At 46.0% G+C, this 72,089-nt stretch overlaps 1 protein-coding gene across 1 annotated transcript; it reads left to right on the top strand.

Moving 5' to 3' along the window:
• Window positions 1-37,204: 37,204 nt before the first annotated feature.
• Window positions 37,205-43,170, top strand: LOC138291124 (interleukin-8-like). The gene is made up of 4 exons (XM_069230296.1): window positions 37,205-37,336; window positions 37,813-37,948; window positions 40,734-40,817; window positions 42,409-43,170. Exons 1-4 carry the CDS (start codon window positions 37,273-37,275, stop codon window positions 42,419-42,421), a joined length of 297 nt encoding a protein of 98 aa, XP_069086397.1. The 5' UTR covers window positions 37,205-37,272; the 3' UTR covers window positions 42,422-43,170.
• The last annotated feature ends 28,919 nt before the right edge of the window (window positions 43,171-72,089 follow it).

Genomic DNA, 72,089 nt, shown 5'->3' with positions numbered 1-72,089 from the left:
GACAGGAGAGGACCTACACTGCCAGTGCTGCTGTGACCTCGGTCTGGAAGCGACGATGGCTGCTGCGTCTGGGGAAAGGGCCGCCGCCTTCACTGCACAGGAGTTGGAGAAACTTGTGGATGGGGTCCTCCGCCAGTACATGCTACTCTACGGTCCTCCAGACCAACAGGTCAGTACACAGGGAGCACGTTGGATGGGCTAGGCCTGGGTGGACAGGGCTGGGTGGGAGAGGGAAGGGGGCAGAGTTCTAAGAACAGAAATGCATGGGGATGGATGGGCCACATGGCCAGAGTTGGGAGGGGGCCACTCACATCGACGATGCAGTAGGTAATGACTGTTCCTCTTTCCTTGTGCATGTCATGTAGGTCAGCGCCCACCAGAAGAGGGACATTTGGCGTGCCATCGGCAAGGAAGTCCGGACCCTGTGGGCCCACCAGAGACGGGGCTCCCACTGCCGGAAGAGATGGGAGGACATTCGCCGCTGCAGCAAGAAGACGGCGGAGGCTCAGCTGGGGTTGGCCTCCCAATGTGGGAGGGGTGCCCGTCGCACCAGGACCCCCCTGATGTTCGGGATCCTGGCGGTGGCCTACCTGGAGTTGGATGAGCGCTTAAAGACATCACAGCAGACACAAGGGGGTGAGTACAACCTCATTCTGTGGACTTTGCGTGCAGTAGAGGTGTCTGGGTGTGGGAGTTGCGCTGTGGGTGTCCCTAGGCCAGGGCGAGTTAGGTAGGCAAGGCCCCTCCGTAATGTAGGCCATGTGGGACTCTACCCCAGCTCAGAACAGTGGCAAGTTGAGGTATAGTTGCCCCTTTGCCATCCATGTGCGCAGATTTCTACCATTGCCATGTACGCCATATGCCAGAAATTGCATGTGCAGAGGGCAGGAGCACGGCGTAATGCATGGAGCTGCTGCGTCTTCCTTGTCCGCCAACGGTAGCGGTATGCCATGCACTAAAACTCTTTCTTCTGTCACCCCCCCCTTTTCCTGCTCTCCCTGTCCTTTTGTACATCAGCATCATCAAGCGGAGGTACAGTGGCACCGGAGCACGAGGGAGCTGCATCCCACATGGCCATGGAGGGCCACAACACAGACTCTGAATGCATCAGTGGGACGGAGGGTGAGGGGAGCTTCACGTCAGCCACCGGATCACCAACCAGTGACACAGACTCGTCCGCCGATGGGAGCTCCCCTGTGGTGGCGGCACCATCTGTGCGCCCCACTTCAACATGTACAGCCGCCACCTCCCCTACCAGCACCGCCCTCCCAGCAGCCCCTCAGCGTTCGCCCCGGGCCCGCTCACCCTGGAGGGTGGGCATCACCTTCGCCCCAGGCACCTCAGGCCCTGCCCCAGTCACCCCTGCTGCCCTCAGTGAGGAGGCCATTGACCTCCTCAGGTCACTCACTGTTGGGCAGTCTACCATTGTGAATGCCATCCAGGGTGTAGAACGAGAGTTGAAATACGGTAATGCATTCCTGGAAGGCATTCATTCTGGTCAGGCTGTCCTTCAGCGAACCCTGCAATCTCTGGCTTCAGCACTGATGGCAGCCATTGTCCCTGTGTCCAGCCTCCCCCCTCCAACTTCCTCCACCCAGACCCAACCCCCTGTACCCCAGCCCATCCCAAGCACACCTACAGACCATCATGCACACAAGTCAACACACAAAAGTAGATCAAGCAAACATAGGCACCACACACACCACAGGCACTCACACAAGCATCACACCCTTACAGACACAGCAACATCCACTGTCTCCACTGTGTCCCCCTCCTCCTCTTCTCCCTCCTCCCTCCCAGTCTCGTCTACACACACACCTGCATGCACCACATCTACAGGCACTAGGACACGCACCAGGACACCCAGCACCTCAAGCCGCTCACCTGCACTCACCACCTCCACTGCCTTTTACACGTCCCCTGTGTCCTCTCCCAGTGTGTCTGTGACGCCCCCTCCCAAAGTACACAAACGCCGGCAATCACTCACCCAACATCCATCCACCTCACGACAGCCTCAAGTACCTGCACCTGCACCCAAAACACCTAAAGTGACACCTCCTACAACCACCTCCTCTTCCTCCACTCCCAGACCCCCTCCAGCTACCCATCCCAGTGTCCGTCAGAAACTGTCCCTATGTCAAATTGACCTTTTTGCACCCACCCCCCCCTCCAATTCATCAGTCCCGTCGTAGCGCCTCAGCCAAAAAGCCTCCAGTACCAGTGGTGCGTGTTCCAGGTTTTTGGAGTGCACCGTCCACCAGGGCAGGCAGTAGGACCCGGAGCCAAGGCACTGTCAGCCCACCCCCTGTAAAGGCTCTGAAATTGGAGAGTGGACGACGGGACCGTGTCAAGACTCCTGGTGGGACAACAAATGAAATGGGATCCAAGGCGATTGGTGAGTCAGCTGTAACTCCAAAGAAGGTGGGGAAGGTCCCGAGGAAGTCTCCCCAACCTGTTGTGAGTGTCACGGCGGAGAAGTGTGCCATCATTTCCGGCGGTCCAGACACAACTGCCAGCACCGTCGTTACTGGTCCAGAGACCACCGCCTTAGTCACAGCCCAGGAGGGCCCAAGTATCGTTACTGGTCCAGAGACCACAGCCAGAGTCACAGCCCAGGAGGGCTCAAGTATCATTACTGGTCCAGAGACCACAGCCGGAGTCACAGCCCAGGAGGGCTCAAGTATCGTTACTGGTCCAGAGACCACCGCCGGAGTCACAGCCCAGGAGGGCACAAGTATCATTACTGGTCAGGAGACCACCGCCACCACCGGAGTCACAGCCCAGGAGGGCACAACTGGTCAGGAGACCACCGCCACCGCCGGAGTCACAGCCCAGGAGGGCACAAGTATCATTACTGGTCAGGAGACCACCGCCACCGCCGGAGTCACAGCCCAGGAGGGCACAAGTATCGTTACTGGTCAGGAGACCACCGCCACCGCCGGAGTCACAGTCCAGGAGGGCACAAGTATCGTTACTGGTCAGGAGACCACCGCCACCGCCGAAGTCACAGCCCAGGAGGGCACAAGTATCGTTACTGGTCAGGAGACCACCGCCACCGCCAGAGTCACAGCCCAGGAGGGCACAAGTATCGTCACTGGTCAGGAGACCACCACCAGAGTCACAGCCCAGGAGGGTCCAGGATCCCACAGCCCCGCTGGGCAATGATGGAACGTCAAGCCACACACCAATGTCCAGTGTGGAGTTCGTCATGCCACACACCAATGTCCAGTGTGGAGTTCGTCATGCCACACACCAATGTCCAGTGTGGAGATCGTCATGCCACACACCAATGTCAGTATCCGAACCGCCATGTCAGAGCACCGCTGAACAGGGCAAAGAGCGCCATGGCAAAGCACCGCTGAACAGGCCAAAGACCGCCATGGTGAAGACCGCTGAACAGGGCAAAGAGCGCCATGGCAAAGCACCGCTGAACAGGCCAAAGACCGCCATGGTGAAGACCGCTGAACAGGGCAAAGAGCGCCATGGCAAAGCACCGCTGAACAGGCCAAAGACCGCCATGGTGAAGACCGCTGAACAGGGCAAAGACTGCCATGGTGAAGACCGCTGAACAGGGCAAAGACAGCCATGGTGAAGACCGCTGAACAGGGCAAAGACTGCCACGGTGAAGACCGCTGAACAGGGCAGACATCGTGTGGGTATGAATAGGCCGCCACATCAGGCATCATTCTCTCATGTGCAGCTGGGACAGTGACAGGACATGAACTTTCACGGGGAGACTCATCCAGTCTGGGCACCAGTCCCACCCAGTACCAGTAGAGAACTGCATCTACTTGCGAAAATGTGGCTTTGCACTCCCCAGGATGGCACAGTGGGCAACCCACCCACTGTAAAGACTTGAGAGACTGTGGCTTTGCACTCCCCAGGATGGTACAGTGGGCAACCCACCCACTGTAAAGACTTGTGAGACTGTGGCTTTGCACTCCCCAGGATTAAACAATGGGCAACCCACCCACTGTAGAGACTTGAGAGACTGTGGCTTTGCACTCCCCAGGATTGTACAGTGGGCAACCCACCCACTGTAAAGACTTGTGAGACTGTGGGTTTGCACTCCCCAGGATTGAACAGTGGGCAACCCACCCACTGTAAAGACTTGAGAGACTGTGGCTTTGCACTCCCCAGGATACATCAATGGGCATGGAGCCCCGTCGTGGATCTGGCTTCGCATTCATCTGGCTGAGGTGCCCCCCCTTCCCTTCCCCCTGAGGTGCCTGTAGTGTTTCTATCTGATGCCCCGGCAGTGTTCTCTCGGATTTTGGTCAGGTATCTATTGTGGGCCTCGCCCATGCATTTTTGGACTGTTGGTGCACGGACATTGTTGTGTACATATCTGCACTACTTCTTGTATTGTATATTTAATTATGACAGATTTCGTGATATATATCAGTATATTTTTGTATGACATGTATATTGGCACAATACAATGTTTGACCGCAATTTGCTTTGTCTTTGCATTCTTCCGGGGGGATTGTGGGTTGTTACTGTGATTTTTGTTACTGCATTGGTGTGTATGTTGTCTAATGCGAGGGTGGTGGTGTTTGGTGGGTGTCCCCCTAACTTTTGCCTCCCCTCTCCCCCGTGTCGTAGATGCAGTACTCACCGGTATCTTCTGCGCCTACGTCGCTGTTGGTCGTAGAGGAGCAGAAAGACAATGGCAGGTAGGATTTGTAGTTCCAGCTCCATGGAGTCGTCGTTCCTCATGGAGTGTGTAGAGGTGAGCGGTTTCCCATAGCAAAAGCTGTTTCCGCCGTGTTTTTATCCACGGAGAATCCGCCCCAGAAATTGTGATACTGTGGGCGGTATATTGTCTCTCACCTGTCTGTTGGCGGTGACCGCCGTGCTGTTTGTCTGTACCGCTGTGGCGGGCGGTGTGTTAAAGTGGCTGTCTTTGTTGGCGGTTTCCGTCAGGGTCGTAATTCCATTTTTTTGTCCGCCGGCCTGTTTGCGGTATTTGTGCAGCTTTAACACCGTCCGCCAGGGTTGTAATGACCACCAATGTCACTAAAATTCAGCTGTTGCGTAAATAACATACGTATGCATCATCTAACGAGCAAAGTGTCTTTTGATATCACCTTGGAACTCTTTCCCTACGTTACTTCCATGCTCTGAAGTTGTACAGCCTGTCCTCCTCCCTCTACCAACCTTGACACACACAAACATCCTTTGTCTCCCATTCACATCTGCTATGATGTACACCTCCTCCTGACACTTATATCAGAGAGTTGCTCAGGCTCTCCTATGAGTGACCTTCTAACTTATCTGAGGTACGTGAGGAGCGGCTGTAACTGCTTTGCCCTGCACCTGGCCTTCCCCTCCTTTCTCCTTTTAGTCCCTGTACTCCATTTTAACATGGTACCCAGTTTTAGGCCTGTACTTGTCTCACACAATGTTTCTGCACGTTTCCCTCTTAAGCCATGTGTTGACCAGAGTGGGTCCTCTTTCTTTTTTTATTGAGGCCTATTACAGTGTAACATAATGTATGTATGCAGCACTCCACGGGATTTTAATACCACCAACCGCCACTGCTTTTGTCTGCTGTCTGTAGAGACCGGAATCATTTTTTTCCACCCTGAAACATATTTTTGTAACATTTAGGTAGATCTGTGAATAGTATAGTAATGATAAAAAATCAGAGAACAAAACGCTCACATCTATTTTATATGTGATATTGGTGTTTCACCTGCACATAAAACATTGCCCTGAATTTAATAAAAGTGGCGCTGCATCTAATGCAGCGCCATTTTTCTTGCACCCCTTAGCGCCCCCTACCACCATGTGTGAGCCGTATTTAATATTAGGGAACTAGCGTCAACATTTTTGCCGCTACTTTGGTGCTTTGCAGGATTAGCATCTCAAATTTTGACCCTAATTCTGCAAAGCACATTATAAGTAATTGTGTGCCTCCTTTTAATGCCTGCTCTGTGCAGATGTTAAAAATGGTGCAAACAGTGGCCATTTTTTGCCCCTGCTAACGGGGGAACACCCTCCCTTGCATGCATTCTGCCTGGCATCGGAGTAATGTGGCGCAAGGGGTTACAAAGTGGCGCAATTCATGCATTACGCCTTTGTAAATCTGGTGCAGTCATTTTGGCCTCGTTGGTCCACATTAGTGAAAAAAAAATGACACTAATGTGGCGCAAGGAGGCGCTAGCCCCTCTTAAATCTGGTCCATCATTTTTAGTATAGTGACTATTTATTTCAAAGGGTACTTTGCTAGTTATGAAAATGTAAATATAAAAAAAAATGTTTTACTTGGTGCTCATCCTATGAAAGGAGGTCACAGCTTCTTGGAATTGTTTAAAAGTATACAATAACGTGCATATTTGTCAGCTGGTCCCAGGCCCATGTCACGAGGGTGAGCTTCACCCATTCATAGACTTTCATTCATCCAGTCAGAGGGTGATGAGACTTAAGTTTCACTGTTTACTTTTTAGTCCGGGCCTAGAAATCTCCATCTGATGTGCTCTTCTTAGAATCTCGTCCTTTGTTAATTCATAAAAATCGGCCTTGTTTTTCTAGGCATGTCATTGGCAAGAATGGGAACGGAGCTGCGCTGCCAGTGCATTAAGACTGAGTCCAGGATCATCCACCCCAAGCACATTCAGACCGTGGAGCTCATTCAGAGCGGGGCTCACTGCCCGAATCTAGAAGTCATGTGAGTACCTCAGACACTGCTTCTGCTCTTGTGTAAACGAGATAGATATCAATCTGTAAAAGTCCCCACATTCTGCTAGGGTGTTTTTCTCTGACTAATGCGCTACTGCCTAATAAATTAAGGTCCAGATTTACAAAACAGTAGCACAGCGGACTACTGTGCCAAAATTGGCAGCTCCACCCTGCCTCACTTTAGAAATGCAGGGATGCACCAAATTTATTAGAATACAGCACACTCCCACGTTTCCCCCGGCCTGGGCTCTAAATTGAGCTGCCTATTGCCAACACAGGCATCCTTGCACCATCATGAGACGATTTCTGCGCTGAGTGGTTTGATTATTTTTGTGTGAGAATGTGACCCTTCCTGCACGTAAACAATCACTAATGGCGATTAGGCATTCTGTGTGTGCTGCAGAATGCAGGAAGGGTCACCTTCCCACACATAACCAATCATTTCTGGCATTTTGCTCTTTCTATGCGTGCTGCAGAATTCAGCACACATATAAAAAGCAAAAAACGAGGAGGAATAAAAGTATTCCTCCTTGTTGCGCCCTGCTAAGGCCCCACTAGGGGTTGTGTTAGATTTTGGTGCTGCCTCAGGTTTACGAAAACTTGTAAATCTAAGGCAGCGTCAAAATGCAATGGGTGTTGCTGTGGCACGCCCACACCAACACCCACTGCACACCCCTTCCAGGCAAAGGGCTGCATGTGAAGGGGCCGTATTTACAAGGTGGTGTTAAGCCACAAGAAGTGGCTTAACACCACCTTGTTAATACGGTGCTGGGCATTGCTCCACCAGAGCATCACAAAAAGTGACGTTCCGGTGGCGCTAGCGGCTCTTAAATATGCCCCTAATTGTTTGTCTTTTTCCAAACATCTGTGAATCAGACGTTCCAGCCTCTGTTTTCTAGGGGGAGGGAAGGGCATAAGGGCATAAAGTATATCCGTCGGTAATGTGAGCTCGTCTACTGCACTATCCATAAGGAGTGTGTACAGGTGGACTCTACAGAGTTTTAGCATTTCCCCTGAACTAGGAGGATTATTACTCAATTCTAAATCAGGTAATCTGCTGTCACCTCGAGCCCTTCCCTCCTTACCCACATACACTGCTTAAAATTAGTCATAGCTCGAGTGTTAGTAGTTGTGTACAATATTGCCACTACTAGACGTTGCCGTCAAGGCAGGCAATCATAAGTGATTATCCTGGTAATAGTACAGAGCAGTCTGCTCCCATATATTTGTAGTAATGAAAACTACATGAAAATTTCTGTTCGCACAGTCATTTGGACAGTGTTTACAGGTACTGGACAGCGCCTAATTTGTGCCCACAGGTGCAGGTACTGGGACTCATTTTTGGGGACCAGGACTTATTTTTCACCATCAGACTTTGGCCCAGAGAAGCAGAGAGAAAGACCTCAAAGGGAGAACAGAAGAGAGAACAAAAGAAAGAACAACAGTGACTGAGGTAGATAACAGGGCTGAAAAAGAACCTGGATGAGTTAGACAGAGAGACAGGAAGTGTAGAGTGGTGGAAGAGGGAGGCATAAAGTGAAAACAAACCGAGGCAGACGCGGCCTTGGTATCCAGCAAAGTCTTCATATGGTAGTGACCAGTGATAAGCTTCTAGGAAAATTTTGGCTCCCTGCACTGATTCTTTTCATACAAAGCACTTTGAAGACATGCCACCTGGTTAAGATGTGTTTAAACCTGCAATATGCTGCTGAATAGAAGTTTTTGCAGTGCAAGACAGGGCCTACCTGAAGGTCAAGAGTCTTAAACAGGGTTACATTAACACGTCGGAGCACAAGAGCTCCAATGCTTTAGCAAAGCCTTCAGTAGTGTTGAAGAAAAATGAGAGTTCGGGGAGAAAAAATAGGAGAAAGCCAAAACATGTGCATAATAATTAAATAATTTTTACTCTTCCATGCACAAGGTATGCATTGTGTGCCTGGTGTGTAGATGTAATGGGGAGGAGGCAGTGTTCTGGAGCTTCATTGAGTTTGGCTTTTAACGAGACAGGGGATAGGTGATGGAAGTACAGATTGGACTTCGATCTGATCACGTTGTGTAACTCAACAAAGAAGGTCCTGTACAGGGATGGAAGATACTTTAAGAGATTCTTGCACTTGATTGACTAAATTCAGTAGACAAGAGTAGTTAGCTAAAAGGCAAGATGGCTTACATGATTTAAGATTCACTAACTTGGATTTGTAAGCTTTTTAGTAGTTGACTCATTAAAAACTGTTGGACCTGCCCCTTTTTGCAGGGTTATCCCCTACCTTTTTGCCTTCTTCCTCCTATTCTTTCAAACTGTTCTTGTTGGCTTTAGGACTCTGGGCACTTTATTATTTCTAACTCGTGCTAAAGTGTATATGCTCTCTGTCTAAATGTATTGGTGATTGGTTTCCCCATGATTGGCATATTTGATTTACTAGTAAGTCCCTAATAAAGAGCACACAGTGTGCCCAGGGTCTGCAGCCCTGATTGTGCCACCTACATGAGTAGCCCTGTAAACACATCTCAGACCTGCCACTACAGTGTCTGTGTGTGCAGTTTTAAACTGCCATTTTGATCTGGCAAGTACACCCACTTGCCAGGCCCAAACCTTTTTCTTTTACTACATGTAAGTCACCCCTAAAGTAGGCCCAAATCGGTCCCATGGGGAGGGTGCAGAGTATTTAAAAGGTAGGGTATGTACTGGTGTGGTGTACATGTCCTAATAGTAAAATACTGCTAAATTCGTTTTTCACTTTTGCAAGGCCTATGTCTCCCAAAGGGTAACATGGGAATTGCCTTAAAATATTTTTTTAGTGTAATTCCCCATTGAGAGCGGATAGAGATATGGAGATTGGGGTCTCTGAGCTCACAATTTAAAACTACATTGTTTGGTGAAGTTGTTTTTTTAATTGTAAGTTTGAAAATGCCACTTTTAGAAAGTGGGCATTTTCTTCTCTTAACCTTTCTGTGCCTCTGCCTGTCTGTGGAATATACGTCTGCATCAGGATGACAGTTGGGCTGTTTATAAATTCACTCTAGACAGTCACACAAAGAGAGCTGGGGTGTGCCTGCATTTCCTGGTGGGTCTTCCTAAACTAGAGTGGTGGGAGGAGCTGACACTTGAACCTGAATAGGGCTGTGTCTGTCTTACACAAAGCAGTCTCTACCCCCTGGAATGTGGCAGGGAAATTCATGGTCTTGTGCACTACAAATACTTCTCTTTGAAGTTTGCCTACTTCAAAGACAGAAAAGTGTATAAGTACTGGACCTCTGAAACCGCAAAGTTAGAACACTTATGGACTGAGGACATTCTTCCAGGAAGAACAGCTAGGTGCTGTAGAAGGGACTGTCACTCCGCCTGTTGCTTTGTTATGGTGGCCTGCTGCTTAGTGCTTCTGTCCTGGGAGTGAAAGGAGTGGACTTTCTACATCCTGCTTTCCAAGATTCCCCAAGGGCTTGAACTGAGATTTCTCCCTGTTAAGAAGTCTCAGGGACATCAAAGACTTCACCTACCAGTGCCTGGGCTCTCTTGTTGAAAGTCCTGACTTGCTAAGTGGTGACAAATCCAATTCCTGGGCCCATGCAAGTGAGCTCTGGTGCAACCAAGAAGAAACAAAGCACATCGATTCCAGAGCGACTTCAGAACTGGCACTGCCCTCCGACTGCGTGCCAACACTGGCCAGAACTTCAGAGGGCCAGTGAAAACAAATGCAGAAACAGCGATTTGGAACAATGCCAGAAAATTTAATGGAGCAGAAATTGGTCACTCAAAACAGTATTATAATGTTCAGTCATTCAGTTATGTCGAGATGTTTGTGTGCTTGGTGTTAATACAAATACGGTGCTCACACGCAATTACACACTAGCAGGACATAAAATGATGCTTAGAACCTGGGTGAAAATCTAGTTGAAGCAGATAGCAGTGGAAGTGAGTCTCAAGGGTTTTCAAAAACAAAAACTCTTTAACTTAACTGTCTTCAGTACTTCCAACCTGTGAAATCCTGCTACATTTGTGGCAATCCAGCAGCATTCTGCTAGAGCAAGACTGATCGCTGAACCATCTGAGCTTCTCCCTTAGCACTTGGCATCAGTAGCAAGGTGTCTATCAAATCCTCCAATCATTTGTAAATACCCACTTACTATTAGCCAGACGTAATTTCACTCACATACAATTGTAAAACAAAATGTTTGCTAGGAATTCATTTTAAAAAATGTGAGACGCTATTGTTGTATTTATACACACTGTATCACAAGTACCCTTTAATTTCTTGCAGTTCCAGCAAAGAAGAATCATAAAGACAGCCAATGAAGAGAGAGACTCAACAATTCGATTCTGTCTACGGGAAGCTATTTTGAGGAAGGAAGCAGGTCTTTATAGTGCCTAACACTGACATTTGAAATGCTATTTATTCATAATTTCAACTAAAGGATGAGTTTAAAGTTGTGTAGTTCTGCGTTCTTACATCTCTGGAAAGCAGTACATGGTACCTTGAAGACGTATGTTCAGGTGGACTCTAATACTCTGCCTATTATGTATACAGGGAGGAGTCAGAAATCCTGACTCTTGGATTCCTACTAGGGTTGGCAGGTCTACAGGAGACTCTTTCTAGACCCTGCGGGACACTGGACAAATGGACTTCAATAAAAGAAGTGTCCACGTACAGATGTGATAGGAAAAAGTGCCAGAGACACAAAGGCCTTGTTTAGACTGGATAAAGGCAGCACCCCCACTTCTTTCTCAATATGAGAGTTTGGGATTTTCCACTAGAAGAGGATATTTGAGAAGAAAATGCCTCTTCTCATTTATTTGCTATAGGTTTCAATGTTATTTTGTTTAGGTACAACCATTAACATTTCAGCATTTATATTTAAATTAACTCATTTTATTTATAGGTTGACAAATATTTATGTAATGCACTGGATGAAAAATGAGGACGGGAAGGCGGAATATTTGCAAAATAACTTTCTGCCTTTTGTGACACGAATGTAATACCTTAAGATGTTTGTATTTATTAATTTATGTGATAAAACCAATAGGTACAGTTCTTAAGTGGCTGTTCTTTGTTACACTCATTACTTCGAGACAATAGAGTTTAATTTAAGTCAGAAATGTCAAGATGGGAAAAACCCCAGAAACATTTAAGAGCACTTCTGTACTGTGAGAAAATGGGTTGTTACAAAAAATCACTAATTTAACTGGTGCTTGACCCTGGGTAGCATGACACAAAAAGCAGTCAGGCTAAATGTAGAGGTAGTGTGTTAAGTATTTATGTAGTACAAAAACAGCAACACAGTGAAATCACAACACAATAAAAATCCCAGACCAATTTAGATACATATAGAAATGTTTAATTATTTGACACCAAAACCATTAAAATTCAATTAGTAGAACCAGAGTTATGATTTTAAAGTTCAAAGTTCAAAATAACAAGTCACAGTTTTAGAAAATGGCCACCTGGGCACCTTTAGCACCACAACCAAAAGGTCCAGGAGACCTCTTGGGTATGCAGGACTCACTCAGGCTGGGTCCAGATGCAGGTTTAAGATGGTCGGAGCCTACTAAGTTCCTGTAGCTCAGAACAGAAGACTAGCTAAGCTAGCCTGGAAGTCACCTCTGAAATCCTGGGTGCAGGTGGTGATGCAGGGCTCTATGTTAGGGCTGGCCTCTGAAAGTTCCATGCAGGCTCAATGTAGTAAAGCAGTCCTACCAGGAACAGCAACAGTCTGCCAGAGTGCACAGGAGGTCACCGCAGCAGGCAGTCCTCTGACAGCCCATAGGCAGGTCCAGTAGTGAACTAAGAAGCAGGTCTGAGAGCCCTATTTTTATACCCTGCTGCCTTGTTCCTAGAAGTCGGGTGGCGTTTCCAGAAAGGTTCTCTGAAGTTCTAAGAATTTCCTACCTCCCATGTCCTAGCTGGCTGCACTGACAATACAGGGTTGTTGAGCCTATTGTGTGATAGCAGAGCCAAGCCTATTAAGGCTCTAACCCCCATCAAGTTATTTAATGGCCCATTCATGCTCTGCTAAGCCCCCTATTGTGTGGCTGATTGGGACGAATTCACAAAGTCCCAACTATCAGTTACACCCAGTCATGTGACCGCAGGCATGTTAAGGCACAGACGGCTAAGGGTAGAAAGTGGCATTTTCAAACTTGTGATGATAAATCTGACTTTACCACTAAAGAGGGTTTATCATTACATGTTCATAGGTACCAAACATGACATATCTACCACCTCTGGTTTAGGAATTACAATTTATTAATTTTATTAAAGAATCTCCAATGTTACCTTATGGGATTGTAGGCCTCTCAGTAGTGAGAAAACAAGTTTAGAATGTTTTACTTCTTGGACATGTAAAACTGAAAAGTACATGTCATACCTTTTAGTTACACAGCACCCTGCCCTGTGGGCTACCTAGGGCCTACCTTAAGGGTGACCTATGTGTAATAAAAGAGGAGTTTAAGGCTTGGCATATTGATATGGCAGTGGAACACTGCCTCCAGGCTGCAAAGGCTGCCCTGGGACAAGTTTAAAGGTGCTACTTAAGTGGGTGGCACAATACGTGTTGCAGGCCCACTGGTAGAATTTAATTTACAGTTAATTTACAGGTCCTGGGTATATGGTGTACCACTCTACAAGGGACTTACATGTAAGGTAAATATGCCAATCAGGTATATGCAAATAAAACCATGTTTAGGGTTGTGAACACATGCACTTTAACACTGGTTAGCAGAGGTAAAGTACAGAGACCTAAGTCCAACAAGCAAAAATCCAGCAAAAAGTAAGAGGAAGGCAAACGTTTTGGGTGTCCCTGTAGAGAGGGCCATTTCCAACATGTGCTATCTGTAGTCTTAAACAGCAGACATCAGATCTTCGAATGACAGATTTTTTGATATCATATACGGGGTAGTGGCTGGAAAAAATATATGAAGAGTTGGCACCCCATAGTTTTGTTTCTGGTTTCTATAATGAGAGCACTACAATGTATGCAGGTTGTGATATTTACCACAAAATTTGTCAAAGAAACATTATCATGGACTTCAATTACAGATAGCCAAGGATAGTGGCGGCTACCCATGGCTATCCCTTTATTACTTCTATTGTTACCCCTTAGCATACATGATCATGAATGCAACACCAGGAGCAGATAGTAAAGAGGGATCACCATCTCCAAGCTCGTCAGTAGCAAATAGAAGGATGTTGGGGGCTATGGGCAGGACAAGTGTTCAACTCTGTAATAGTATTATTCATCAAATTGTGTATGATGTCACAATATTGATGATAATTCAAAACTTGTGAAACACCCCCCTGCAGTGCTTACTTTGAAAAAAGGAGATTAAGTGCCCGTGGCCCAAACGTTTTGTTTAGAGCCCTGCAGCATTACCAAAGGTCGCTGTGCCAAATAATAAAGGCTGCATAGTCTTGATTCAACCTCATGCCTCTTTCTTCCAGTAAATGACACTCCTTGCCCCTTTATCTTGAGTTTCCAGGTTCCTATTCACCCCTCGTTACTCCCTTTGCTGCAATTTCTCTCTCTCTTTTCCTCTCTTTTTATTCCGTCTTCTTTCCCACTTGTCTTTCTTTCTTTGGATCAAGTATTTTTTGGGGAAAAGTAAGTGCTCTTCCAGGTCTGCCAAAAGAGTGAATATCGATATTAAAAAGAGTCATGCTCAGGGACCCTAGGGGACTCCACACCTGGTCGTAAATGCATCAGAAAAGTAGATTCTGTTCAGGACCTGAAAACTACAGCTTATAAGGAAGAATAAAGCAAGCGCCTTATCTTTAACAACACAATCTTGAAGCCAAATAGGATGTTATGAGAAATGACATCAAAAGATGATTGTTAGACTTTTCGTCCTTGGCGTGGTCTCCCTTAACTTTTTGCCTCTGTTCCCCAGGTTATTGATGTATGCTGGACTCTGATTTTGCTGTTTTTATTACTCTGGGCACTTTACCAATGATAACCAGTGCTAAAGTGCAAGTGCTCCTGTTTAAAGTGTGTAGTTAATTGGTTCTCCATGATTGGCATATTTGTTTTACTGTTAAGTCCCTAGTAAAGTTCACTAGAGGTGCCCAGGGCCTGTAAATCAAATGTTACTAGTGGGCCTGCAGCACTGTTTGTGCCACCCACACAAGTAACCCTGTAATCATGTCTCAGACCTGCCACTGCAGTGTCTGTGTGTGTAAATGTGCACTGTAAATTCGACTTGGCAAGTGCACCCACTTGCCAGGCCTAAACCTTCCCTTTTCTTACATGTAAGGCACCCCTAAGGTAGGCCCTAGGTAGCCCCAAGGGCAGGGTGCAGTGTATGGTCAAGGTAGGACATATAGTAATGTGTTTTATATGTCCTGACAGTGAAATATTGCTAAATTCATTTTTCACTGTTGCAAGGCCTGTCCCTCTCATAGGTTAACGTGGGGGCTACCTTTAAATCTGAATAAAGTGTAGATTCTCTTTGGGAGCGGATGGACATGTGGAGTTTGGGGTCTCTGAGCTCACAATTTAAAAATACATCTTTTAGTAAAGTTGATTTTAAGATTGTGCATTTGAAAATGTCACTTTTAGAAAGTGAGCATTTTCTTGCTTATACCATTTCTGTGACTCTGCCTGTTTGTGGATTCCCTGTCTGGGTCAGTTTGACAGTTGGGCCGGTTTCACCCCACAGTAGACAGTGACACAAAAGGAGCTGGGGTGTAGTCTGCATTTCCTGACGAGCCATCTGTGCTAGGAGGGAGGGGAGGAGTGGTCACTTACACCTGAAAGGGCTGTGCCTGTCCTCACACAATGCAGTCTCCGACCCCCTGGTGAGTGTCTGGGGCCTGGCCTGGGCAAGGCAGGATTTCACATTCAGAAGAGACTTTACTTTGAAGTAGGCCTACTTCAAAGGAGAAATTGGGTATAAGAAGGGCACCCAAAACCACAGAATTTAGAAGCACTTCTGGAACCAAGAGGAACCTCTGCCTGGAGAAGAGCTGAATAGCTGAGGAAGAAGTGCTGCCCTGCCTGTGACTGTGCTTTGTGGCGCTTTCCTGCAGTGCTGCTTCTGCCAGAGTAAGAGGGCAAAGACTGGACTTTGTGTGCCTTCCATCTTGTGAAGAAATCTCCAAGGGCTTGATTTAGAGCTTGCCTCCTGTTGTTTGAAGTCTCAGGGACAGCAAAGACTTCTCTCTGCCAGCACCTGGAGTCTCGCTAATGGGCCCTTGAAAGGAAAGCTGGTGGAAATCTAAGGAAATCGACTTCGGACGACTTCGGACCGACGTCCCTGCTGAATCCGGTGACACCGCCTGCACCCGACTCCGTGTCCTTCGCTGGAACGCGACGCTCTTCGCAGGCCCGACGCCGCTGCAGCCTCGCTGAAGTCCGCGACTCCGTGGAAGTCGCCGCACCACATCGTGACCGACGCCGTTCGAAGTGCACGGATTCAACGTTTTGCATGAGCGCCGCAATCCCTGACTTCGCGCATTGGCTTGTTTTCACTCTTCACCAAAGGTACTGTACTTGGGGGGCTACGCGACTCCGTGTCTGGCGCCGCTGGTGTCGGCTTGTTGGGAACGATGCCGTGTTAACACCTCATTGAAGCATTTTTGTTTCTAAGCGCTATTTTTGAGTTTAATCTTTAAAAATTCATAACTTGACTTGTGTATGTTGGATTTTTGTCGTTTTGGTCTTGTTTTGTTTAGATAAATATTTCCCTTTTTTTCTAAACTGGTGTTGTGTCATTTTATAGTGTTTTCATTAAGTTACTGTGTGTGTTGGTACAAATACTTTACACCTAGCACTCTGAAGTTAAGCCTACTGCTCTGCCAAGCTACCAAGGGGGTAAGCAGGGGTTAGCTGAGGGTGATTCCTCTTTTACCCTGACTAGAGTGAGGGTCCTTGCTTGAACAGGGGGTAACCTGACTGTCAACCAAAGACCCCATTTCTAACATTGGTGATAAGCAGTTGGGATTTGGACTTGTATTTGTACTTGACATACAGTGATGAAGTGTACACTATTATTTTGAGTGCAGACCACTACGTGACCACATACTGCTTGTCTTGAGATTTTTCCTTTTCTCTTTTTGTGGATTTTTCCCTACGTCCACTTTGTTTTTATTCGCTGATCTTTGATTGACTTTGAACTTCATTTGGGAACTTGTTTCTGCATTTGGAACTTTGCACTCTTTTAACCTTTCATCATGTCTCAACTTGGAGATGCATCAGTTGAAGCTGTTTTTGACCTGAAGCAATTGGATAGTTATAACAAGGCTCAGCTAAAGCAGTTTTGTAAAAATTTTGGTTGGCCCATTAAGAGCTCTTTCAAGAAGGATGAGCTGAAAAAGGCGCTGAGGGCCTGGGTGACAACCAGAAGCACTGGAGGGCACACTGAGGATGAGGAGGAGGATGAGGATGAGGAGGGAGGGCAATCAGTACATAATGGTATAGTGGGGGGACCTGTTATTCCCAGGGAAAGAGTCTCTAGGGCAGGTAGCAGTGTATCCTCCAAAGGTCTGACGCCTGAAGAATTGCAGGACAGACAGGCAGAGAGGGCATACCAATTGGAGCTGCAGAAGCTCAATCTGGAGAAAGAAAGAGATGAGAGAAGAGCAGTCCTTGTGGAAAGGAAGATGCAGCTGGCTCATGAGCTTAACTTAAAGGAGTTAGATCAGAGGAGCCAGTCCAGTAGGGATGGTGGCAGCAATCCTACAGTGCAGCCTGAGAGAAGGGTACACATCCCAAAAGACCTTATGAGGGATTATAAGAGGGAGGATGATATCTACTTGTGGTTCAAGGGTTATGAGTCAGCTCTCCACATGAACCTGGTCCCTGAAGCTCATTGGGGGGCAGCCCTGTGGAAGCATTTTGAGGCAGAGGGGAGGAAACACAGACAGCCTTAGGGGATGCTCAGAGTCTCACCTACCCTGTCATGAAGGAGGCCTTACTCACCAGGTATGGTCTCACCCCTGAGCAGTACAAGGAGAAGTTCAGATCCTACAAGAGAAATGAATCCCAAACATGGTTGGAATGTGTTGATTCTTTTTGCAGGTCACTGGATGGTTGGGTGAAGGGCAGTAAGGTAAACACGTATGAGGGGCTTTACAATTTAATTGCTTGGGAGCACTTGTACAGTTTATGTTTTCCAGAGCTGCGCCAGCACCTCATTGACAGCAAGCTGACTGACCCCAGGAAGCTTGCACAGGAAGTGGACCGCTGGGAGAGCACCAGGGTCCAAAAGAGGTACGGGGGAGACCACGCCAAGGGTAGGCAGGGTCCCTCTCAGAAGAAAGGGGGGGTAAGGGTAAACAGGGGGAGTTCTCTAAAGGGCCCCAAACTGATCCCTAGGGAAAGGATTCCCAACCTCCCAGTGAAAAGAAGCCGTGGTTCTCCAAAGGGAAGCCACCGGTAGGTGGTCCCCCACGTAAGGGCTATTCATGTGACCAGATTATGCATGTGAGGGGGGACCCCAAATGCCCCAACTAAACACCGGCACCCACTGGTGCACAATCCCAGGGTTTGGCCAGTGTAGCGCTTGGGGAGGAGTTGGTTCCAAGTGGGTGGGAGCCAGCAGAAATGACCCTTGTCTCACTAGGGGACAGTGAGATGGTCCAGAGAAACCTAGTGCCTGATAACACTAAGAAGTACAGGCAATGGGTGACCAACAATGGACAGAGGTTGGAGGCTCTGAGAGAAACAGGAGCCAGTGTGACTACAGTGAGGAGTCACCTGGTGTCTGAAGAGCAGATTGATCCCCGGATACTTCACCAGGTAGTTGCGGTAGACAACTCTGAGCGCCTCTGCAGAGTGGCGCAGGTTCCCTTTGAATGGGGGGGGGGTCTCAGGTTCCTGGAAAGTAGCTGTGAGTCCAACCATGCCTGTTGAATGTTTGCTAGGCAACGACCTGGAGGATTCCACTTGGAAGGAGGTGGAACACAGGTCTCACTTGGAGATGTTGGGTCTGCCTGGGTGGGTATGCATATCCACCCGGTCTATGGCAGCCAATCAGGGTAGTCAAGAGCCCCTGGAGCCTGAAACAGTGGCCCAGGGGACCGCAAAGATGAGGAAGGGCAGGGGGCTCAGGAAACCGTCCCCAGAGGTTCCCACAGTCCGGGAGGAGGCAGAGCCAGAGGGTGACGCCCTGGAACCTACAGGGGAGCAGGTGGCTGAACTGGGGGAGGTCCCTGAGCTGTCACAGTGGCAGCAGGAAGGGGGACCCACCAGGGAAGCATTCTGCACAGCGCAGCAGGAGTGCCCTACTCTTGAGAGGCTGCGGCAGCAGGCTGCAGCCCAGGCGGCTGGCGAGGCGCCAGGTACTCACCTGATATATTGGGAGGATGGCCTCCTGTATAGTGAGCCTAAGGTTCCTGAGCCTGGGTCAGCTCGTATGCTGGTGGTACCCCAGTGCTTCAGGGCCTTCCTACAGGGTTTGGCTCATGATGTGCCTTTGGCAGGACATCTAGGGCAGGACAAGACCTATAAGAGGCTTGTCTCCCACTTTTACTGGCCCTTGATGCACAAGCAGTCAGCTGCTTATTGTAGGTCTTGTCAGACTTGTCAGGCAAGTGGCAAGAGTGGGGGGAAATGCAAAGCTCCCCTCCAACCTTTACCTATAGTCAGTACCCCCTTTGAACGGGTAGGAATTGACATTGTGGGGCCTCTGGACCCCAAGACAGCCATGGGCAACAGGTTCATCCTGGTCTTGGTGGACCATGTCACACGGTACCCAGAAGCCATTCCTCTAAGGACGGTCACTGCCCCCATGGTGGGACGTGCCTTGATGGGAGTTTTTACCCGCATGGGGTTCCCCAAGGAAGTGGTAGCTGTTAGAGGTACAAACTTCATATCCACTTATATGAAGTCTCTGTGGAAGGTGTGTGGGGTAACCTACAAATTCACCACACCTTACCACCCCCAATGTAATGGTCTGGTTGAGAGATTCAACCGCACCTTGAAAGGCATGTTTCAGGGCCTGTCAGAGCCCTTGAGGCGTAAGTGGGACGTCCACTTGCCATGCCTTCTGTTCGCTTACAGGGAGGTGCCTCAAAAGGGTCTTGGCTTTAGCCCCTTTGAGCTCATCTATGGCCACCCTGTGAGGGGAACGCTCAGTCTGGTGAAGGAGGCTTTGGAGAAAGCTCCTAGTAAACCACCCCAGGATGTATTTAGCTACATGCTGGCAATAAGAAACCAGACTGCCTGCTTCAGGAGTCTCGCTCAGGAGAACCTGGAAGCAAGCCAGGAGGATATAAAATGGTGGTACGACCAGTATGCCACTCTGGTTGAGTTTCAGCCTGGACAAAAAGTGTGGGTCATGGCACTAGTGGAGCCTAGGGCTCTCCAAGATAAGTGGACTGGGCCTTTTGAGGCGGTGGAAAGAAAGAGCGAGGTCACCTATCTGGTAGACTTGCAATCCCCCAGGAACCCTTTGAGGGTCCTACATGACAACCGCCTCAAACCACACTTTGAGCGAACTGAGCTATCCATGCTCCGAGCGACAGATGACGGGGTGGAGGAAGAGAGTGAGCCTCTTCCTGACCTCCTGTCTGCAGGAGAGAAAGATGGGTCTGTAGAGGGAGTGATCCTCTCCCCCTCCCTGACTGAGGAACAGCAGAGGGACTGTCGCCACGTGTTGGGACAGTTCGCCTTGCTGTTTTCCCTGATCCCAGGAGTCACACACCTGTGCACACATGATGTGGACACTGGGGACAGCACACCTGTTAAACATAAGGTTTACAGGGTGACTGACAGGGTCAGGGCTTGCATTAAGGAGGACGTCTCCAAAATGTTAACCCTAGGGGTTATTGAGCACTCAAGCAGTCCTTGGGCCAGCCCAATGGTACTGGTCCCAAAGGCTGCTGCTCCTAGTGCCACTCCGGAACTTAGGTTCTGTGTGGACTACCGGGGTCTCAACGCGGTCAGCAAGACTGACGCACACCCCATCCCCCGAGCTGATGAGCTCCTTGATCGGTTAGGAGCTGCCAAGTACCTCAGTACGTTTGATTTAACATCTGGGTACTGGCAGATTGCCTTAACTGAGGGGGCAAAGGAGCGGTCAGCATTCTCTACCCCAGATGGGCACTTCCATTTCAATGTGATGGCCTTTGGGATGAAGAATGCCCCTGCCACCTTTCAGAGGTTGGTCAACCAGGTGTTGGCAGGACTGGATGAGTTCAGTGCCGCCTACCTGGATGACATTGCTGTGTTTAGTTCCACATGGGAGGCACACCTGCAACACCTCTGGAGAGTGTTAGAGGCCCTGCAGAAGGCAGGCCTCACTATTAAGGCGAGCAAGTGCCAAATAGGGCAGGGTTCTGTGGTGTACTTCGGACACCAGGTGGGGAGTGGCCAGGTGGCACCCCTACAGCCTAAGATTGACACAATTCTGGCTTGGGAGCCTCCCAAGCCCCAGACTGAAGTGAGAGCCTTTTTAGGTCTCACAGGATATTACAGGAGGTTTGTTAAGGTATATGGTACCATTGTTACCCCCTTAACTGAGTTTACTTCTAAGAAGCAACCCAAGAAAGTGATCTGGACAGAGGCTTGCCAGAACGCTTTTGATGCCCTGAAGGCTGCCATGTGCACAGCACCTGTGCTGAAGGCACCTGACTACTCCAAGGAGTTTGTTGTGCAAACAGACGCCTCAGAGCATGTTATTGGAGCAGTACTCTCACAGCTTAATGAAGAGGGCCTAGATCAACCTGTAGCCTTCATTAGCAGGAGGTTACTACCCATGGAACGTAGGTGGAGTGCCATAGAACGCGAAGCGTTTGCTGTGGTCTGGGCACTGAAGAAGCTAAGACCCTACTTGTTTGGGACTCACTTCCGAGTTCAGACCGACCACAGGCCCCTCAGATGGTTAATGCAGATGAGGGGTGAGAATCCAAAACTGTTGAGGTGGTCCATTTCCCTACAGGGGATGAACTTTACAGTGGAACATCGTCCTTGTACAGAACACGCCAATGCTGATGGTCTGTCCAGATTCTTCCGCCTTAGTGATGAGAACTCCCATGATGTTGGGTAGTTGTTCCCCACTTTTAGCTGGGGGGGACACGTGTTAGACTTTTCATCCTTGGCGTGGACTCCCTTAACTTTTTGCCTTTGTTCCCCAGGTTATTGATGTATGCTGGACTCTGATTTTGCTGTTTTTATTACTCTGGTCACTTTACCAATGATAACCAGTGCTAAAGTGCAAGTGCTCCTGTTTAAAATGTGTATGTAATTGGTTCTCCATGATTGGCATATTTGTTTTACTGTTAAGTCCCTAGTAAAGTGCACTAGAGGTGCCCAGGGCCTGTAAATCAAATGTTACTAGTGGGCCTGCAGCACTGGTTGTGCCACCCACACAAGTAACCCTGTAATCATGTCTCAGACCAGCCACTGCAGTGTCTGTGTGTGTAAATGTGCACTGTAAATTCGACTTGGCAAGTGCACCCACTTGCCAGGCCTAAACCTTCCCTTTTCTTACATGTAAGGCACCCCTAAGGTAGGCCCTAGGTAGCCCCAAGGGCAGTGTGCAGTGTATGGTCAAGGTAGGACATATAGTAATGTGTTTTATATGTCCTGACAGTGAAATATTGCTAAATTCATTTTTCACTGTTGCAAGGCCTGTCCCTCTCATAGGTTAACGTGGGGGCTACCTTTAAATCTGATTAAAGTGTAGATTCTCTTTGGGAGCGGATGGACATGTGGAGTTTGGGGTCTCTGAGCTCACAATTTAAAAATACATCTTTTAGTAAAGTTGATTTTAAGATTGTGCATTTGAAAATGTCACTTTTAGAAAGTGAGCATTTTCTTGCTTATACCATTTCTGTGACTCTGCCTGTTTGTGGATTCCCTGTCTGGGTCAGTTTGACAGTTGGGCCGGTTTCACCCCACAGTAGACAGTGACACAAAAGGAGCTGGGGTGTAGTCTGCATTTCCTGACGAGCCATCTGTGCTAGGAGGGAGGGGAGGAGTGGTCACTTACACCTGAAAGGGCTGTGCCTGTCCTCACACAATGCAGTCTCCGACCCCCTGGTGAGTGTCTGGGGCCTGGCCTGGGCAAGGCAGGATTTCACATTCAGAAGAGACTTTACTTTGAAGTAGGCCTACTTCAAAGGAGAAATTGGGTATAAGAAGGGCACCCAAAACCACAGAATTTAGAAGCACTTCTGGAACCAAGAGGAACATCTGCCTGGAGAAGAGCTGAATAGCTGAGGAAGAAGTGCTGCCCTGCCTGTGACTGTGCTTTGTGGAGCTTTCCTGCAGTGCTGCTTCTGCCAGAGTAAGAGCGCAAAGATTGGACTTTGTGTGCCTTCCATCTTGTGAAGAAATTTCCAAGGGCTTGATTTAGAGCTTGCCTCCTGATGTTTGAAGTCTTAGGGACAGCAAAGACTTCTCTCTGCCAGCACCTGGAGTCTCTGGAGAGACTCCTGCTCTGACAAGTGGTGCCCTATCCAGTCCCTCGGCCCTTGAAAGGAAATCTGGTGGAAATCCAAGGAAATTGACTTCGGACGACTTCGGACCGACGCTGCTGCTGAATCCAGTGACAGCGCCTGCACCCGATGCCGTGACCTTCGCTGGTACGCGACACTCTTCGCAGGCCCGACGCCGCTGCAGCCTTGCTGAAGTCCGCGACTCTGTGGAAGTCGCTGCACTAAGTCGTGACTGACGCCGCTCGAAGTGCGTGGATTCAACGTTTCGCACAAACGCCGCGATCCCCGACTTCGCGCATCGGCTTGTTTTCACTCTTCACCAAAGGTACTGTACTTGGGGGTCTACGCGACTCCGTGTCCGGCGCCGCTGGTGTCGGCTTGTTGGCAACGACTCTGTCACGACGCCGTGTTAACACCTCATTGAAGCATTTTTGTTTCTGAGCGCTATTTTTGAGTTTAATCTTTACAAATTCATAACTTGACTTGTGTATGTTGGATTTTTGTCGTTTTGGTCTTGTTATGTTTAGATAAATATTTTATATTTTCCTAAACTGGTGTTGTGTCATTTTGTAGTGTTTTCATTAAGTTACTGTGTGTGTTGGTACAAATAATTTACACCTAGCACTCTGAAGTTAAGCCTACTGCTCTGCCAAGCTACCAAGGGGGTAAGCAGGGGTTAGCTGAGGGTGATTCCTCTTTTACCCTGACTAGAGTGAGGGTCTTTGCTTGAACAGGGCGTAACCTGACTGTCAACCAAAGACCCCATTTCTAACAATGATGATGAAAAAAGATGATAATTAATTCATAATTTTAATGTCTTTATAGCTCTGGATGTTTTGGTTGCCTAGTAGGTAGCTTTAATTTTACGCAATGCCCTTTTATATTTTATTATTCCTGTTTTAAATTTCCAACTACAAATTGATTTGTAATCTTTACTGCAGAGGTGTTTCAATCTGTGTAAGACAATTTTAGCCACTTTTAAGTAGAGGAAAAACAAGGGAGTTGTTTTAATGCAATTTGTAGTTCTACAGCTTTGGAGTTCAGCATGTGAATAACTGCTCTCAAATAGTCATTCTGAGAGTTTGGAATCAGCTAACCAAATTCTGATTTGGAGTCTTTTAACATATCAATTAGAGATCAAAAGATCAATTTGTTGTCAATTCAATTAGGTTTTCTGACACGAGTAACTCCAGTTTTTACTGCATCATACTGAAAGATCAAATTTAATAATGTATTGGTCAGATCACAAACATGGAACAACCATGATATTATCAATGTTGGTTTTACAGGTCCATTTTAAATCTAACATATGTTCTTTATTATGTGTGGGGTATGTTTAGAATTGCCTCCGTCATACCCATTTCATTGGGCATAAGGATGTCTTTACTGGATGGCTTGGCTGGTATAAGCCAGAAAGACTTGACTGTCACAGGGTAGTGCTTCAATTCTTCTTTCTTCTGAAGCTGATTACCTTTGTTACCATTCATCTGGTAATTAGTTACTTAGTTACTTTTAATCTTAGTGGTCTTAAAATGTACAATTTAATGTATTATTATCTCTATGTGAGATACAATGTTAAACTCTATCAACTTGACTGTCAAACATATAGGACTTACAAGCTGTGAGGGATAACTTGCAGAGGATCGACTAGGTAAACTGCAAGAAGAACTAGACCCATTCTCTATATTTATTTATGATAATGGTAGGAAGGCACCTTTAAAATTGTTTCCGGGAGAGAACCCACCTAAATAAGACTTTCTGATAATGTAAAATACAATTACTGTCTTAAACTAAGCACTGGAGCTAGTAATACATCAAATATTAATCTCCTACCCAAAATAATACCCTTAGCAGTTTCAGAAAGCCAAGTTGTACCTCATTTAAGCAGGGTTTGAGATTGTACAACCTGACATCTTCCATTCATTTAAGCCCATGAGCTTTACCTAATGTAGAGGTAACTATGCCTCGCAATCTCAATGCACATTTTCCTGTGTTAACTTTTTTGACATACATGATGAGCTGGTCAGACCCACAACAGGTTTTTGTGTGCCTGATATAAAAATACAATTTAAATCTCCTAAAAATGGAATGTATTGTTTTCAGGAAACTGTACAACATGAGGGTTATAAATACTATACCAGTAGGGCATTGTCTGGAAAAGTAGTACTTAAGCTTAGCAAACACAGACATTCACATTTACAAATAAAAATATGGACCCACCCTTTGCTCTTTAACAGTGCTTAAAACAAAAGCTCTTGAGAATTCTTCTGTGTTTCTTTATTTTGCATGTTGTTATCTTGAAAAATGTAGTAAGAGTACTTTCACAAATCCCACGACTCGTCTGCACACACTAGCAGTCTGAATTAGGAAACAAACATATGAATTAAAATTTTAGGTTGGAATAATAGGTCACAAGAGCTCACAATAATGCATGCATGAAGTCATACGTGCTAAATGAAAGATGAATTACAGAACCTGTAAAATAATAATGATTAGATGATCATGGTGTAACAAACTATTATATGAAGGGAAAATACTATTTTATTTCAAGCAGAGAAAGAAAGGTAGCTTAGTGATGTATGCACTCACCGCAGATACCGGCCCCTTACCTATAAAGGCAAAATGTATTTGTCTGGGTGAAATTGTATCTCAGAACAGCAGTTGTTCAGATGGGCACCGATGTTCTCAAAATCATAAACTAGACTGATATATTTGAAGGCACTCTCATGTATTATAGAGAACCGCTAGTCACTGCAAGCTCAAGTCAGGCTTGGGCCAGATGCCTGGCTCTTCCTCTGCTGGACGTCCTTGAGTAACCTTGAGCCCAAAACAAATTGAGCTTTCATGTGGTTTCTGCCAGCTGTCCCACTCTAACCTTCTGGATTAAGAGTGAAAATTAAAGCATTAAGATTTGAAGTAAAGTAAATACTCATTAAGTGACTGATTTGTATAAATTAAAACCAGAAATTAGGAAATATTTCTGGCTTCCCACGTAACCAAATGGTGTGACCTTAGGCAAATATTTTACTTTGCCAATCATCCTTTTACTTCATTACTACATAACAAAGCACCTTCATAGACATGAGCTCAGAATACGAGCTGTACAAAAACTAGTGTAGTGATTATTGAACTATAATATTACCCTATCTATAGGTATGTGGTCACATACAGGGTACACATGACAAATGACTTGTCTCATAGGTCATTAATGGCACCGGTGCCAGGGTGCAGAAGTGACAGGAATGGTTCCAAGTTCATGTTTAAAAACAACCACGTTTAATATGCGTAATAAGGTCAAAGCCAGCTGTGGCCCATCCAAGTGGGCTGAGGGGTCATGCCCCTTCACTCCTTTCCCAAAATGAAGAGTGTCTGTGAGGCTGATCAGGGGTCAGCCTGACAGACACTCTTTATTTTCAGGTCAGGGATACAGGAGCTAGACATACACTAAATGCGCACGCTCCTGGCTGCCTCAACTGAACTTTGCCAGCCTCAAAAAGTCATGTGGGCATGACCTCTTCAGCCTGGCAAAGCAGCTCAAGCCCCTGCCTCTGCTGATGAGGGGGGGTGTCACTGATTATCTTTGACCTGGCTGCTTTAGTCCTAAGCCCTGAAGTGCTCTGGGCCGAATGTCAATCACTGACATCTCGTCACAGATTAGGGTGAGGTCAACAGTCTCACTGACTGCATCTCACTCTGTGGCGAGTGAGTCACTTCTGCCTTCCCTCATTGTCTGACCCTAGGGCAGCCAATGAAGCAAAGTAGCAGTCCCAACCCTCCTGGAATCTCTGAGGCACAGCTGAGCAGGTAAGTATGATTATATTTGTAATGTTTGGTGTGTGCATGGATATTTGGGAGTGAACATTGTGAATGGATGTGTGTAAACTTGTGTGTGTATGTGCGTGTGTGTGAACGCATGAGTGAGAGTCAGTGTTATGTTTGTGTCTCATCCACCCCTACCCTGCTAAAACTGCCGGCTGTCACAGGTCAATGATTATGCATGTTAAGAAAACCCATTGTTTGAATTTTAAAGCAATTTTTATCACATATCAGATGATGCTTGTTGCATACATGGGAGACCTTTTCAGAGCTCTGCTCATGCATGGGCTCCTAGAGCCCTGCTGGATCCTTGACTCTGCTCTCCCTGTTAATTTGTTGTCTCACTCACCTCTGAAGTACCACAAAAGGCTCTTGCAATCAAAATATTTCCCTAGGATTGCACAATTTTGTCAAGAAGTATACGTCTTGACATTTCAGTAGTGGCCTCACCACTGAATGAGCCACCTACCAACCCCCTCACTTGACATGAAGGATGAACATTTACAAATGCGCAAAACATTTTATGATAAGCCCACTCACCTGTACTGGAACCAGAGAGGCAAAAGAGTGAAGGTGTGCTTGGCATACCCTAAAGTAACTCTAGGCCAAAACAATAGGGCCAATTAAAACATTCCAGTGGTGGCGGTTACATTACACAAAGTACCACAATCCTTGGACAAACTGCGTTTTTTAAAGAAGCCATTACAGACAACTGGCAGGAGTCCGAAATTGCAGCCTGTCCCTGTAAATAATTGATAGGAAACCTGGCTGTTAGAGAAAGCATTGTAAAAGTGTAGGTCATTACTTTAAACTTGCATTAGAAACAGTAAACGTAGGCTGCCACACAATGTGTAACAGAATTAGATTTAAGATTTTAAAAAAAGTACTTCCAAAGTATACATTTTAGTAATAGGTAGAGTGCAAGCGTTTTTTGTAACTGTCCATAAAAAGCAGTCAGTCGAGGGCTGTGCTTGGAACATCCTTACAATAGCTCTCAAAAAGAATAAATGTTTAAGTTTAGGAAGCTTGAAGTGACTTAATCAATTAACACAAAAACAGCCTCTACATCTACAGATTAAGCAGTTGCACACATTTACATTTCTTTAGGCAGCCAATATCCTGGCAAGAAGGCAATGTAGCAGTTCTCCATGTCCCTTGGCCTCACAGGAGTTAACCTTTTTCCTTTAGCAGAAAGGCTCAAATTAGGGACAAATGCCATACATTTGAACAAGTGTCAGGGACCAGAGGGCGAATTTATTGACAGTCCTTGTAACTTGCGGATGAGAAGTCACCCTAATTGTAAGGTGCATCTCAGTTGTTTGGCTCTGGTGAACTTGAATTGAATTTATGGAGAATCTACAAACCCTACATATTCCCACAACCAGTGGGGTCTAGTAAAGGTATTTTGCTTTTATCAATCAGCCAGCATGACAAGACGTTTTAGAGGAAGGTATCTCAAATTACATTTTTTCATACTCATTTTCAATATATTTTTTTATTTCAACAATTTGTTTATTTGGGAATACAAATGACCCCTTGCTGAATTCAGAATTGTGTCTACTTTTCTGAAATGTTTAGCTTTCTGGTATCACCCATGACTTTAATACCTGTTTCTGCCACAAACTGGAAGTAAGCTGAAAGTACAAAACGTAGGAAAAATGGGCCACTTCTTAGAAAAATGCTAATATTGTGATATGAAGTGCTGTGTTTGATTCAGCTCTGCTTGTTCCTGAAAGCTGGGAAGATGGTGCTATTAACACAGCAAAACGTTTCCTGATGCCATTTTAGGGATAAAAACAAATATTTTCTTCTGTAACACTTCTTGCCATTTTCCCCCAAAAACATAATTTAGTATTATTTTGGCTATTTTCTCAGTCCCCTACATGGTGTCCCCAAACCCTTAGAATCCCCATGATTCTGAGAGAAAAGGATGCAAATTTGGCAGTGATAACTTATGTGGAAAATGTTATAGAATCAAACTACCTCAAATAGCCAAACAAGCACTGGCAAAGCCAATAGGTTGCGCCTATGGGAGAACTATTGGCTTTGGCAAAGTGTTTTAGATATGTTGTACAATAGTGAGACTGCTGTTCAGCTGGGCTAAAAGTTAGTGGCATTGGGTGGGGTTGGGATGGGTGAGGTTAAGTGTGGCTACATGGCAGTAGAGTGGAGTACGGTAGATTGGGGTAGAGTGGAGTGGAGTATAGTGTGGTTGATTGGAGTGTGGTAGAGTGGGGTTGATTAGAGTGGGCTAGCGAGGGGTATATTGGAATGGAGTAGAGTGAAGTAGACTGGAGTTGCATGGGGTAGAATGGAGTGGGGTAGAGGTGGACTGGGTAGATTGGAGTGGCGTGAAGTGTGGTGGAGTGGAGAGCGGTAGGTTAGAGTGGAATGCTGTAGATTGGAGTGAAGTAGAGTTGGGTTGTTTAGTCTGGAGTGGAGTTGATTGGGGTAGGTTGGGGTGGAGCAGAGTGCAGTGGGGTGGGGTAGATGGGGCGAAGTGGGGTAGATTGCATTAGATTTGAGTAGGGCACATTATAGTGGGGTAGATTGAAGTGGAGCGGTTAAATTAGAGTTGGGTTGATTGCAGTGGAGTGGGGTGGGGTCTATTGAGGTGGAGTGAAGTAGACTGGGTGGACAGGCGTGGTAGATTAGAATGTAGTGGGGTACATTGGGGTAGATTGCAGTAGGACAGATTGGAGTAGGGTAGTTTGGGGTTGAGTGGGTTACAGAGGGGTGGAGTGGGGTGGATTTGAGTAGATTAGGGTAGATTGAGGTAGATTGGGGTAGAGCAGAGTGGGGTGGTTTGGGGTAGAATGGAATGGAGTGGGGTAGATTGAGTGGAGTGGGGTAGATTGTGGTTGACTGGAGTAGATTGTGGAAGAATGGAGTAAGGTAGATAGGAGTGGTGTGGAGTGGAGAAGATTTAAGCGGAGTGGGTTATATTGAGGTACAAAGGGTAGATTGGGGTTGGGTGGAGTGGAGTGGAGTGGGATAGACTGGTGGATTGGAAGGTGGTAGATTGGATTGGAGTGGGGTAGATTGGGTAGAACTGAGTAGAGTGGAGTGAGATAGATTGGAGTGGAATGGAATAGATTGGGGTAGACTGGAGTGGGGTAAATTAGAGTTTTGTAGTAAGGAGTGGGATGGGGTAGAATGGGGCACGTTGTGGTGGATCTGGGTAGGCTGGGCTGGTGTGGGATAGATTGTGGTAGATTGAAGTGGAGTGAGGGGCGGAGATTGTGTAGAGTGGTGTCGGGTAGTTTGGAGTGGATTGGGGTATTTTGGGGTAATGAATTGGGGTACATTGAGGTAGATTGGAATGGGGTAGATTAATGTGGTGTTAATTAGGGTAGTCTGGAGTGGAGTGGAGTAGAATGGGGTGGAGTAGAGTGGAGGGGGAAATTGGAGTAGTGTGGAGTAAGACAGTTTGGGTGGATTGGGGTGTGGTGGGTTGGAATGGAGTAAATTTGAGTTGAGTACAGTGGAGTGGAGTAGATTGGAGTGGATTGGGGTATATTGGGGAAATGAAGTGGGGTACATTGAGGTAGATTGGAATGGGGTAGATTAGAGTGGTGTTAATTGGGGAGACTGGAGTGGAGTGGGGTAGAATGGGGTGGAGTGGAGTGGAGGGGGAAATTAGAGTAGTGTGGAGTAAGATAGTTTGGGTGGATTGGGGTGTGGTGGGTTGGAATGGAGTAGATTCGATTTGAGTCCAGTGGAGTGGAGTAGATTGGAGTGCAGTGGGGTAGGTTGGGGTAGATTTGATTAGGGTACATTGGAGTGGGGTGGATGGAAGTGGGTTGGCTTAGAATGAAGTGGGGTAGATTGTGGTGGAGTGGGACAGAGTAGATTGAGTGTGGTGGAATGGGGTGCATTGGGATAGATTGAGATGGACTGGGTTAGATTCAAGGGAAGTGAGAATGATTCGCCTAGAGTGAGATAGATTGGGGTGGATTGGAGTGGAGTGGGGTACACTGGGGTAGAGTGGAAGGAAGTGGGGTAGATTGAAGTGGAGTGTAATAGATTGGAGTGGAGTAGAATGTGGTAGATTGGAGCGGAGTAGATTGGAGTGTTGTTGAGTGTGGTAAATTAATCAGGGTGGGATACATTGGTATGAAGTAGAGATTGGAGTGGGGTGGGGTCAATAGGAGTGGAGTATATTGTGGTACTCTTGTTTGGGGGAGATAGAGTTGAGTGGGATAAATTGGAGTGAAGGGGGTAGATTTTAGTGGGGTAGATTGGGGTGGAGTGGGGTGGATTGGAATGGAGTGGAGTGGAGTAGATTGGGGTGGATTGGGGTAGACTGAAGTAGATTGGAGTACAGTGGAGTAGATTGGAGTGGAGTGGAGGGGCGTAGATTGGGCTAGATTGGCGTAAAATGTATTGGAGTGGTGTAGATTGATGTGGCCTGGCTTAGATTTGAGTGGGTAGATTGTGGTTGTGCTGGGTGGGTAGATTGAGTAGAGTGGAGTGGGGTGAATGCAGTAGATTTATATAGAGTGGGTTAGTTTGGAGTGGAGTGAGGTAGATTTGAGTAGAGTGGGATAGATTGGGGTAAATTGGAGTGGAGTAGAGTGGGGTAAATTGGGGTAGAGTGAAGGGAAGTGGGGTAGCCTGGATTGGAATAGGTACATTTTGGTAAATTCGAGTGGGGTAGATTGTGGTAGATTTGAGTGCTAGATAGGAGTGTGGTAAATTAAGAAGAGTGGGGTAGATTTGAGTCGAGTAGAGATTGAAGTGGGGTAGATTGGAGTGGGGTATATTGTGGTAGATTGGAGTGGTGTGGGGTAGACTGGAGTTGACTGGGGTAGATTGGAGTGAAGTGGGGTAGATTTTAGTGGGGCAGATTAGAATGCAGTGGGTTAGATTGAGGTGGAGTTGGATGGATTGGGGTAGATTGGATTGGGGTGGACTGGGGTTGATTGGAGTGTAGTAGGGTAGACTGAAGTGGAGTGGGGTAGATTGGAGTAGGGTAGGTTGGGCTACACTGATGTGGATTGAAATAGATTGAAGTAGATTGGAGCTGAGTGGGGTATATTGGAGTGGAGTGGGGTAGATTGGGGTAGAGTGGGATGGATTGGGGTAGATTGGATTGGGGTGGACTGGGGTCGATTGGAGTGGAGTAGGGTAGACTGAAATGGAGTGGGGTAGACTGTAGTGGGGTAAGATGGTATATACTGGAGTGGATTAAAGCAGACTTGAATAGATTTAAGCAGAGTGAGGTACATTGAAGTAGAGTGGTAGATTGGGGTAGAGTCGATTGGAGCACAATGGAGTGGATTGGAGTAAACTGTGGGGTAGATTGGGGTGGAATGGAGTAGATTGAGGAAGTTGTAGAGGGATAAATTGGGGTAGATTGAATCAGAGTGGAGTAGATTGGGGTAGATCGGAGTGGATTGAGGTAGACTGGTGTAGATTGGAGTGGAGTGGGGTGGATTAGAGTAGAGTGGTGTAGATTGAGGAAGACAAGTGGGGTGGGGTAGACTAGAGTGGGGCAGATTGCTGTGGACTGATGTACATCAGGGTAAATTGAGGTGGATGGGGTAGATTGCAGTGAAGTGGTAGATTGGGTAGATTGGAATAGAGTGGGTATATTGAGTGGAATAGTGTACATTGGAGTAGAGTTCAGTGTGGTAGATTGGGGTAGATTGGAGTGGGGTATATGGGTAGACTGGAGTGGGGGGTATAATGGAGGTGCAGTAGATTGGGGTATAGTGGAGTAGTGTGAACTGTGATAGATTGGGGTGAATTGGGCTAGATTGGGGTGGAGTGGACTAGACTGGATTGGAGTTAAGAAGCCTGGACTGGAATGGAGTAGTTTGGAAATGGATAGCTTGGAGTGGAGTGAGGTAGACTGTGGAAAAGTAGAGTGGGTTAGATTGGAGTAGAGCTGAGTGGAGTGGGGTAGATTGGAGTGGGCTGGGTGAATTTCAGTGGGGTAGATTGGTATAGACTGTAGTGAAGCTGGTAGACTGGAGTGAAGTGGGTAGATTGTGGTGGACTGGACTGGAGTAGATTGTGGTATAATATAGAGTTGTAGAATGGGGTACATTGGGGTAGAGTGAAGTGGGTTAGATTGGAGTGGAAATTAGAGTAGAGTAGGGTAGATTAAAGTGGAGTGGGGTAGATTGGAGTATGTTAGATTGGAGTTGGGTAGTTTGGAGTGGGGTACATTTGGAAGTGGGGTAGATTGGAGAGGAATCAGGTAGAGTAAACTGTGGTAGATTGGAGTAGAATAGGATAGACTGGAGTGGAGTGTGGTAGGTTGAAGTGGGGTAGATTGCAGTAGTGTGGTGTGGCTTAGGTTGGAGTGGAGTGTAATAGATTGGAGTGGAGTGGAATGGGATAGAGTGAGGTGGAGTTTGTAGGAGGTGGGGTACATTGGAATAGACTGGAGTGAGGTAGATTGTGATAGATTGGAGTGGAATGGGATAGATTGGACTGAAGTGGGTTAGATTGGGGTGGAGTGGGGTAGATTTAAATGGAGTGTGGCAGATTGGAGTGTAATAGAGTGAGGTAGATTGGACTCGACTAGGGTGACTTGGATTAGATTGGAGGGAAGTAGGATAGATTGGAGTGGAATAGACTGGAGTGGAGTAGATTGACAGAGGGTAGAGTGGGGTGAATTCGAGAGGAGTGGAGCTGTGTAAGAAGTGTGGAGTCGAGGGACCTACAGTGCTGAGAGATAGAGTAGTGTAGTATAGAGTGGAGGGGAGTGGCGTATAGTGGAGACGCATGGAGTGTGATCTATTGTCCTAGAGTGGAGGGGCAGACAGTAGAGTGGCATGTCGTAGAGTGGAGTGGCATGTGGTGGAGTGATGTGTGTACGATGCTAGCCCTCTATATAGAGTGCAAAGCTAGGCACACTGTGCAGGGGGTCCAGGCAACAGGGGTAAAAACTAGATCACCCAATGCTCTAATTTTTATGATAGCTTGGTGGAGCAGTTAGGCCAATCTTGGAGAAGTGCAAAGCATTTATTGTACTCACAGTATCGATCATGCAACTCACACATTCAAAGGAATAACTCGAGACCAATTTATAAAAATACTTCCGATTTGCATATAAATTGTAAGACCAAGATTATCAAAATTGGTTAAGTACTTTTTAAGGTATGGATTTTTGAAGTTTAAAGAAAATAGTCTTTCTGTGCGTACATATAAAATCACACAGATGCTTTACCCAGATCTTCTTTTGCAGGTTGGTCGAGGTCATTGGTGGGCACACTGCGCCAGCGGGAGAAGTTTGGGCAGCTCCTGGTTCCAGCCGGAGCAGTGGCGAAAATTCTCTGGAGCTGGTGCAGGGCCACTGCAGGTAACCACTTGGAAAAGGGCTGTGCAGGTAAGTTTAGAGGTGGTTTCTTGGGGTCCCCACTGTGTTTCAAGGTCACAAGGGGTTAGGGACCCTTAAGGAACAGTAGGTCCTTCATTGCAGCGCACAGTGCGGCTGGGTACAGAGCAAATTGGTGAGCTAGGAGCTGTGCGCAGAGATGCCCTTGGAATCTGGAGGTAAGTCACTTTAACGATTGCTTGCAGGACAATGGGGGCACTCTGGCAGGAGGGCCCAGGTGTTTCTGAAGTCCCGCAATTGGGGCTTCCTCCTGGTCCTTTTTCAGTCCCTGGGGGCTGGTTTTCCTATTGTCGAACGTCAGCTGACCTGTACAACAGGGTATTGGTCTGGTTTGGCCACTGGAGGGTGCAGTCCCACCAAACTTGCCACAGTTGCAGGGTTTGTCATTGTGGTTGTTGGTGTATCATCAGATCTGGCTGCAACTTCCGGTTTGGGAGTTAGCAGCCAGTCAGTGAAGTGACCCTCACAAGGTTGTTGGTTCCTTCTTGGTTGCATAGTGGTACCTCCACTCTTGGGCGGTTGCTAATGCCTGGAGATCCTCTGGGTTTCTTGAGGTCAGTCCAGTTGTCCAGCAGCTCCTCACGGCGGTAGTCAGGTCCTAGGTGCGGAAGGCAGGGTTTGGTGCCTCTTCTTTGTGCAGCAGGTCCAGAGTTCTCATGCCTTGGATCCTTTCTGCACTGGTCTTCTTTGCTTCATTCAAGTCTGTTTTCTTGGTCTAGTGATGCCCACTAAATACTGAATTTAGTGGGTGTTTTTGGGAGAACCTGTTAGTGTCCAATAGGACACTTACCTCTGGGTGGTTACACCCACTATAGTGACCACTTCCTACGAGAAGGGTCACCTCCCCAACCTTAATTGGTTATTTTACTTCCATCTAAAATGGAGGAAAATGAAATGGAGTGGCTACCTCACAGGCAACACCTTAGGGGTGGTACTTGCCAGGTGGGGCCACATCCCCCTATCCTTTGTATGGTTTCCAGCCTTTGCTCCTGTTAAAAGTGGGGGTTTGCAAAGGGCCTGGTCATCTGCTGGTAGGCAGTAAGCCCTTTGAAGCTTGATACCAGGACAGTGCACATTCCTAATGGAGGGGGTGGTAGCACTTCCACCCAGAAAGGGCATTGTTCTACAGACCAGAGAGACAGGGCTCTCTCCCAAGGTTTGTACATTGGCTGTCTGGAGGTGGCAGGCTGGATAGAACCAGTCAGCAACCATGCCAGGGTAGTTAGCTTTTACAGGAGGCACCTCTAAGGTGACCTGGGGGTACATTTAGGGATAAATCCAATACTGGTACCAGTTTGGATTTATCATTCTGAGTTGTTTGATACCAAACAACCCAGGGTTCAGAGTATCCATCATGTAACTGGAAAACGCGTGTTGACCAGTGTCCAAACCATGTATTAAAATGGCTGCTCTGTTCACTCACTATGCCCTATGTTTGGCAAGAACACAGTGGGGGCATATTTATCATGCAGTTATGCCCTCACATATAATATGGTGCATCCTGCCTTAGGGCTGTAAAGCCTGCTAGAGGGGTGTCTTACTCATAGTAAATGCAGTATATGGTGAACAGGGCACACAGGCAGTGTGCCATGTTGAGTTTGTGTTCTAGGTTTGCACCAGGGCGCTCAGCTTGCAATGGCAGTGCTGGGTGCATCTGTATGCATGGCCCTAGTGGGTGGCACAATCAGTGATGCTGCCCTCAGGGGCCTACCCAAAGTACCCCATGCCCTAGGTACCTAAGTACTCATTTACCAGGGACTTATAGTGGTAGTTGAGGGTGTATCCCATTGTGCCAATGCATCACAACAGTTTTACAGAAAGAGCTCTGGCCCAGGGAACCTGATTAGCAGGGGCCCTGGGCACTACAAATTCTAGGACACATCAACATTAGGCAAAAAGTGGGGAGATAACCATGTCAAAAAGAGGCCTTTTCTCACAACATGGCGTGGCACAGAATGGAGTGGCATGTGGATTGGAATAGAGTGTAATAGAATGGAGTAGCATGGCACAGAGTGGAGGGGCATACTATGTGGTAGAGTATTGTAGAGTGGAGTGGTGAAGAGTGGATTGAAGTAGTGTTGAGTATGCGTGGCATGGTAGCCATTACAGACAACACATTTTCAACTGAAATGACCATTACATTTGCATGGATGTACAGTTTTAGCACACACAAACGGTGTTGTATGTTGAGGTGTACATTCATATTGAAATGTTTGTTTCTACAATTCAGACTTCTAAAAAGGAAACTCATTTTGTACTTTGCTAATTTTGATATATTTTAAAATATCAGCAGCCTTCATTTTCATTGTGTGCTATAAAAAAAACCTTTTGTTTCACAGCAAGATCCTCACACAAATTCCCTCACTTTTTTAGTCAGAGAAAGCGAAGCAAACACAAAGCTCCCTTGGAAGACAGAGCCTGACATTTGACATCTATCTTGAATACACAGCAAATGTGAAAAAATAAGAACAAGATTTAAGGTCCCCTTTACAGAAAACGAGCATTGGGAAGGATACAGTCATTCTTCAGTGCTCCACAGCTCAAACTCAGAATGCAAACAGAGGGTAAGCAAATATGAGTTGCACACAACAAAGCCAATGTCAGCAATGGGCAGAATGCATTCCTAGGGAAGCTTTCAGAATGCCCACCGGAAGTCACTGGTAAACCAGACAGCTGCGCTGTGGAGTAAGTAGGCTTAGTCCTAAAAAAAATATTAACATACTTGGGGAAAAAGGCCGAGCAAAAAACGTTCAAAGGCATTTGACAGTTTACTTAAAAATGTAATAGGAGAAAAATGTAGCTTTGTGCCCGCGAGGCAGGATGCGCAGCCTTTGCAGCGCTTGTGCCAGATGCGTTACAAGGATCTTCTTCTGCGAGGAAAGTCTGGAAATTCCTCTTGCGTAATTACAGCATTATGTGCCGCCACACCCTGCTTCCTGCAGTATAAAGAGGCCCACTCCGAGAACTGGGAGAACAGAACTCCTCGGAGGCCTAAAAGCTTAATCGAGAAAGTGTTAGCAGCCAGGAAACGCTCCAATAACTACTGCAATGGAAGGAAAACGCATACTCGCTGTTTTGGCCATTTGTCTGCTGTCTGTAACCGTGACTGAAGGTGAGACAGGAATCATTTTTTTTCCCTGAAACATATTTTTGTGACTTTTAGGTCGATGTGTGAGTATGTATAGTAAACGATAAGAAATCTGAGAAAACCGCTCACAGCGATGTAATATTGGTGTTTCACCTGCATATAAAGCATTGTTTTTAGTATAGTGACTATTTATTTAAAAGGGTATGCTTTTGTTCCAAACATTTAAATACATTGAATCTCATGTTGTGCTCATGCCGTGAGAGGAGTGCACAGCTTCTTGCAATTTTTTAAAGATATAAATTAAAATGCATATTTGTCCGCATGTCCCGTGTCACGGGGGAGAGCTTCACCCAGTCATAGACTTTCATTCATCCAGTACGGGTGCTGGGACTTTAGTTTCACTGTTTACTTTGTAGTACGGCCTAGGAATCTCCATCTGATGTGCTCTTCCTAAAATCTCTTCCTCTGTTAATTCATGGAAATCGGCCTTGTTTTTCCAGGCATGTCACTGGCAAGAATGGGAACGGAGCTGCGCTGCCAGTGCATTAAGACTGAGTCTAGGATCATCCACCCCAAGCACATTCAGACCGTGGAGCTCATTCAGAGCGGGGCTCACTGCCCGAATCTTGAAGTCATGTGAGTACCTCAGACACTGCTTCTGCTCTTGTGTAAACGAGATAGATAGCGATCTGTGAAAGTCCCCACATTCTGCGAGGGTGTTTTTCTCTGACTAATGCCATACTGCCTAATAAATCAACTGTTTATTGTTCTGCAACTATCTGCAATCAGACGTTCCATCCTCTGTTTTCTGGGAGGTGAAGGGGGCATAAGGGATTCAAGTATATCCGGTGGTAATGTGATCCCTGCAGTTTCCTTTTGGGCACTATCCATAAGGAGTGTGCACAGGTGGACTCTAGAACAGTTGTAGCATTTCTCCCCGAACTAGAAGGATTGTCACTCATCTCTAAATCAGATCTTCTACTGCCACCTCGAGCCCTTCTCTCCTTGCCCACATGCACTAAGTGCTTAATTTGTGCTTGTGAATTCCGGTGCAGGGCACCTGCATTTATTTTGGAGGGCTGGCCCTTATTTTTCTGCTTCAAGCATTTACTGCGAGCAAAAGACACATATGGGAAAGAAGGAGGAAGAGACAAGCATTTGTAATGCAATAGGGTCTCGCATTTTTCCAAATTAGAGCTATTAGCAGCTGTAAACACCCAACCAGATTTGTTTTGCCACATAAAATGGAAAAAAACAGCGCGATCGTAGTGAAACCTATTGGCAAAAGTGCAATTATCTACGTAACCGGCAAAAGTGCAATTAACTATGTAACAGGGTCGATGTTATGCAAAGCGCTCGACTTCTGCCAAGCGAGAATGCGCTGCGAAAAAAATTATAAAAGTAGTCCACAAACCTGACAGGAAACAGCGAGCCTCGCATGTTTTTAGTACTTGTTCGCTGCGCTCGAGGAGGGCTAACCACCGGAAAAGGCATGACGTATGCGTGTCTTCCACTAATTAAAGCAAGCAGATTTTAACAGGCAAGCCCATGAACCAATAAAAGACACTTATGTGATATGGACAGGGCTCCGAGGCCTTTTCTAACTCCTAAAGTGTCTTGCAAGAGCATGCAACGCAGGCTCGACCCTAAAAAACGAAAAAGTGTCAGAATAGGAGAAAGCAGAACGCTGCAAGAGGGAGCTTAAGGGGCAGAGAGAGGCTGTAAATGGATTGAAGAGTCCCGAGATGGCTTCAGGATTACGCTGATTCCGTGTTAGCACATTTAATTGCAGCAGCCGCTTGTTTAAGAGGAGGACTTTGGGCATCTGCACATTTTTATTTACAAATCAGCACTGCATGCACTGATTAAAATCTGTCATAGCTCGAGGGATAGTGGTTGTGTAATATATGTGCTCTGCTAGTCACTTCCGCCAAGGTAGGCCATCAGTCATTTGGACAGTGTGTAATTTGTACACGCGGGTGCGGTAGGTACTGGGCACTGGCTCTCATTTGTGGGGACCAGGACTTCTTTTTCATCATCAGACTTTGACCAAGATCAACAGAGAGAAAGAATGCAAAGGGAGAACAGAAAATGGAACAAAAGATAGAACAACAGTAACAGAGGTAGATAGCAGGGCTGAAAAAGAACCTGAATGAGTTAGACAGAGACTGGAAGTGTAGAGTGGTGGAAGAGGGAGGCATGAAGAGAAAGCAAACCGAGGCAGACGCAGGGTTGGTATCCAGCAAAGTCTTCATCTGGTAGCACCCGATGATGAGCTCCTAGAAAAGCTTCGGCTCCCACCACTGATTCTTTTCAAATAAAGTACTTTGAAGACATGCCACCTGACTAAGATGTGTTTATTCCTACAATAAACTGCTAAACAGCAAACAAACCTCTTACAGTGCAAGAGAGGACCTACCTGGAGGTCAAGGGACAGAAACAAGGTTACATTAACACACGGAAGCAAGGGAGCTCTAGTGCTTTTGCAGCGCGTTCAGCAGTGTTGCAGAAAAACGAGTTGGTAGTGGAAAAATAGTAGAAAGACAAAACACATGCATAATAATTAAATAATTTTAACTCTGCCACGCACAACGTGTGCATTGTGTGCCTGGATTGCAGATGTGATGGTGTAGGGGGAAGTATACTGGAGATGTATTCCATTTGGCTTATCTATGATTGAAGCTTTTAAGGAGACGGAATAGGCGACGGAAGTACAGATTGGGCTTCGATCTGATCACATTGTGTAACTCAAAAAAGGTCTTGTGCAGGGATGGAAGATACTATAAGCGGTTCTTGCACTTGATTGGCTAAATTCAGTAGAAGTAGTTTGTTAAAAAGCAAGATGCCTAGCATGCTTTGAAATTCACCTAACTGGATTTTTAAGCTTTTCAGTCGTTGACTCGTCCACTAGTTAAAATGTGCAGCTTTCCTTTAATGTTTACTAATATTTGCTGAATGTTGCCCACTCACAAAGCATGCGATGAAACTCATTTGAAGACTGCATGGGCCCCGCATTCTTTCCTGACAACATCCGCACATCACTTAAGACAATTTACACATTCATAGCTTTGTACTCATGGAGTCTGGTTTACCAAAACATTTGTGTCTCACGTCTTGTGTTCCGTGTGTCACACACTTAGATCTCTGTGAAGTTTGCATAAATTAGGCAGAAATCGAAACTTTTTCAGGCCTAAGTCAGCCGTACACCTGTAGACATTGTCCGTACATTGAGTCAATACTGAGCACTCACCGAGCAGAAACTAATAAGCTGTCAATTTAACTATAACACTAATAATGTGTACACCCCTGTAATACATTCAGTATGGATATAATTCTTATGGATGAGTATTAAAAAAACTGAAGTACACAACCCTGTCTCAAATGAGGTTTATGAAGAGTTTCTCTTCTTTCTCCCTCACAGTGCCACTCTGAAGTCTGGGCAGGTGGTGTGTTTGGATCCCTCCGCTAAATGGGTAGAGAAGATCATCAAGAGGATCCTGGAAAGGTAAGATACAATATTTTTTTATTTTCAAGAATTACGCAAAGAATACTGATGTGTTCTACTCCACAAACCATGTGGGCAACCCCCCGGGGAAAGAAATACAAAATCCGGAATTATGAAGTTTAAGATAAGCAAAAACTTGGACTCAGATTCATGAGGGCCTAGCGCCATTCCAACGCCACATTAGTGCCATTTTTTTTTACGCTAATGTGGCATTGGAAGGGCAAAAACGCAGTGCCATATTTACAAAGTGGCGCAATGATTACATTGCGACACTTTGTAACCCCTTGTGTCACATTATGCATTGTGATTGCAAGGGTGTGTTCTGGCGCTAGGGGACAAAAAAATATCACAAAGAAATCTAAAAGATTTTTTTGCGTCATTTTTATCGGCATTTATGCTCCCATTGCTTTCAATGGGCTTCTGGGTGCTTGGGAGGATTAGCGTAAAAGTTGTTGATGCTAATCCTGCAAATTGTTGGAATAGCATAAAAAATTATGACGCTAGTCCCCCTGACTACTGCCATGGTGTGCCATATTTTAAATATGACGCACACATGGTGGCGTTAGGGGGGCACTAAGGGGTGTAAGAAAAGTGGCGCTGCACTAGGTGCAGCGCCACTTTTAATAAATCTATCCCCTAGATGCTTTATTCAACTGTACCATGCTTATAGAATGCAAGGGCCCATTGTATTAACGTGCTTTAATAAAATATCACCTGGGTCGTTCCGAACCCCATATATTCACCTAACGCTTTGCAGTATACAACTTATGTAAACCAATACTGTAATGGTGCAAAGATTCTGAACCGGAAGTATTTGCAATCTGAACGATCCCCAATGTAATTGATACACACATCTGGCAAGCTGACCTCGCATGGCCTTAGTCAAACCTCCCAGCATACTTTAGTCTTCTATGCGTGTTGGAAGTACTAATAAAATTAAGTTAAAGTGAGGCTTCCACGTTTTTTGAAAACCCAGGAGACTAATTTCACTGCTATCTGCTTCATTGAGCTTATAACCCAGGCTCTGTGCATGATTTTTGTCCTGATAGTGTGTGATTGTGTATGAGAACGGTGTTTGTATTACAACAGAGCACACAAGCAGCTCGACGTAACAGAATTACTGCATATTATGGTATTGTGTTGAGTGACCAATTTCAACACCGTGACTTTTTCTGCCATTGTTCAAAATCGATATTTCTGCATTTGTTTCCACTGGCCCTCTGAAATTCTGGCCAGCAGTGTGATATTTTGGAAATAATATATTTTTTTGCGCTAGTGAAATCTCGCCTCATTTGTGGCAATCCAGCAGCATTATGCTAAAAACTCATTGCTGAACCATCTCAGCATCCTCCTCAGTACTTCGCACCAGTAGCAAGGTGTCTATCAAATCCACAAATCAGTAGTAAATACATGTACCTTAGGAGTTCTGAGTGACTATTAGCTAGAAGCAATTCCATTCACATACAAATGTAAGAAAAGGTTTTTGCAAGAAATTAGTTTGAAAAAATATGGGGAGCTTTTGTTGTATTTATGGGGAACGTTTGTTGTATTTACACAGATTGTAACACATACACCCTTTAATTTCTTTCAGTTCCAGAAAATGAGAATCATAAAGGCAGCCAATGAAGAGAGAGAACTCAACAAATCTACTCTGTCTCCAAGATTCCATTTTGAGGAAGGATGCCAGCTCTTTATAGAGTTTCAAATGTTATTTATTCATACTTTCAATTGAAAGATGAGTTTAGAATATTGTAGATCTGCGTTTTTACCTCTCTGGAAAGCAGTACGTGGTACCTTGAAGACGTGTGTTCAGGCGGACCCTAGGGCTCTGTTTATCATGTACACAGGGAGGAGTCAGAAATCCTGACCCACAGGATTCCCACTAGGTTTGACCGGTGGACAGGAGAATCTTTCTAGACCCTGCAGGCCAGTGGTCAAATGGACTTCAACTAAAGAAGTGAGGCACATGAAGATATGCTGTGAAAAGGGAAAAGTGCCGGAGACTCAAAGGCCTTGTTCAGCCTGGGTGAGAGCAGTGGCCCCAATTTCATCTCAATATGAGGGTTTTAGGTCTACCTCTAGAAGGGGATCTTTTAGTAGAAAATCCTTCTTCTAACGTATGTGCTAACGTTTTCGATGTTTTGTTCCAATACGACCATTAGAATGTCAGCATTTATATTTAAATTAATTTATTATATTTATATTTTTGACTAATATTTATTTAATGTACTGGATGAAAAAATGAGGATAGGGACATAAGAATGTTTGTAAAATAACTTTATAATTTTTATGGCACGAATATATTAACATGTATGTATTTATTAATTTATTGTAATAAAACCAATAGGTACGATTCTTAAATGCCAGTGTTCTCTGTTACACTCATTACTTCGAGACAATGGATTATAATTTAAGTCAGGAGTGTGAAAACGGGGAAAACCCCAGGAACATTTAAGTGCATTTCTGTACTATTTCAAGGCTTAAATAGCCAACATTGGATTTCCGAGTGCAGATATTTATTATCACATGCTGGATAGTGGTTGGAGTAAATTTTTGAAAAGTTTGTGCCCCATAGTTTTGTTTCTGGTTCCTATAATGAGAGAACTACAGTGTATGCAGGATGTGATATTTACCACAAAGTTTGTCAAAGAATCATTATCATGGACATGAATTGCAGATAATCAAGGTTAGTGGCTGCTACTCATGGCTATCCCTTCGGTACTTGTCTTGTTACCCCTTAGCTTAAGGGATCATGAAGCCAATAACAGGTAAAGATAGTAAACAGGGCTCACCATCTCCTACCTCGTCAGTAGCTAAACAAAAGGATGATGGAGTCTAGGGGCAGGACAACGCTGTAATGCCGTTATACGTCTGAATGTGTATGACGTCACAACATCAATGGTACTCTGGTGATTTGATGTCCATCAAAATAAAACATTAGAAATATCTGCCAATTTACTCACAAAAAATTCACTCTTTCAGAAATGCAAAACTTAAGTCACGGAAAACATATCCCTGGAGTGATTAATTTGAAAAAAAAGAATAAATGCCCGGGCCCAAAGTTTTGTTCAGAGCCCCGCAGCATTATCAAAGATCTGTGTGCCAAATATCAAGGCTGTATAGTCTTGAGTCCCCCTCATGGTCCTTTTTTCCATTAAAGGAAACTGACACTCCTTACCCCTTTATCTTACTTTTCTAGGTTCTTCTTCATCCCAGCTTTCTTCCTTTGCTGCAGTTTCTCTCTCCTTTTTCTCTTTTTCTTTCTCCTTCTTTCACATTTTTCTCTCTTTCTTTGGGTCACGGTCTTTTGAAGAAAAGTAAGTGCTGGTCCCCATAAATGAGTGGTAGTGAGCTCCACCTGAACCCATCAGCTCACATTAAACTCCGTGCCCCCCGTCAAATTGAGTATGTGCTTGTTGATCACTGTTCATAGGTGTCAATTTTATTCTATGTCAGACCATTTTTCTGAACTGTGCAGTCAAGTAATAGGAATATGAGCCTGCTGGTGCTATCTACTAATCGGGACACTTAGTCCCAGATTTATACTTTTTGACGCAAAAGTGTGCTAACTAGCGCCATTATTTAACACCATCCGGGCATCATATTTATATTATGACGCTGGGTGGCGCTAAAAATAGTTTAGAGTTGTTATTTTTTTTACGTTAACCATTGCGCCTTGTCTTAAGGCAAAATTACGTTAACGCCGTAAAAGTGACTCAAACCTATTTTACGACATGTAAACATGTTGCAAAATGGAAATGCACCATTTTTGCCTGCATTAGCATCAAATACAGATGCTAACGGAGAAGACAGTGCAAAGGAGATGCAAAATGCCAGAAAGCCAGGAACGACCCCAGGGTGACCCCAGTCGACCAGGAACCAGCCAGGAGGACACAGACAAGACCCATGGGAGGGAGAAGAAAAAGAGAAGGTGTCAATTCAGTGCGGAGGAGCATGAAATAATGGTGAGAGAGGTGACGGAGCATCTACATCAACTCCTTATCACCTCAAAATTGCCAATTGGCAGGACAGAGGCAATTTGGCAGCAGATAGTAGACAAGATTAACGCTGTCATGATTGCAAGCGAAGGACAAAGGAAAAAATGGCACGGAACAGGAAGGCAGCACTGCAAACTGAGGTGGCCGTCCAGCACCCCAAGAGGGATTGGACTAGTTGGTTGCAGCGGTCATTCCGGAGGAACTCTTCACTGGAATCGCAGGACAGGACAGCGCAGACTTCCAGGAAACACCACAAAGTTGCATGTGGGAAATTAATTTAAAAATGTCAAGTGCAAGAATGGCTAGGCACATAGGATCCACACAATGCATGTAAAAGGAGCGCAGAGGGACACATTGCCCATGAAGCAAGTTGCACCATGCTGACATAAGCTACACATGTACCTACGCCTTGATAGTGCCATACACCATAACACATGTACAACCTGACATATGTCGATCACTAGCCCCAAATACCTACATGTACAAATGGAGCACATGGGATGGATGGCATGTATTGTGACTGAGCCTCTGGTTGTGTCATCACAACATCCCTTGCCTTGTATACAGCCATATCAACCCTACCAACACGAACAAGACTTCATAGACTAGGCAGTCAGTCAATACCATTCTTTGGTTTACGTCATGGTGGTGTCCCTTGCAGTAAGACTTTGCAACTGCCTTGCCTCATTGCCCAAACACATGAGTGCTGCATCGTACAGCAGATGAGTTATTGAAACTGTCCCAACAGTACCCAGACATGTGCCGACAACACATCCACATAAGGTAGCCACCACTCCATCACGCAGTCAGGATGCCCTCTGGGTGCAGGCAATAATAATCTGAGCAGGCGCTGGGGGAATAGCAGGCTGGTCCTGTATCACTGGAAACATGCTACCACCCAGACCAATTAAACTGGTGTAGTGTGGAACCACACATCTTGATGCAGAACAGAAATGTGCCACTACAGAAAATATGTACCACAGATAGCAAACTGTAGGTCACAACAGTTACTAGCTGAGCCCAATGTTACTCTGATACAACCATGTGAGACACATAGGAATGGGAAATAAACACACACATACAACACAAGGGGTATTACTGTGAACATAATGGTGTATAATCCCACATTGACAGACGGGGGATGGTGCATGGCTAAGTCTGGTGTTGGTAAGACTGCCAGTGCAGTGTACCCTTTCCGGTTGGCATGATTAGTCACATGTTAGGATGGCGGGTGTAAGTCTGTCTACTCATGGTTGCTTTGCGGGGCACTTAGCACCACATTGTTGATGGATCAAATAGAGTCAGTGCCAGTTTTGGGGTGCATTGGGTGTGACAGGATACGCTGCACTTAGCCTTGCAAATCAGGCAGTGGAAAGGGCAAATGGGCAGGGTCTGGGACCCCCGGCACTGCCATGCCAGGTGCATGGGCTATGCAGGGGCACCCAGGAGCACACCACACCACATCACTGCCAACTTTTGCATGGGGGTTTCACTGCCATACAAAGGCTGGTGGAAATGCTGGAACAGACCTGGAGTGGAGCGTTGATCGTAATACTGGTCTGGTGTCACAGGCTAGGTGGCATTGCCAGTCTGTAAGTTGCTGGAAACCTGCCAGTGCCAGGCCATTGGCGCATGGGGCATTACCCATTGACAACAGTTGCCACTACCACCTGTGCTGTTGGGAGTGGTCATATAGGCAGTGGCAGTCAGATGGTCATAGGAGTGCCACACTTGAAATGAGTGACCAATACGACTACCTGCAGAATCACCATCAAACTAGCTTGAGGCCCTGACCTCTGTTCAACTCCAGTTAACTGGCTATGTCTATAAACTCATTTACCATTAGTCACTGTCACATACATAATGATGTATGCAGCAGAAATATTATACCCATGCTGGCCATCCCTGGGTCTGCCCCTGTGCCTGAGTCAAATTAACTACACTGCCACCATGCTGCATCTCATGTATCATAATGCAAGGATGGCTGCATTGAGGGGGGATCATAGTTGTGTATGAAGGCAAACCTACTTGCACAGATAGGAGATGAAATTGAACTCTGCTAGGTCCATGTGAGAAGTGCAATGTAGCACACATACACATACATCAACATGAGGAGCTAGCAATGGTGACAAGAGCATAGTGACCTGGAAATGCCATCCCTGGGGTGGTGCAAGGTCTCAGCACCGCTTTGATGTCTGTGAAACATGTACGACTGGGACAGGGGCAAACTGCCATGTGTGGTGCTGTGGCTTGAGCACTGCAACACCCATTGCAAGGCCTCACTATGCAAATGGATGCATAGGGAGGGTTGACAATGACAAGATGGTGTCAAGCCACAAAAATGATATACCTCACACCTAGTAGATATGACACAGCCAATTGCGCCATCTGAGCTTCCCTTCATGTGACATACAGGTGGGGCAAAGGGCTGCTAGATTGCAACCATGATGTACAGGAACAAAGTTTGGGCACTAAGATGACAATGAGCCTCCAATAGCAAGTCAGTGATGTGACATATCATCTGCCCCAACACAGAAAGATTGATTTTACACAATCTCATTGCAGAGGATGATGGCTTTCCTGTGGATCTGCCTGTCCTGGAGTACCCCGATGACCTGGAACAACCATCTGACAACTATCAGCCAAGAGACCCTCCAAGAAGTACTCGTATCCCTCCAGACATCACCTCCAGTCACAAGGAGGAGTAATAATGTAGCAGCCATCCCAGAGGCCCCACCCAACACTCCAACAGTATGACCTGCCAGGACGGACACAGCTGAGGACTCCGAGGACCCAGGACCAGCTTTGAGAAGACAGTGGTAGGCGTTCAGTGGGAGCTGACCTAGGAGATGCGGGTAGGGATGCAAACTATGGCAGCCAGCCTAGAGGGTATGCGCACGTGCCTCATTATGGCCAATGAACAGACTGCAGCCAAACGGGGCACACACTACCCAATACTTGGAGTCCAGCAGTGTCTGAGGGACATAGCTGCTGCCATGAGGGAGAGGCCACAACAACTGTCCTCCCAAACTGGCAGCAGCGTGACTGAGGACAAGTTGGACTCTATGCACCGGGAAGTGGCCTCCCTCAGGGCAGACATGGCTGCCTACCACAGGGACGTTGCTGCTAACCTAAAAAATCATCAGCTCCTCCTTGCTGCAGTGATGCCATATGTAGTTCCACAGATGGCAGCTGCCGGGAATTGGGAGTCCACATCTCCAACCACTGAAGTGTGTGTGGCCCCCTCGACCTCCCCACCACCACCATCAAAGGCAGAGCAGACACCACATACATCAAAGGATGAAGATGTAGAACAGATCATTTTCATCTGTAAGAGTTCCCGTTAGCACCAGCCCATGCCACATGGGCAGTGTTTTCCTTTGTTCTGTGCTTGATATCATGCCAGTTTTAGCACAGTTGGGGATATGCACTCTTCACCGGCACACTGTTGACCTTTCTGCTATGGACTGCAATTGTTTCTCACTTTCCAATTAACAATTTATGTTCCTCTGCACTGAACAACACTTCACCCAAGCATGTCCTATGACAGGTCCCCCAGCCCTGGACTTGTGTTGTGTCATAATTGTATGGATTTTACCAATGGGGTCAATGACCTGGACAATGTATATATTGCACTACAACACTTGTAAATAAACACCTCCTACACAACCAGTATGTCTTTGTGTATTGTGACACATCAACTACGCTTAGGAATTGTGATGTGTGTAACCATGTCTTTGGTCACAGAGTGTCAGTACAAGGGAGCAGGAATATGGGTGTACATATCTATGCACAAGGCTCCTACATGATAAACGAAAATGCTGGTCTCATACCCAACATGCAATTCACTGAATATGTAAAAAATGTAGAACACATGTATGCTTCACCCACTACATACGTCACTTATGGCTGTGAAACAGTCCTCAGACAGTATTGTCAGCTGGGAGTACCAGTATAACACACTGGTGTGAAACAGAGGTACTTAACCTCATTCGTAATTGCCACTGGTCAGTTTTGCAGAATAGATTTAAATTTTTATTTTTTTTTGGTGTAAATTTTTTTATTAGAGAAAAATATAAGACAGTACACAGTATGCATTGACATTTTTTCATTAATCCATAGTTCAGTCGGTAATTTTTCAATTGATACCTGAATGTATATTGTCTAATAGGTACACTGATTCGTCGACATAGACTGTGGTTTGAAGATTAGGGAGGGTGCGGGGAAGGGGGGTAAAGGTTATTGGGGGGTCAGATTGTAGTAGAGGGGAGCAGGAGAAAGAGAAGAATGATAGAGAGGAGAGTGGGGAAGTAGGGAGGTTAGGTAGAATATTAGGGGGGAAGGGTAGGTATTTTGGCTCAGTGTTTCTGGGTTATTAGATGGATATTCCGGTTGTTCCTCGTCATTTGCCGACGATCTTACAGGGTTGTGCCATGTGGTACGTTTATCAAAGTGTATTTTTGGGTGGGCCAAGAGGATAAATTTATGGGGGGGAGAGGGCCATTCCAGGGGAGGGTAGACAAGGGAGAGTACCTGTGTAGATTCAGGTTTAGATGTATATAAAGAATCCAGCCTTGCCTACTAATGTTGGACAGTTAGCCTCTGGTCGAGCAAATCAAAGAAGGATAGTTTCTAGTACATATTTAAGCGGGTCGATATGGCATGGTGTAAAGGGTGTTCTCTGGGATGAATAGTCTCAGGAGTGGAGGGAAAGGGTAGGAGGGCGGGGAGGGAAGCGAGGGGAAGAGAGAAAGGAAGATGATGGGGTGTCAGCTGCCATCCACGGACCATCAGCCAGCTGCCGCATGGTCTTGTCAGGAAGGGGCTCCAAATTTCTGTAAATAGGGCCGCTTGATCCTGTAGGTTATAAATGACTAGTAGCTGTTTGGAACATGGCTGTTATCCATTCCGTTGGTGTTGGGGCAATAGCAGACCTCCAGTGTCGAAGAATGCAGATTTTCGCTGTGGCAATTGCCGTGTGAAGTAGCCGTTTAGGGGGACGTGATCGGGAGGGATATGGACACATGTTGTGTAAGATAATGAGTGTTATCGGTGGCGGGTTTGGTATTGATATGAAATCCCTAAGTGTCTGGAACACAGCTTTCCATAGGGGCTGTATCGTCGGACAGTGGCATAGAATATGAAGTAGATCGCAATGGAGATCTGCACATCGCCAACACCTCGTATGTGGTATCAGACCTGCCCTGAAGAGTTTTGTGGGAGTCCAGTACCAGTCCTGGAGGATTTTGAAGAGACAGAATTTCAGGCGGGCCTCGCGGACCCCCCTGTCTAGGGCTTCGATTATGTCTTTCCAGTCTTCTTCTGTGTAGGCTATCGCTAGTCGATCTTGCCATCTGAGACGCAGTCACTCTAGGAGAGGTTGCGAGTAAAGGTGGTTTGTAATCTCTGCGTATAGACCAGCCTCTGTGTCGGCCCCATTTCTGCAGGTAATTGACAACGGGTGAGGTTTTGATCGTCCACGGGGGGGTCCTAGAGCCTTGCGCATACAGTGCATGAGTTGCATGTACCTCCATTCCTGATTTTTGTGAATTCCGAATTCTTCCCGTAGGGATTCAAAGGACCGGAAATCATTGCCATCTATTATTTGGGTTATGTTGTGGATACCAGCGTCGCTCCACTGGGGCCATCTTAGGGTACTTCCCCCTATTTTTATATATTTGTTTCCCGCTAAAGAGGCTTGAGCATGTAGAGACGGGTGCACTCCCAGTAGTCGGTGGGCTCTGCGCCACGCTACATTTGTGGCAGAGAGGATAGGGTTGGATGAGTGAGAATAGTCGGTATATATCCCGCCTAGTTCGGAGTGCTGTCCCTGTATGTGTTTCTCCGTGGTTGTCCATTGTGGGGGGTCTGGGGTGCCTGGTAATGTGTAGGCTAGTTGTGATAGTTGTAGGGATAAAGCGTATTGTTCTACTGAGGGTAGACCTAGTCCTCCATAGGGTCTGCGCGCTAATATTGTCCCTGGTTTTAGTCTTGGCCGAATAGAACCCCAGACAAAGGACCTTATCAAGGTATCGATCCTTCGGAGAAGAGAGAGCGGAATCTGTAGGGGGAGCATGCCTAAAACATATGTGAAGCGGGGGAGGGTGACCATCCTAACCGCCTGTGTTCTGCCCCACATAGTTAGGCCGAGTAAGGTCCACTTGGCAAAGTCCTGTTTCATCCGGGATATAACAGGGTCTAGATTATCCCTGACCATGTGTTCTAAGCCTCGGTTAATTTATGTCCCCAGATATTTGAGGTGGGTTGGGGTCCATTTAAATGGGCGGCCATGGATTGCAGCTCTCGTTGTTACGCGAGATAGGGGCAATGATTCACTCTTGTCCCAGTTTACTCGATACCCGGACAGGGGTGCAAAGCTTTCTATGATAGAGAGTAGGGATGGGATGGATCTTTCTAAGTCAGACAAGGTTAACAGAATACCGTCGGCATATAAATACATTTTGGAGGAACCCCCTGGTAAGCAGATGCCTGTTATCTGTTGAGAATTCCTTATAGTTGCCGCCAGCGGTTCCATTGCTAGTAGGAATAAAAGCGGAGACAAGGGGCAGCCCTGTCGAGTGCCCCTTCCGATGGGGAATGGGTCCGACAGGAAGCCCCCACAGTTAACTTGTGCCGTAGGGTGATCGTATAACAATCGGACTTTAAAAATAAATTGATCTCTGAGACCAAAATGTTTCATGGTGGTGAATAAATAGGGCCATTCGATGCGGTCAAATGCCTTCTCCGCGTCAAGGGATAGTGCCAAGGCTTCTTCTGGTAGGTTTAACGATTCAAGCAGGGTGTGGCATAGTGTGTGCATATGGTTTCTGGAAGTGCGGCCCGGTACAAATCCCACCTGGGTATTATGGATTAGGGACGGTATGACTTTGCGTAGACGTGCTGCAAGGACACTAGCTAGTAATTTAACGTCTCTGACGGAGATGGGGCGATAGCTACTGCAGAGTAGGGGGTCCCTTCCAGGTTTAGGCAGAATGACAATCGTGGCCCTGTTGGACAGGGCTCCCAGAGAGCCCTCCTGGCACGCCTCCATGAGTGCCTCGTGTACTGCCGTGGTTGTCTCTTCTCCTGACCATCTGTAAAATTCCGCGGGGAATCCATCTTCGCCCGGGGATTTATGGTATGGGAGTTTTGTGATAACCTGTGTGATTTCTTCCCTGCTTATATCGCCCTCAAGGAGAGCTCGGCCGGCTTCTGATAGGCAGGGCAGTTTTGCCGCAATGAGAAATGCCTCTGTCTCTGCCTGGTTGGTCGTTGTTTCGGGGGCATAAAGGTGTTGATAATATGTAGCAAATTAATTCACAATGTCTTGCGGGCGGGTCAGTACTGCTCCAGAGGGAGACGTTATGGCCGGGATAGCTGAGGCCGCATCTCTCTGTTGGAGCTGTGGCGCTAAGAGGCGTCCGGCCTTTTCTTCTTGTTCATAGTGGCGGTGGCGTAACCTTTGTAGTGCATATTCTGCCTGTGTTGTGTAAAGATCGTTATGTGCCATTCGGGCTTGTTCGAGGGAGCGGCGTAGCCCTGGGGACGGCTGAGTAGTGTATTGTTTGGTGAGGCGTTGGATCGTGTCTTCTAGGGTTACGGTAGCGGACCTCCCTATCTCTATTTGCCAGTGCTGCGTCCCTCATCATGTTCCCTCTCAGAGTGGCCTTAGCCGCTGCCCATAAGACCCGCTTGGATGTCACAGAGCCTATGTTTTCAGTCATATATGTGGATATGTGGGTCTGCTCTTTCCCCTGGCGGGAACGGCATCTGTGTATGGCAAAGCGCCATGGTTTACGACCAGGAGAGGTCAAGCCCACCTGTATAGAGAGTGAAATCGGGGAATGGTCTGAGAGTCCTCTATCTAAGATGCTAGGGTCTTGTATTTGGGGGATTATGGTGTGTGATACAAGAAAATAGTCCAGGCGTGATTGGGTGCCATGGACGGATGAAATGAATGTGAATTGCTTGTCCTTTGGGTGTGTTAGTCTCCAGCAGTCGACTAGGCCTACATCTGTTGTGATGTCCGTCAGTAAGGCCCTATCAGAATTATTGCCCACATCGATGGGGCCTGTCCTGTCCAGTATGGCATCTCTAGCAAGGTTCCAATCCCCCCCGATGATATAAGGTGTGGTCCCTATTTCGGTCAGTACGCGATTGAGTTGTAGGAAGAAGGAACGCTTTGACCCGGTTGGTGCATAGACAGAGCCCACACATAGGAAGGTATTTCCTATTTTCAGTTTGACAAATGTATATCTCCCTTCTGTGCCATTCCATGTTTTAATGATCGTGGTCGGCAGAGATTTACGTATTAGTATCGCTACGCCACATTTACGAGGTGTGTCTCCCTTGGTTCCCTGATCTTCTGGACAGCAGCTGAAGGAGACCTTTCCTACCCAGTCACGTCTAAGTTTATCGGACTCTACATTGTCAAGATGTGTTTCTTGGATCAGGGCTATGTCTGCTTTTTTAGATTGAAAATATGACAAGATCTTTTTCCGTTTGATGTAGTTCGTCATGCCATGAACATTCCAGGAGAGGATTCGTAGTGGGTGCACTATGTGGGTGGTTGTCTCTGGCATACTGAGTTAGAGGAAGGGATTTCAGCAGTACTGGGGGTGGTAGTCGTGTGGTGCTGTGTTCGCTGTAATATGAATATTTGGGAGTTCGAGGGGTGAGACGGGGGCAGCTGATGAGGGTCGGGTACCCCAACAAGAAAGAAGGGGGGAAAGAAACAAGAACGTAGAGGGGTTGATAAGGGAGGGGAAAGGGATAAAATGGGAGGGAAGGAGGCTAGAGTTAGCGTTTGTCTGTGAAGTGGGATGGATGTGATGATTGGGAGGGGAAGAGGTTGGAGGGATATATGGGGGACCGGGAGTACTATGCTCCCTTGGGGACGGTCTGTAAACGGCGAGTCCGAGTCCTGTCCGAGCTCCTGATGCCGTCAGTGCGGCCTCTCTGCCGAGGAGGAGGCGTTGGGGCAAGGGGCGGCCAGTATTGATCTAAGGCTGTCGAATGCACAGGTTCTGAGCTGAGCTCCGGAGGGGGGGAACGGATTAAGGGGGAAGCCATGGGCATATTATGGGAGGGGGGGAGGAGAGCCCCGGGAGTGGGTAGTAACTATGTTAATGAGGGAGGGTGTGATGTGCAGATAATGGGGGGGGGGGATTTGGTGACATAATTTTGATATGGTGAGGGTGGGCATAGTGGGAAAGGTGGTAGAGGGGGAGTTCACCCTGGTCTGGATTAAGAGATGGAGGAAGATCCGGTTGATACCTTGCAATGTCCAATGTCTAATATAATAGGTTAAATTTTTATCCAATTTTTCGAGTGAAAGGGGGCTAGAGATCATTGTACTTGATGTGTGTCATCGCGATGGGTTCTATGTTGTGAGGGTATATTGATCGAGGAGGGGGATGGGTGTGGATCAGGGTGTGTATTTGTAATCATGATTATAATGATAGATGTAAATGTGATAATGATTTTAATGTAGATGTTACAGTAGGTGTTGGTATAGGTGTAAGGGGGGGAGAAATGATTTGTGGGATCAAAGGGTGGGTGCCTAAAGGGCCAGAGGAGAGGAGAGGGCAGGGGGAGGGGAGGGGGTAAAGTAACATAATGCCGGTTGAGATCAGGATACTGGAGTACATTTGCACATAATAACAGTTGAAATATTACTATACTTATAAAGCATAATATCGCTATGTCAAACAACATAATGTCAAACAGCATAATGTCACTGCAAACTGTTAATTTTTATAACATAACATAATATAACATAGCATAACGTAACACAATATAACTTATTTCCACACAGGTAATCGTATTACATTCTATTAGTTTATATGTCGTGGGACCAGCCCAGGGGTGGGTGTTGTTATAGGAGGGTGGAACATGGGTTGTATATGCAAGTGATTGATCTACTGCTCATCATTTACGTGGTCAGGTGCCATCGCGAATATATGGAGGGGTTGTATCCCCCTCATGGGGAGGATTCTGGGGAGTGCGTGTGAATGCCAGCCTATTTGTTATGCCTCTATGGAGATATAGGTGGTCATTCCGACCCTGGCGGTTTGAAACCGCCAGGACCGGGGACCACGGAAGCACCGCCAACAGGCTGGTGGTGCTTCCAGGCCCATTCTGACCGCGGCGGTAAAGCCGCAGTCAGAAAAGGGGATCCGGGGCCCTGGGCCAGAGAATCCTCCATGGCAGCGCTGCTTGCAGCGCCGCAATGGGGATTCCGACCCCCTTCCTGCCATCCTGTTCCTGGCGGTAAAACCCGCCAGGAACAGGATGGTGGGAACGGGTGTCGTGGGGCCCTTGGGGGCCCCTGCACTGCCCATGCCACTGGCATGGGCAGTGCAGGGGCCCCCTAACAGGGCCCCAGCAGGATTTTCACTGTCTGCACCCGACACACCCCTCCATTCGGAGCCGGCTTCTATGTTGCAGGGCCTTTCCCGCTGGGCCGGCGGGCGCCCTTTTGGCGGTCACCCGCCGGCCCAGCGGGAAAGACAGAATGGCATCCGCGGTCTTCTGACCGCGGAGCGGCCATTTGGCAGTGACCGCATTGGCGGGCGGCAACTGCCGCCCGCCGCGGTCAGAATGACCGCCATAGTGTTCCCGTAAGAAGTGGTGGTGCATCTCCGTAATATGTAATGTTATGTTGTATTATATCTTATCGTCCCCTGTGGCAGGTGATCACGTTGTGCCAGTACTCTGGTGATCGTCGGGATGTGTATTATTGCGTGTAGATTATATTACAAATGTTTCCCTGTGCGGCCATTTAAGGGAGAAGTGGAAGGTGGTAGGTTCAGCTGAAAGGGGTCAGGATTACGACTTGCCTGCAGAATCGGGCCTGTGCATGTTGTCTTGGTGTTATTGTGTGGTGTTGTGTTGTTGGATATTCTGTATTGTAGTAACACTGTGAGGGGGTGAATGACAGCTTCTCTTTAGATGTTGGAACGTGTCCCTGCTGAGCAGTATGTGTTTGCATCACCTGTGGGGTCTGCAAGATCCGGCTTGTGCGTTTCGCGTTATACAATGGACGTCTATGCAACAGTATTATAGAATAAGGCCCTGTGTTATCTTGTAGGACATGTAAACATAATGGTCATCTAATGTTAAAAGGGTTATTGACGATTGTTAAGTAATAATGGCTAAAAACAAAACCCGGGTTTGTACTCATCCTTCCGTGAGTTCTCGTCGTTCAGGTTTCAATGTCTTGTAATCATCTCACATGCGCCCAACGAGGGATCGGTATCTCCGGGGGGTACAGTCGTTGTTTTTAGAGGTGATCTGGATTTGTCCCTTTCTGACAGTTGGGTGTAGGTTGCCACAGCGTGGAGGACCTGACCCCTGTCGTTGTGTAGTCTGGCTAGTCTTTCTGCGTCCCTGCCCCTTTGATTGAGGTCGGTGTCATGATGGAGCGGGCCTTCTTTCTCTGGGCCCGGGGGTAAGAGTCCTCCCCCTTCGTTTTCTCTCCCGGTATCTTGTGAACAGTCTGGATTGGTAGAGTCCATAGGCTGATGTTGGAAAGAGTCAAGGAAAATGCTCAGTTCATCTGGATTATAGAAGTCTTTGGATATACTGTTATTGGTGACCCACATTCTGGCGGGGTCGAAGAGGCCGAATTTCATCCCCAGTTGGCGAAGTCGAGGTCTTAGAGCTAGGAAGGCTTTTCTTCATTCGTTAGTATCCTTGGAGTAATCAGCCGTTATTCGGATGTCATGTTGGCCTATCCGGAAAGGGCCCTGTTTGCGCGCCGTTTGTAATATCTGTCGGGCATGATTGTGGCGTAATAGACAAGCGATTATCGGTCTGGGTCTTAAAGATGTGTCAGAACGTTTCGGGCCTACTCTGTGTGCTCTTTGGAATTCCAGCTTTGGGTCAAAGTCCAGGGAGGTTAGTTTGGTGAGAACGGAGCCCAGGAAAGCCTGCATGTCTGTGCCTTCTTCATGCTCCGGGATTCCCAGTAGGCGAATGTTATCTCTTCGACTCCTATCCTCTAGGTCTGTGAGTTTACTCCTAAGGTAAAGGAGGTCTTGGTCTCTGTCTCGATAAGTGGTCACCTGCGTTTCTAATGAGCCCATGCGGTGTTCCAAGCCTGTCACTCTGGTTTGAAAACCTGCAATGTCGGATCTCATAGATTTGGTTTCCAGGGTCAGTGAAGATAGAGAAGCGTCCATTCCCTCTATTCGGCGGCTGACAGCGGTGATCTCCTGTAGTATTTTTTCCATGGTTATGGATTGTTCCTTGTCAGACATTGCGGTGGATTGCGTTGGGGAGGGTGGTGAGTGAGGTCCTGTTATCGAAGATGTTGGACGCCTGTGATGAAGAGCTTCGGAGAATAATAATTGTCGTGCCGACTTACCAGTGGATTTCTGGTTTGTTTTGCTGCCGGGCATCGCCTCGTCCGTCTGCGTGTGTTGTCCAGCTGATTCCAGAGTTTTCCTCAGAGTCTGGCGAAAGCAGCGTTACGCAGTCAGCCGGTTCTTGTCTTGTTCTGACTTTTGATATTCTCTCTTTTTTTTCCATTTCCTTTATTTTCCCCTCCTCTTTTTTTTTGTTTTTTTGGGGGGGATTTTAGGGTTTAGGCGGTAAGGGGATATTTGATCCTTTTTCTGTTCCCTGTTCCCAGATATGTTGGCGGGGGAAGGATTTTCTTGGGTTGTTTCTTCTTTCTTTCTTTCTTCTCCCCCTTTTTTGTTTTTCTTTCCCCCTTTCCTCCCCTTTCGCCTCCCCTCTTCTCCCTTTCTTTATTTAACTTGGTTCTTAGCTCTCTTCTTCCCCTTTTCTGTTTGCTCTTTCTTCTTCCTTCCTTTTATTTTTCCCTTACTCCCCTTCTTCTCTTGTTTCCGTGTCTTTATTCCTTTCTATTGTTTACTGTCCTGGTTCGCTCCTCCTCTCCTCCTCACCTCGTTCCCCTCGCCGCTCCTTGGCACTGTCTTCCTTTCTCTCCTGGGCCAAATAGAGGATAAATACTCACCGCCCCCTTTGGAAATCAGATGCGAAGGGCTGTGCCTGTGACTGCAGTCGCTGTAATGGTAGGGAGGCCGGCTCCTCTCTCGGCTCGAGAGCGCGGCTCCTCTCCTGCAGTTGGGCCTACCTCGATATTGTGCACCCTAGATCCCCTGGTGCTCCGGAGCGTGTCCCCACTCGAGATCGGAGGTCCTGGGCTTTGGAAGGCTCCTCAGGGTCTTCCGGACTGGGTTCCTCCGTCCTTAAGAGAGCTGGTTTTCTGGGGGTATTTTTTTTTGATGTTTTTTTATTAGTTTTTCTTTTTAAAACACATATATACCCAAACATTACCCCCACCCACCTACTCACAAAATAGCATGTAAAAAGTAGAAAACCCACTCCCAAACCCAATTATCCAAACTAAACTACATACCTACTCTAACCTACCACTAACACCCTAAAACCCACTATAAAACATGAATACAAATGAGGAGGGAGGGGACAGAACTGGGAGGTGAGAGTACCAAATACAATCACAGCTTTGCTTTCTTGAGGGTTTTCTTGATGTACTTGAGTCTCTTCGTATTGGCTGCCACCTGCTTCTCCAAAGTGTCCAACCTTTTCAAAACAAGTGTCACGTCCCTCTGCAAATCCTACAGCATTTTCCGGTCCATGGCAGCAGGTGGTGTGGGCTGATGAACGGATTTTGAAGGTGTCGCAGCTGTGGCTGTTATCATGGTGGCAGCTGTGCACCACTGCACTGCTGTGGAGCTGGGGCTCCACTGTGTGGCCACTGTCAGTGTGAGGCTCCCTTGGGTGAATGCCCACCATTCCCCGGTTGATCTCTCAGCGCAGTAGCGGCAAGCCATCCTCCGGAACCCAGATTCCACTGCCAGGATGTGTTGGTAGTGAACTGCCCTCTTCTGTAATGCTTGCATTTCCTCATTGCTCATGTTGGCAGCTGTAAAATTGAGACAGGCGGCCATCAGTGTAATCATTGTGTGGAGTATGTACAGATTATTGGCTTACACGCTACATCTAATAACACATGCACTCCAACTCACATTCCGGAAGAGACAATGGCCCTGATAAATGCAACGACAACGCTGCCTTAGCATCATTTAATTGACACCATAGCGACACACAACAAGGTTAGGAACCAAACCAAATGAGGCGTGCATTGCTTTCGTACTAAATGTAATGATGCTAAGTCAGCATAAACTTCACATAGATCAGGCCCAAATTTCCTCATCATCCGTGTCAATTTTCAACCATACCAACCATACATCACCAGTAGCTTGAACATGTTATTGGGAGGATAGGATGCAGTTGGTAACAGAAGGAGTAAGTGCTGATAGGTACACATGCAAGCCTGATCAATATGACTGTCACCTACACCATGAGCATCACATCCACCTACAAATTTGGTATTCCTCTCCCCCGTGCCTAAAGGGGGATGGCCATGCAATCCATCATCTCAACTGTCCTGGTCATCCACCAAGGCATGCCCACTCATACATGAAGTCAGGGAGAGGACTATATGTTAGGAGGGCTGCCAACTGGGAAGCTGGTATCCATAGGTCTATCACATCTACATTCATGTGCCCAGGTGTAGACACCCATCAATACCTGATCTTCCAGTACTATTCCTTACACACCCATTTCCATGGCAGCACACTTTTTTGGCTGTGACCTGCATGCACGCATATTACATCCCACATAAGTGTTACGTACATGATGTGCAAAATACCGAGTGCCATGTTGGCGGACAATTGCCAGCCCAGTCCTCTATATTCATGACAATACATGGACGCACCAAACTGGGTTTAAAATGGTGCATTTCACTGTCACTACTAGTGGACAACAAATTTCAGTGTGTACTATTTTAGAGGAGTGAGCTAGTAATCCTAGCGTAAAACAGTGCAGCAAATACACCACTACAAACACACAATGACACAGACACTCAAGTGAGTGAGAGATACACATTTGCACAATTACTCTGGGCCTGAGACTCATGTAGTGCTACATCGTGCAACAACCATATGTGGGCAATCTATAGAAAATGGAACTCCATGGTATGAGGGGGACTTGTGTAAAAAATACATGACACTACCGTGGTGCTTTGCAAGACAATTGACTCAGGTACTCACGCTTGTCCTGCAAGACACCCAGAGGCACTTTGTGACGGTCATGTGGCTCAATAGTAAGTCTGCAATGATCATGCGTTGAGTAATCCATGACTGATGTGGCAACGTTGTCTGATGGTATCAAATGCCCCATTTGCATTGCCCCCTAAGGCGGGTAAGCCCCCTTTGCAGACATATAGGCAGGGATCATGTGCGTGAAATGATGACAAAGTAGCATTATACATGCATTGCCCTACTTTGTTGACACAATCCAGTAAATATGTTAGGCTGGCAGTGTCTTGGCCCATCATACATGACACTATGCCTGGGCACAGGTGTGGCCATGGCCCCTGAAAGGTGTGACTTAGTGATGGTTGTGCATGACTCACCAGTCATCTGACCTGCATTGGTATAATGGAAGGACATGTGAACTCCATGTCTAGACTGGTGCAGTTACACTTCATTCTGGTTGCATGCACCTGTCCACAAGCATTGCGTGCAGCACTCCAGCACATCTGCTACTGTCATTCAAGAGCGGTGAACAGTAAACAGTATGCCAAAGGGAGACTTACCAACAGGGCCACTGATCTCGACACAAGGATGATCAAGCAGATCCTGCTTCCTGGCCACCAGATCTGCCCAGAGATGCTTGAGCTGGTGCTCATTCCTGGTGCTCCGAAAGACCCTCTTCAGGTGGTGGAGCACCTTGCCCCACCACAGTCGCCTCGCCTCGGTCCTGTAACCCTGTATGATCCGGCCCTCCATCTCCAACATCATCAGGAGGTAGTGGGCAACCAGCCACACAAAGCCATGCAACTCTTCCTCTCCCATCCTGGTCAACTTCCCCCTACCAGACATATTATTACTGGAAAGGCTAACCACAACTATTTTGAAAAAGAAAAATGAAATTAAAATAATGGAAACATAAGCACAATAACTAATCCCAACTATCCCAAGTTAACAACTATCCCAGACAGACACGCCACATTACAAAACACAAATATACACCAAAAACACACAAATTTACAAACACTGGGACAAAATACAGACAATAATTAACAAAACACAACAGAAGGGACACCAGAAGATACAATACGCAAGGAAATCACAACCACCAACTCCAGAACACAACCACACAGTCAAAAGAGGCACCAACTGTAAAGAGAAAGTGAAAGTACACCCATTGTACCATGCTTACAAACAGGATTTCCTATTACAGCACTTCCTGTCCCCGTTCATCAAGTTTTCTGTTTTGCGTGTATTTATATGACGCACATGACATTTGCATGGGTATTTTATGCGCATAATGCACATGTGTTGCTTTTATTGACTCACTACCGTTATGCGTCAAATTCACTGAGTGCGAAGGTGGAATTCACGCTAAGGGCCCAAGTGTCATATACTTTGCGTTTGCACATGTTTTAGACACATTTGCATCAAATATTTTGACTCAATTACTGATTGGGTGTTTCTGTTCTATTGTCTTTAGATGCACCCTGTATCAACATACAGATGACATGGGCTGTGCTGCAGTGTGGCATATTGTGTGTGGCCACGTGATAGTCCATGCAACAGTTTGATGAGGCTGTGATTGGTCTGCTACACCGATGTGTGTGTTACAGATCAACAGCATGCAAAAAGTTGTGCATATGTATGCATATGTGACAACAGTGTATCCACATATGTCTGGCAGTCAGTACAGTGCAATAGTTCTGATCTGTGATTGTGAATAGTGTTTTCACATGTGATGTGTGATGTTGTTATACAGAGCATAATATTTAAGAAGACATACACAGCTCAGGCATTGTTGATGATGGCTGAACCAATGCTACCTAAGAAATGCCACCCGACAACTGTCTCCTTATGTAGATTTGGAGTTTATGGTGACTTGTGTGTGGCCTACATATATGTCTGACATGTGTACATCTTTGGTACATACTGTGTATGACAGACTCTGCCTACATTCCACCCAGATTATGTTTTGACCACAAATGTCAGATTCAACTCAATACATTTAGCAATGGTTGTTGGTTTTGTGTGGTGGACCTGCAGCCCTGGCTGCATATGTTCTCATCTCTACTGAAGTGCATTCCACAGATATGTCCATGCAATGTGTGAGGTCATGTGTACCCTGAGTCAGGACTGGACCCCATGGCAGTGGCAGGGCAGATTACCATGGATGTACTGCGCAGGGCCAACTTCTTCCATTGCTTGTTATACCTGGGAAAATCATGATTACCATTGTTACCAATTATATCCCCCCATTGTGACACATGTTCCATGCAGCGATTGCAGCTCACACAGTTGTGACAGTGTTCTGTTCCAACATGACTAACTTACTAATTTTGGTCATCCACAACCTCATTTGTGGGCCCCTTGCATACTTCCTATTTGGACATACTGTAGTTGTTTGTGATGAGCTGTTGATGAACAAGTTGGCAACATGGTTGTACAAGATATTTTGTGGTCCATAGATTGTGTCCTTCTGTTGTCACATACCAGTGATGAGGCTATTAGTGATGTTCGTGATGATGGCAGTACAATCTTACACATCACATATCATGTTGCAACAGTACTTGTCAGATTCATATTTGTAATATGCTCCCTGAGATTTGACTCACAATCCTATGGTATATGTAGTAGGGATTGAAGCAACTAAAGCAGGATTTGTTGTATAAGTGAAGTGTTTATTGAAAAAAACGAGAAGGTGATTTAAGTGGTGCTCAAGTGAAAACTTTTCAACTATGTGCTGTCTGCCGTGTATCCCAACAGCTGTGTTGTGCTGTTTCCCCTCTATTTCTTCACTACCATCCTCCTCCTCCTTCTCAGGCAGGTCATCAACCTGGTCATACATGGGGACGTTCATCCACACGCATATGTTGTGCAGGATGGCACATGTCATGATGATTTTACAGACAATGTGTGGGGCATATAGGTAGCTTCCTCCTGTGATGCCCTTGCACCTGAATCTTGACTTCGGTATGCCAGATGTCCTCTCCACAGTACTCCGTGTCCTACAATGTCCCTCATTGTATGCACACTCAGCTTCTGTGCTTGGGTTTGCAAATGGGGTCATAATCCATGGCTGTGTACCATAACACTGATCCGCTGCAAAAAAGGATAGGAGTAAGTTGTTGTTAAGGCTTGTAGCAGGTTTGTCATGTAGCATGCCAGTTGTAATTTTGAGGTGGTTGTGACTCATATGTGTTTGTGGTATGGTGTGAGGTCCTGACCTTAGGCAAAGTTTTCTTAGCACTGTGTTGTTGGACATGACCATCTTGAGTATTGGCTGAAGGACCTGGGACATATGATTTGATATCCTAATTTATGGTCAGTATGTATGTATGTACTATGTGTTGTGTTGTGTACCTTTGTATCAGTGTGCTATCACTAGAGGGGACATGACACATCCTCACAACACAATGTGGTCAGATGTGGTGGCAACATGGTAGCGCTACAGAGCCTGGAGATCCCAGCCATTTTGACATGTGTCATTACAGATGAAGTGCAACACTTAGGCCCATTTCAATGAGTAAATGACAATCCACAACACAGCTCCAACATTGACAGCACTGTGCTGCAATATTTTGACAATGTAGGAATACACCACGTGTGACATGTTACTAGGTAACCCTTTGTTGTCCCCTGCGCCAGTGGCTTATATGCAGCCGTGCACTGACACTACCAACCTTGCACCAAGATGCTTGGCTAGCTGCCCAGTGGAGGTGGATGTGTCTGTGCAGGAAGGAACACCTCCCTATACATATGCTCTTTTGATGGACAATTGGCTCTTTCTGTGTGTGCAGCAGTATGCAGCATGCATTGGTTGGCACAGTCATATAGGTTAAAATCACAGACTATTTCCTTATTGCAACCTGCAAATGGCACCCCTGGGGTGGTGTTTGATGTCGGCACTGCCTCAGGTTTTAGGTGACACCTATATCTGAGTCAGCATCATCATGCTATGTATCTTGTGGTGACAGACGTGCAGCAACTCACATTGAACAGCCCTTCCTCGAGAAGTGCTGTGTGGGAGGGTGGCCGATTTCCAATGTGACTTCATGTCACATAAGAGTGGTCATCTGCAAACTTGTACATGCAGTGCAGGCCATGACAATGGCACTGGGAGCTCTTACATAAGTCCCTTAGTGAACCTGAGTGGCAGCTGATTTTTGTGCCAGCCATCAGGTGTCCAAGAGTGTGTATCCCATTGTTTCAGGATGATCAACATTACTACCAGTGTTTCTCCTATCTTCCAAAACATTATTCAGCATTTATACTGTCAACACATGCACAGTGTAGGCTATGGGATGGTGCTCAGCTACTTAGCAAATGTGTCCCTTGGCACAGTGCATGTAAGGTTAGTGATGGCCTCTCTACTCCTACAGGGTCCTACTGTGTCATCTATGACCTGCGCTGCCTAACAGTGACTCTGCCCCATGGTGCACCAATTATTGTTTATGGTACAGACATGATGGTGTAGTGGGTCAGTAAGTGGTGCATGTGAAGTGGCACCGCAGTAGGTGTGGTGCCACTTTGGTGTCACTTCTCACAAATCTGGCACATGGTATGTGATGGGCAATCATTTTGTATTCCTATGTGTGTGAGCCAATGCGTCAGGCAGATGTATGTGCACACTACAGGTAAGTCAGGTATGTGTTGCTGAGATGATGTAGTTGGTATTGGCAGTAGCTGTCTGGCATTTGATGTTTGTTCTGGCAGTGACTTGCACCGCTTGATTTGAGGGATCTGTGCCTATGTGAGACTCACGTAACATGAGCATGGTGTATGTCATTGACATTGCTGTGCTATTCGTTATTTGGTGTACTGTGTGCATAGTAGGCAAACTGTGGGCACTTGTAGTGGTTTGTGTATTTCTACTGTTGGCAAAGGGTACATCTCTGCACCTGTCCTACACATAGTGTAGCTGATAAGATGTGGGTGTGTTACGTACATGTGGGTGTTTGTGTTTCTAGTGTGCACTGATTGTGCTGTACTGCAGCATGGTGCATATGTGATGTTAGCTGCACATCTGTGTTACCCTAGCCATGTGTTTTTGCAGTGGTGTGTGTCTTGTGTATCCTACAGGGTTGGTGTGTTGTGTGTATATTGCTAGGTTTGTTGACTTACCCACAAGTAGGCCATTTCCATATTGTCCATCCTGGAAGTGTTAGTTGATCCTGCTGTGCCGGAATATGTAGGCGTCATGCACAGTTCCAAGATACTTGGCCAAAATGTTTGTGAATAGTCCCTGGTTATCCACCATGGCCGCACATTGATGAAATGCATGTGCTTGCGATTCCAATATATATGTGCTCAGTTGCTGCAAGTGGCACAAGTCTGACATGGGTGCAGTCAATTGCACCAAGCACATGCAGGAAGCCATGAAATTCGGAGAACCCCTGTTTAATCTCCTGCTGCTTTTGCTGGATCTTGGTGAAGCTGATGTGATGGGGTGTCAGGGAGATTATTGCATCTAACACCTCCAGCAGGCAAGCAGAGAATGACAGGTGTGACACACCAACAACCAGGGCACCCATTGATTGAAATAAGCCACTTGCCAGAATGTGCAGGACAGCTACCAGCTTTGCCACAGGTGGTATGTTGTGTGGGATCTGCAGGCTGACTATGATTTGTGGTTCATTGTGGTGCAGCAGGTGAAGTATAGCTTGTCGGTTGAGTCTGTATGTCCTTATGATGCCTTGATCCCTGAGGCCATGGAGGGTTGTCCTGTTTCTGAATACCCTATCCTGCCTTACGTGTGCCTTTGTGGGCTGTGTTGTGGTGGTGGTGATTGCTGTGGTTGTTGCTGTCCTCTGCGTCGCCTCCCAAGCTGGAGCAGTATCACTTCCATTATGTCCTGTGGGTTGGTGATGTTGCTTCTGTGTGTTTTCCTTAAGTAGTGATGTGTTTGCCTCATTTTAATGCCTGGTCTGACCCAGGTTTTAAAATTTGAAGCAAATCGGAGTTAACGCCAATTTTTGGCTCTGCCTACCACCCGTGTGTCTTTTTTGCCTGGGAAGATAAATATGGCGCTAGGTTCTTAGAGTCATTTTTTGGATGGGAACGCCTACCTTGCGTCTCATTGATGCTAGGAGGTTTCACGCATCCAAAAAATGACCTTAACTCCATTATTTTGACGCTAGACGGGTCTGGCATCAGAATATAAATATGGAGTTAAGTGTGTGCTGAATTAGCGTCAAAATGAATGACGCTAATTCAGTGCAAACAGGGTATTAATATGGGTCTTGGGCCCATATTTGTACTTTTTGATGCAAAACTGCGTTTGTACAGTTTTGCGTCAAAAAATATAGCGCCGGCTTGCACCTTCCAGGACTCCAGTCGGGCTCCAAATTTATGGAATGGTGCAATCCAGTGCAAAGGGTAGGCTAGCGTAAAAAAAATGATGTTAGCCGGGTAGGGGTGGCATGATGGGAGAAGGGGTTTTTGCACCAAAAACTTACGTTAGGCTGGTTAGAGGCTAAACAAATGCCTCTAACAGGCCTAGCATAATTTTCTGACGCAAAACCATCCATACCACATGACTCCTGTCTTAGAAAAGACTCGAGTCATGCCTACCACCCCCACAGCCAGCACAGGGGACAAGGGTCCCCTGGGTATGGCCATTGCACCCTGTGCCATGCAGGGGGGCCCAACTTGGGCCCACGATGGCACTTTAATTAAAAAAATAAAAATACTTACCTACTTACCTGGGATGGGGTCCCCCATACTCCGGTGTCCCTCTGGTGTGGGTGGGGGTATTTCCTGGAGCTTGAGGAGAGCACCTGTGGACCCATTCCGATGGTGTTTAACCATAGAAATGGGTCCGCAGGTCCCCTAACACCTGGTCTGACCCAGGCGTTAAATAATGGTGCAAAGTAAGCTTTGCACCATTATTTAGCCCCTTCTCCCAACCGTGTGTCATTTTAGCATGGGGGATAAATATGGGGCTATGGGGTTAGCACAATTTTTTAGATGGGAATGCCTACCTTGCATCTCATTGACGCAGGGTAGGTTCACGCAGCTATAAAATGGTGAAAGCTCCATTATTTTGACATTAGGGCCCGTATTTATACTTTTTTAGCGCCGCATTTGCGTCATGTTTTAACGCAAAGGCGGCGCAAACTCACAAAATACAATTGTATTTTGTGAGTTTGCGCCGCTTTTGCGTCAAAAAGCGGCGCAAATGCGGCCTAAAAAAGTATAAATACGGGCCTAGATGTGTCTAGTGTCAAAATATAAAAATTTAGTTAGTTTTGCGCCAAATTTGCGTATACAAAAATGACGCAAATTCAGCTCAGATGGAGTATAAATAGACCGCTAAGTACTTGGTCGGCAATGGATGTTGACCCCATGCATCCTTGAATCTCCGGATAGCTGTGGAAGGGCGGTGAAGGCATGGCTGAAAGGAGGAGGTTTAAGGCTGTACTGGGATTCACCTCAAGATATTTCTCAAAATGACAGTAAAGATGTGAACATTCAGGCAGAATTGCGATCTTCTGTAAAGGCACAACACATATCCGAATAAATTAATATAGCAAATTGGAAATAAAAGTCATACAATGAAAATCAAATGCACAATAAAATGATACTATAGAGTTAAATCATGTCACCTAGTTATAGGCAGTCTACGTAGTTCGCATTTACTAAATGAACATGCACATTGGAAACCTCCAGAAAGGAACCCACATGCAACACAATGAGATTACTGGAAAAGAAGTTGGATAATTTAACAAAAGGCAAAAATGTACTGCTCACCACAACACCTTGCTCTAAAATGCAGACTCTCACAAAAATGTGGTAACCACATAACAGATTCACAAACTGTAGTTTGAAATAGAGACTGGAAAAATCCGCTTATATCCTGGTTTAGCCTGGGAGCAAGTCCTTCCCCAGTGGATGGACAGACCAGACCCTCTTCAGAAGTATTTTCATGCTTAGTCCTAGTAAATGAGCATACTTGATAAACTACACATTCACAGAAAGGGTTTTTGCACTAAGTAAGTGAATAATTATCAAGCTAGAACTAATAAGGTAGGCCTAGACCAGTAAGCCTATTAGAACAACTATGTTTTAAGAGTTTTCCTAAAAGCATTAAATACAGTTTCTAAATAGAGGTGATCAGGAAGAGAATTACAGAGAGTTGTTTCCTGAACAGAAAAACTCCAGACACCCATGCATTTCTTTCAAAATCTAGTAGTCTCTACAGAATGGGCCTTGCATGATCCTAGGAGGTGAGTGGGGGTATATGTTCTAATCGTGTTTGATATAAACTGAAGGACCAGTCCCTTAATGGCTTCAAAGGTGGTACAGGAGATCTTAAATTGTGTTCTTTCCTAAATGGGAAAGCTATGCAGCTGTTTTAAGAAGGGTGCCACATTACACTTGGTAATTATAAATGGAGTTTTTATACTACTTGGAACTATGAGCAACATTTTAACCTTGATATAATAGAGGCCATAATTACTGTTTTCAATGCCTCAGTCGAAAGAAGAGAATATAATTTCCTACTTATTTTCAAGAGGAAAATATATTTTGAGCCCGCCGCTCCCATCCAGGTTGTCGGTATGAGCCCACCATCTAGCATTACCCCAAGGCTCTTTAGAGAAGTCTTTGGCAAGGGCAGATCTCCCATCTCAAAGGGGCACTAGCGGCTATCCCAAAAATCTATCCTGTTGTTTAATAACACAATCTCTGCTTTTTCTGGATTTAGTTTGAGTTAGTCGTTCTTCATCCAAGCCCAAATGTACATCTGAATTTTGGAGGTTTTCTGTTCCATTGCTAAGCTGCTATGTAAGCAAAGGAGGAGGTGAGTGCCATCTGCATATGTGCACATTCTGCATCCCCTGGAGACCAGCATTTTTATTAGGGTGCTCAGTGCTTAATGTAAGCTAGTGGTTGCTAATGGGGCCACCAGCACTTATTTGTGGAGACCGACCCTCAAGTTTCCTCTTCAGATGTTGACCGCAAGCAAGAGAGAGGAAAACAGAAATGGAAAAGAGGAAGGAAGAGAAAGACGGAAATACCTGCACAAAGAGAGAAAGGAGGGACCTGCAAAAGTCAAATAAATGGGAAGGCAGTGTCTGGTAGTGAATTAAAGAGTCCTAAGGTGAATTCAACACTGCACAGCCTTGGTATTCGGCGCATCAGTTTTTAGAAGCACCACCAAGCAGAACTTTGGGCAGGGGTACTCATTCTTTTACAAATTAAGCATTGAGACGTGTAAGGATATATATTACAGATGTGGCAATTTAGATGATCCCTGAGGGATGCCGCAACTTATGGAGATAGGAGTTGCAGTATAGGGTGGCAATTAAATTGCCTAGACCAAGCTTTATAAGAAAAGGTGCCTGGCAGTTCTAATCCAGGTCTCTGAAAGAAGCTGCCTCAACCGGCTAGCCAAACATTTGACATTGAACCATGTCGAAGAAACCTTATAAATCCCAATAGCATCACAGCGGATGTGAGCCTAATGTCATTGTCTAACTTCAGATCGTCGATTCATTGCCAAGATCACTGGTCCAGTGCCAAGAGCGGGACAAAACCCTGCTTGCAGCATATTTTTGGTAATCTAAGTTTTGTGGATGACTGCACTTCTCATCTCTTACATATGCCCCCTAGATTGTTGCAGAACAAGGCAACAGGGAAATGGGGCAATAGTTGTTTTAGCGCCATAGGGTCATCCGATTGTTTCAAGAGTGGCACAATTGTGGCCGTTCTAATGGTTTTAGGAATGAATCCTTGCATGAACGGTTTAATTAGTGAGTTAATAAACAGGGCTTCAAAACCTCACCTATGCTTCTCCCTACAGTCAAGGACATGGGCCAGTTGACTCTATCCTGGCTGATGTCATCCTTTTCATTAGTTACTGAAGACCACTTTTATCGAGAAGGTTTAAAGAGTGGAGGTGGTAAGGAATAGTATCTTCTTTTGCAATTTGAGAATCCCAGGCACTTTTTGTAATGCTTCATTTTATTAACTCAATTCTATCTATAAAGATGATATTAAATATATCACAAACATCTCGAGAGTGATATATAGTTAAAATATATTGTTTAGAAGTTGTGTTTATTTTAGTTTTCTTATAACGTGCATAGTGCATAGCTACCAACCCAGTGCTAATACATTACAGATTAACCCAGTAAGGCTGACTTAAAAGAGCTATGTTTTGAGATTTTTCCTTAGCAAAGCTTTGCTGGGACTAAGCCAAAGCTGAAGTGGAAGGGAGTTCCTTAGTTTGAGGTGAGATAACTAAACAAACATATTCTAGCTCTGACTCTCCTGAGCTTAGGTTTCATTGCTAGATTGGACTTTGTCGACTGCAGAACCTTGCATGGCTCATAAATCAGAAGCAGGCCTCTGATAAACCTTGGACAAGTCTGAGAAGGCCATGTAAGCAATGCATCATGCCTTGAACTTAATTGTTTTTTTAACAGGAAGCTTGTGGAGAAGCAGCTAGTGAGCAGACACTGAATGATATTTAGGTATGTAAATTATTAGCTGTGCTGCTGCATTTTGTATTGTCTGCAGGCATTTAAGGGAGTACTGCGAGACCACCAGATAAAGCATGTTGCCATAGTCCAGAAGAGAAATTATAGTTGCCTGGAGCATGGTCTTTTGCAAATGGTCAGGTAAGGCCCACAAGATCTTCCTCAGACTGTGGAGTAGGCCAAAACAACATCCATCCATTTTTTTGTCTTGAGGTCAGTTCTTAGCTTATTATTGAGCCAAAGCCCTAGGTTTTTTACAGCAGGCATAGGCAGGGAAGCATTGCCAAACTCCACCATGCTAGAGACAAGAGTGTCGACTGATTGCCCACAACCCAACACTTTCATTTCCCTCCATTGATCTGAAGACAGTTCATCCCCAACCAATTGGAGACTGCCAGCAGCCAAGACCTAAGTCATGCTCCAGTGCCTTCATGTTCTGGTGTTCTGAGGAGAGGGAAAATACAAATTGAGTGTCATCTGTATTCAAGAATAGCATGAAACCAAAAGACTCTACCAGGTCTGCCAAAAGATGAACGTCAATATTAAAAAGAGTCACGCTCAGGGATGAACCCTAGGGGACACCACACCTTGTCATAAATGCCTCAGAGAAGAAGGTTTTGTTCAGGATCTGAAAACGCAGGTCTTTAAGAAAGGAGAAGAACCAAGTAAGGGCCTTATCTCTAATTGCATAATGTTGAAGCCAAATAGGATGTTATGCGAAACGGCATCAAAAGCTGAGGATGATAGGTGTTCCAATTTGTGTAAGACAAGTTTAGCTACTTTTAAGTAAGGGAAAAACCAGTAAGCAATTTTAATGCGTGTTGCACTTCTACATCTTCGGCCTTGTGCATGTGAGTTACTGCTCTCAAAAAGACATTCTGAGAAATTGGAATCAACTGTCTCAACTGGGTACCTAATTGTGTTTTGGAGTCTTTTAACATATCAATTAGGGATATAAAGATCAATTTGTTTTCAATACAATGAGGTTTTCTGACCCAAGTAACTCATGTTTTTACTGCATCATAGGGGAAGATCAAATTTAATCATGTATTGGTCAGATCATAAACATGGAACAACCATGATATTATTAATGTTGGTAATGTTGTTATTGCAGGTCCATACTAAATCTGACATACTCTCTTTAATATGTGTGGGATATGTATAGAATCGCCTTCGACACACCCCATGTCTTTGGGCATAAGAATGTCTTTACTGAATAGCTCAGTGGGTATAGGCCACTATCACTTGACTGTTGCAGGACAGAGTTTCAATCCTTCTTTCTTCTGAAGCTGATGACTTTTTACCTATGATCTGGTTATCAATATATCTGTCAAAATGTTTAAAGATGACTTGGAATATTTGTATCATTTTTTTATTTTTTTCACCTACGTTGGTGTTCTTGTGAGAGGCAATTTTCTTTGAACCACTCTTATTCTCTGTCTGCTCACTATTGGCTGATACATTTGCATGTATCCTTAGAGAGTCAGCATTAAGTACTTAACAGCCAAGTCATGCTCCTTACAACTGAAATAAAACAGCAAAATGTGTTAACGCTAATACCATGTGTCCCTCTTGCTGTAGGTTTCCTCATAACTCGTCGTGACTTGCTTCCTCTCTTTTATGCAATGGGTTTCTTCACAATGACAGATTCATCTGCGGGTGTTCCCCTCTATTACCTCATTGTTTTCTTTAATTAAACTA

Source organism: Pleurodeles waltl, chromosome 1_1, assembly GCF_031143425.1.
Source record: "Pleurodeles waltl isolate 20211129_DDA chromosome 1_1, aPleWal1.hap1.20221129, whole genome shotgun sequence".
In the NCBI taxonomy this organism is placed as follows: Eukaryota; Metazoa; Chordata; class Amphibia; order Caudata; family Salamandridae; genus Pleurodeles; species Pleurodeles waltl.
Note: the sequence above shows the minus strand (reverse complement) of the source record. Positions and strands in the feature narration are given on the sequence as shown.

What these genes read in the sequence shown, in the direction of transcription:
- LOC138291124 (XM_069230296.1), top strand. Translation starts at nt 37,273, where the DNA reads ATGGAAGGAAAACGCATACTCGCTGTTTTGGCCATTTGTCTGCTGTCT. An exon ending in GTCTGTAACCGTGACTGAAG is followed by an intron (nt 37,337 to 37,812) that starts GTGAGACAGGAA and finishes TTGTTTTTCCAG; the next exon opens with GCATGTCACTGGCAAGAATG. An exon ending in TGCCCGAATCTTGAAGTCAT is followed by an intron (nt 37,949 to 40,733) that starts GTGAGTACCTCA and finishes TCTCCCTCACAG; the next exon opens with TGCCACTCTGAAGTCTGGGC.